Source organism: Hemicordylus capensis, chromosome 4, assembly GCF_027244095.1.
Source record: "Hemicordylus capensis ecotype Gifberg chromosome 4, rHemCap1.1.pri, whole genome shotgun sequence".
Classification (NCBI taxonomy): Eukaryota; Metazoa; Chordata; class Lepidosauria; order Squamata; family Cordylidae; genus Hemicordylus; species Hemicordylus capensis.
The window spans coordinates 308,455,926-308,528,014 of NC_069660.1; the positions used below are offsets into that span (position 1 = coordinate 308,455,926).

The window sequence follows — 72,089 nt, forward strand, 5'->3', positions numbered from 1 at the left end:
CACTCCCTTTGAGCAGTGTGCTTGTAGATAGTACTGTTCACTGATTTATTTAGCAATTCCTGCTGAAGAAAATCTGGGCTAAACTGTATATAGAATTCATGAGCTCTCTGCCGGACTTTTCCAGGCACCTCTGGGAGGACAACTAGCAGCTGCTTAGCAGCCGGCAAAAGAAATCACAGCCCCTGAAAAATATATTGAGATTAATAGAGGAAGTGCTGCATTATTCATGAGGTGTCATTTTTTATTTGCGTCAGATGACATATTTTCCTTCATTCGCCCTAATTACCAATACTGCTTTGTGAAATAGAATTTGGGGGATGTATTTACAGCCTGTCAAATGGCATATTTATGTCATTCCGCATAATTATCAATTTGTGGAACTACATCATTGCTACTTCTGGAGATGTCACTTTGAATTATTTGGAAGGTATAAATCTGCAAAATGTAATGGGTTTCCATAGTATTATTTCCCTAAAACATGTATCACATTGGCTTCGTGGATGGCACAGTTGTTGTTGTTTTTTAAAAAGAAAATACCAGACACTTTTACAATTATTTTCTCCCCAAAGTTGCCATGTTGCATTACAAATCAGTTGCCTGTTTAAAGAAGTTGATATTTTTTGCCAAACTTCCAGTAGTATATTAAGGATTTTGCTTGGGGCTTTTGAAAAAAGCCTCAAAGAATTAATCTGATCCATCTAGTGATTATTTTAGTAGATGAAATTTGAAACCACAATCTACACTTGCATCAAATTGAAAGATTCCCCTTCTGCACATGAGCCCTCCCAAGAAAATACCAAGATCTTTAGCTATTGAAAAGGCAGTGGCTTGGTTCACACAGTCGTTGGAATCTAGGTTTAATGTGGGTTACCAACATTGACATGATTGTGTGAACCCATATAGTCTGAGATTTATAGTCTGAGATTCTCACTTTGGCATGGGTTCACACTGTCACACAAGTGTTGGTAACTCACATTAAACCTAGATTCCAACGACTGCAAGAATGAGGCCAGTGACAAGGAGTAGGATCTTTTTGGTAGTGACCCTTGTATAATGGATTCCCTCAATAGGTTCATCAGGCAAGCTCTCTTGTGGCTTGTCCTCTCTTCAGTTTAGCACACATTCTGAAACAGAGCTCAAAGCCGTTAAGAATTTGGCAACCTGGATCAGAGTTGCCCATCAATGGCTCATCAGCTCTGGTCCCTCTACAGGACTTGAAGACAGTGAGGCTATTCTCATGATGGGGGAAAATGGGGCTAAAGAAGTCCGGCCCAGTTTTCCCCCATCGTGAGAACCAGCAGGCTTGCAGGTCAGCCCGGTGGTTTTCTGGTGGCTAGCCTGCAAAAGTAGCCCTCCCCTTAGCCCAGGTTTTGCAGAGCGAGTGCTCTGCTAACCTGGATTTTCGGATCGTGTGCTGCCAAGCCATGGCTCCCCGCCACGGCGACACATGAGGAGACCCCCGTCAGGAGGCTGCAAGCAGCCTCCCAGGCTTGGGGCTCTCTCAAAGATGCCCTGCGCACTCACACAGGGCATCCTGGAGCTTCCCGGGGCTGCACGGCCCCCGATCTCCACCACCCCTTTCGGCTCCATGATGGAGCTGACAGTCGTGTGGGCAGCCAATCCGGCCTCCCAGCTATGAGCAGCTGCTCATAAGCTTGCTCTCCCCGCAGAACCCTTTCAGGTGGTTCACACCGATCGTGTGAAGCACCTCAGTAGATATCTATGTAGATGTTACATAGGAAGATAGGCAGCTGCCTTGTATTGAATCAGACCACTGGTATATCTAGCTCAGTTGTGCCTATACTGCCTGGCAGAAGCTCTCCAAGGTTTCAGGCAGAGGTCTCTCCCAGCTCTACCGGGAGATGCCAGGGACTGAACCTGGGACCTTGTGCACTCAAAGCAGATGCTCTACTGCTGAGCTGCAGCCCCATCCCTGGCTATTGGCTATTAAGATGGGCATGATGGTAGTTCTAGTTCAACAATAGCTGGGGGTCCACAGTTTGAAATCCCTGATTTACAGGCATTACAAAAAGTTTGCCTAGTAAGTGGATCTAGCATGCAAGCTTGACCTGGAAGATTTACAGGCATCAGGCATCCCCACATGACCTACTCTGCCCTATTGATGTACAGAAGTTGCTCTGGCTGGCACATTTCCATTGGCCAGTATACCAAACCCTGCTTGATATCCTCCAGGCTCAGCTGGACACATTGAGCTCAAGCCCTACCAACTAGTTTCCAAAGTTGCCACACTTGTCAAATGCCACAGCAGGCAGCCACTTAGGCCTGTTGAATACCGATGTAGGTCTTGAACCAGAATCAAATCGAAGAACAAGAGCTGGATAGGCCATTGATCCCAGGTTGCCAAATTCTGAATGGTTTTGAGCCCTGTTTCAGAACAGGTGCTCAACTGAGCAGAGCACAAGCCGTCAGCGATGAGCCAGCTGAGAAGGGAACTTTAGCAGCAACACCGAACATTATTCAGAGCAGAGCCCTGTAACCCTCTCTACATTATTATATTGTGTGCCAATATAATGAGTCTCTTTCAAGAAACTTTCCGTATTGTATCCTAGCTCAGGGATACATAATGCCACATAAAGAGTCGGTAATTTGTACTATATCAAAGCTTCAGTGGTTTTGCAGGGTTCCCTCCCTCCCTGAGTCTAAAGAGGGCAGGGGGAAAAGCATGTTAGAAATGAAGAGGATCAGAATCGATGGCTGCGAGATAATAAGGCTATGATTTTGCCATCGGCCCAAGGATGGCTGGCAAATGTGTGCTACAGAAGATAATGATGCCTCTTTGTACTCGAAGCGTGTGAGAGCGAGGGCTGATCTTTCCATACGCTGGCTTCCAGTCCCACCTGATACAAGATGGTAGTTGGCAGGAGCAGTCTTAAAAATAGACATTAATATTTCAAGTTCAGCATTCCCTTCAAAGCTTTCTACAGGCTTGCCCTTATCTCCTGACATGCTCTTCCCTCTGACCTTTGCTTCTCCAGCTCCATTGTTCTCGACCACCTGAAGATGGGCTGGGCTGGGGTCATAGCTCAGTGGCAGAACATCTGCTTTGCATGCAGAAGGTCCCAGGTTCAACCCCAGGCATCTCCAGGTAGGACAGGTAAAGAGCCCAATCTGAAGCCACAGACAATCTCTGCCAGTCAGTGTAGACAATATTGAGCTAGACCGATGGCCTGTCTTGGTTTAAGGTAGCTTCCTATGTTCCCATATTCCATGGATAATGGGAGTTTTAGACCAACATCTATAGTAGGGCCAGAGTTTGAGGCTCCCAGTGCGGACAGGGGCGAAGCCACCATTGGGCAAATGGGTTAAAAGAACCCGGGCCGCCACCAATCGGGCTGCGAGCGCAGCCCCAGACATGCCCCCCACATCTGACATCAGAAGTGAGGGGAGTTATTTCAGTCACAAATGGGGCCACACAGCCCTGTTTAGAGCAGAAATTGGCACACGCTGCATTCGCAGCGTGGCTGGAGTGACTCTCCCTGCTTTAAATGCTTTAAAAAGACTGTTTCCTTTCTGGTGGTTTTTCATTAGGTGCAGACCAATTTTCTCCAGAAATCTCCTTCTTTTAAAACATAGTTCAGATAAACAAACAACCTCATTCTTTTTGTGTGTGTCGGGACAGGATATGCAAGAAAATCCTTCTCTGCCCTTTCCAAAACCCTTCCCACATCCTGTTTCTTGACTGCTCTGTGTAGGTTGACGGATTAAATACAATGAATTTTGTCTTCGTGTGTGGCAGTGGAGTGCCCTATCAGAGTGATCTCAATCTCTCTGGCTACGATGTTTCTGAAGGCAAACAAAACCCAAGCTATTTTGATTATGTTTGCTTCAACCGAAAAATTAATCCTACTACTCGGATTATTACTCCAATATTTGAGTCTCTTCCTGGCCATGCTGTGCGCAATACAGGGCAGTCTGTTGACAAGGAGCACATGAGTCCACAGACATTTAATACCACTTCCTGCTGCTCATGCACTTCCTTCCTCAGGCCTAATCCACACGTTTGGCAACACACACTGTCCTGGGGACTCCAGATACCACTTCTCTGCTACAAATCATTATGTGGAGGAATTTGCAGGGGTGGTGGGCATGTGGTGGGGTGTGGGACTTAATCCTTGTCCTGAACATTGATTTCACCCCTGAAGCCTCTCCCCACAATAGCAGTGTTTCCCTACTTGATGCAGGAAACCCACATTTGAGAATCTTGCTGGGGAGAAAGCTGTTCCAAGAGTTGCAGGGGGAAACGGCAGTTATGGAAGGGTTAAGCACCCATCCCTGCTTGCCAGTTCTCCCCTTCTTCCGATGTGTTGCAGAGACACACACTCCTGTTATGTAAGGAACTTTTACCCCACCTGCAGGACCTTTAAGCCTGGTTATAAAGCAGGCAGTTTCCTTAGAATGTCAAAACCCACAGGCTTAAATCCACATAAAAAGGTTGTGTGGCTACATGCAAATAAGGGTAACAAGGGAATTCCCACGTGACTCAGCCACTGCTGGAAGCATGCCCAGGCTCAGTGGTTTACCTCTGCTATAAGTATAAATACAAGTATGTAGCTAACAGAGACGGGAAGGGAAACAGTGGTGGGTGTTTGATCCAATCTGTTTCAGAAGACAGGGAGAGAGGCTAGAGAGAAAGAAAGCAAACAGCTTTGTGAACTTCACAGAAGAGTGGCTGCTCATTTCCGGATCATAGGGGGTTGAACACAAGGGTTGAACCCTGCTTCTGCAACCCGGCCTCTGGGAAAGAGGGAGGTCAGTGGTGACAACCTGTGCCAAAAATGGGTGGCTTCTGGGAGTCAGGAGAGTGGGGCTGGTCTGTGCCAATCATGGTAGACCTTTCATGAGGCCTCCCAACCTACCCTGGCAGTCTCTCTCTCTCTCTCACACACACACACACACACACACACACACACACACACACACACACACACTCAAGAAAGGGGGGGACTCAGGGAGAGAAGGGAGAGGTTCCAGGGGTGGAGGAAGAGAGGAAGCCTCCTTTACTACCTATTCCTGATGTGAAGGAAGAGAAGCCTGGATCCATGGTGGCAAAGGTGGAGTGAGATGTTGGGAAGCAAAGGGTCACAGCCCGAGGATGGATCTTGGGAGCTGTGTGAACTGGAGGGGATTCTATTGGCAATTTTTATAGGTTGAGTGATGCTTTGTGCAGCGAGGGCTATGTGCTGAAGAGTGGCTTCTCTAACTTACTGGTTATTTGGGATAGTTTCTAGCAGAGAACCATGGGTTGGGGGGTAGTTAGCTATTACCTGAGGGTTTGGTCTTCCTGAGAAAGATGTAGGATGTTGACTCTGGGGATTTAGGATCTATACAATGGTAAATCAGCCATAAAACAGAACACTGAAGGTACATGGGGAAATAACAGAGATCATATTAGACAAGAAAATGCCCGTCTTAACAGGCAAATCTTGGGTCAGAAGGCAAAACATATCAAATGTGTTGAGGGACACCCATGAGCAGCCCTTGCTTCAGCCTGATCCTATGCATGCTCACTGAGAAGCAAGTTTCAGTCTATGAAGTGGGCAAGGGTGGCTCAAAGTACAGCAGAGCCTGAGGCAAAGTGTCAAAAGCTGCCTTACCTTACCTGGTGAGGGTCAGCCCCCATTCAAAAATGACCCTTGCCAGCTTTGAGAGAGGCATGAATGGCAGAGAGGAGAGAAGGTGGCCAGCAAGCTCCTCTTCTCTCCTGGTGTGCTTCTTGCAATCTCTTCAAGGATTGTGAGGCGAGGCACTCCTTGCAAAGCTTGCCCAGGTCAGATGAATCCTAAAGATCTGCTCTGATGGCAGCAGTCAGGGCAGTGCCGGATTTAGGTCACTAAAAAGTCAGCTACAGCTTTGGGTTTCACATTATGAAGGGCCTCTGGATACAGAAAAAATGCAGGATTTTAATGCATTTATATTTAAAGATATTTCTAATGCAAATAGGCTTATTGCAATATATTATAACTGCTATTGTTAGTTTTTCATTGCATCTTTGCCAAGTAAAAATAAAGCTTTATTAATTCTGTTTGTATTGTCCTTTTTGTTAAATAAGACTCGTTTTTGTAATGCTATGGGGACTTTTAAGCTTGACATAGCTTAGGGCAACGGTTCCCAACCTGTGGTACTCCAGATATGGCTGAACTACAACTCCCATCATCACAATAAATTGTAGCTGGGGATGATGGGAGTTGTAGTTCAGCAACATCTGGAGTACCACAGGTTGCAACTCCTTGGCTTAGGGCCTCAGCCTGGCATAATTCAAACTTGGGAGTCTTAAAACAGCAGAACAAACAAAACAAAGCTGGAACCCATACCAAGAAATTAAAGTCACAGCAAATTTCCAACAGCAGTGTTGATCACCGCTGATAACAAAATTATCTGCTAATAGTAATTTATATTTATGTCAACCTATGCAGAAGTAATGTTAGGCATTATGTACTACTAAAAATTAGAATAGTTATATATAATTTTAGTTAAAACTATACTACAAATGATATATTTACATGGTGACAAAAGTCCAATAACAAATATTCATTTCTGGAAAAGCTGGGAGAAAATCAAACTTGTACAGAGTGGGACAAAACTGCTGTATATTTTTTAGGACCAACCAAAATCATCAAGGACCAAAATTAAAACAAAACAAAACAGTGAGATAGCTTTCAATTGTCACAGAACTGACTAGAGAAAAGAGGAGAAAACAAGAGGAGAAAAGATGTTTGTGGAAGAAGGCATGGTAGAAGCCACATCTGCAAGTTGTTGAAATATTTGAAGATTATCCTTGGAGACAAAGGGACTTTGCCTCCACACTCAATGTGATAGAGATCCCGGACTACAGTGTTGGATTAAAGACTGCCACTTTAATAAATATTTTTAAATTGAGTGGGAAACAAGGCCTACCTCACCACTATGCAGTGCAGGTCTAACTTAGTTTGGATGTCAGAGAACCATACCCTTCTCCCACGTGTTGTGGAACTGTGCTCCTCTCTGCCAACCCGTAGAGGGGTTGGGGCCCTTTGGGGGCTTCACCCACCCAAGCAGGTCCATCTCTGGCATTTGCAGAGCCCATGAATCAGAGAGATGTGCCAGTCATAGCCCCTGAGAAACAAAGCCTCTAAGGACCACCTGAACCCTCCCCGTTTTCTAAACCAGCCCAAAGGTGCTCACCAATCAACTGGAAAAGGTGCAGAAGAGGGCAACCAAGATGATCAGGGGCCTAAAGCACCTTTCTTATGAGGCAAGACTACAACACCTGGGGCTTTTTAGTTTAGAAAAAAGATGACTGCAGGGAGACATGATAGAGGTCTATAAAATCATGCATGGAGTGGAGAAAGTGGATAGAAAGAAATTCTTCTCTCTCTCCCATAACAGTAGAACCAGGGGTCATCCAATGAAATTGATTGCCGGGAGATCTAGGACCAACAAACGGAGGTACTTTTTCACACAACGCATAATCCACTTGTGGAATTCTCTGATGTGGTGACAGCCAACAACCTGGATGAATTTAAGAAGGGTTTGGATAACTTCATGGAGGAGAGGTCTATCAATGGCTACTAGTCGGAGGGCTGTAGGCCACCTCCAGCCTCAAGGCAGGCTGCCTCTGAGTACCAGTTGCAGGGGAGTAACAGCAGTAGAGAGGGCATGCCCTCAACTCCTGCCCTTAGGCTTCCAGCAGCATCTGGTGGGCCACTGTGTGAAACAGGATGCTGGACTAGATGGGCCTTAGGCCTGATCTAGCAGGGCTGTTCTTATGCAAGAGTGGATAATACAATATGTCTCTTTCTTTTTGTTATATTTTCTAAATAAAAATCTTTAATTAAAAAGGGGGTGGGGTCAGAAAGAATAGCCAAGGCAAATGAGAAGTACTGCCTACGAAGCAATAAATAGCATTTCCTGTCACACTGATAGGCTGGAGGGAGAAAACAGGAAATATATAATGAACAGAGGCGAGAGTAGCCCATGAGAGGAATCCAAAGGAGAAAGGCTTTGGCCTTATGATAAAGGATTTTGCTTGGAGGTCTGACATCAATGGATAGGTGTTACTAGAGCTTCGAGCTATAGTAATCTCTTTCTGCAGTGGAGACTTTGACAGCATTCACAATTAGGGGAACTGGAGTTGCAGAAGCCAGAGGTTTCCTTACCGTTACGTCTGAATGTGTGCAACTCTGGTTCCGTTCCTTCTGTGACCCGAGGTTGCACTCCAGAGACTCCAATTTGAACCCTCCCATGATTTGTAGTGAGTTTCACTGCTCAAAACCAAAACCATGGAACTTCCCTTGCATCCCAATGCAGTACTGTAGGCTGCATTCAGCTGGACTGGAGTTGAAGGAGGAAGCTCCTCCATTTCTCCCTACGTGATTGGCTGTGCGGGCTGTCCTTCAAGCAAGAAGGAAGCTTGTACAGCCAGTTGCCCCTTCTCTGCAGTCTTGTTTACTGCAGAAAGGATTCTCACCTTAACAGGAGAGTGGGGGGGAGGGGGAGCAGAGCTGCATGTCCATTGGACCCGCAGTTCTGCGTGATGTGAGAATATGGCCATTCATTTGCCCAAATGGTTGATCCAGTTGCTCTAATGTTAAAATGGCTTTCCAAGGACCTCATTCTTCTGGGCTTGACCCTAGCAAAAAGAGTTATGTAAACAGCATGGTGATGAATTAATGCAGGGGTTCTCAAACTTGGGTTCCCAGATGTTGTTTGACCTACTCCCATAATCCCCAGTCACAATGGCCAAAGATAATTGTGGCTAGAGATTATGGGAGTTGAAGTCCAGCAACACCTTGGGACCCAAGGTTGAGAACCCCTGCATTGCAAAGTTCCCTAAGATTCAGGAATTCCAGGTTCATTTACTATATAAAGCAGGGTTTCTCAATGTGTGGGTCCCCAGATGTTATTGGACTTCAACTCCCATAATCCCCAGCCCCAGTGGCCTTTGGCTGGGAATTATGGGAGTTGAAGTCCAATTACATCTGGGGACCCACACGTTGAGAATCCCTGATATAAAGTATTTCCTTTCTTGGGGAACTGGTAGATTATGAAGGTAATGCAAATTTCTGGCCTGTGCTCTGTAGCTGACACATTATTTCACCACTCAGCATTAACGTATATTAAGAATAGCAATGCTGTATTCTTCTTTTTTCTTTTGTAACACTACCAGTGACCTTGGCAAGGGCGTTTCCTGAAGACTAATGACCAGCTGGGATTAATGGTCTGACGCTGCATCTGAGGCCATCAGTGCTTCCCAGCCGGTCACTAATCCCATTATTGCTTAATGGATCGGTTGCATCAAGACTCTGAAGTTAGACTCTACCGCACGGGAGGAGACACAGAGGTTATTACTATAATAAGACAGGATCATTTAATTAACTGATAAACCCGCTTTCGGTACTTTTAGAAGGAGGATTTGGAAAATGATGCAGAAAGGCGTGAGTATTAATAGGGCTGGCTGTTTTCTGCCATTTCTCTCCCCCCTCCCTTGTCAAAAATCTGCTCAACCTGAGCATAAATGCACTTGGGCTGAACAATCTGTTATGATTACAATGTAGGTGGTCTTCCCCCCCTACCAGCGATTTTTGATAAGGAATAAAGAGACAGCAGGCATGGAGAGGAAGAGGAGTGCATGGAGAAAGCAGAACAGGAAATGCAAAGGACTCTGAGTCGGGTTGTCACATGTCCAGGATTAGCCTGTACTGTCCCGAAATTTTATGTCCTATTCAGGATGTAGGAAAAGTATCATCCTGGATATGAAATGTCCAGGAACTGGAGCTGGGAGATTGCTTTAATGAATTCTATCCATTTTTTCCCCTGATGCTTCTCTCCAGGTAGTGTACCTACGTGGTGCCAAAGTTGAAAAGCCCCAGATTCATACCCTTTCTCTGGCACCAGTTGACTCCTTCTCTCTGTGGCTTAATAAAACCCTCCCCATCCTTTCTGAATCATCTCTGTAGTTAGCAAGGGTGATAGCAAGCCTCTGGGTTTAGCTATGAAGTATACGGAGCCCCCTTTTCTCTAGTAGTGGTATTGTTGGGATTCTCCTTCTCTCTAGAACATTCCTTGAGGCTGTTCTCATGCGTAGCCAAGACCAGGCTAAGGCAGACAAGCCTGGTCTTGGCTTCATGTGAGAACTGTCAGCGTCTGCCGGAGGTGCCTCAGCAGCAAACCCCACTTAGGGAGCTTGCTGCTGACCAGGGTTTTGTGTGCAGGCACACTCTTAACTGGGGCTAAGTGCTTCTGTGTCAGCACCATGCGGCATTAACACAGGAGCAGGCCAGAGGCGTAACTAGGGAAAACGGCGCCCGGGGCAAGCACTGAAATGGCGCCCCCCCCCACCGTGCCCCCCCGCCAGCCCCCCAACATACTACATTATACTTAGGTTTTTCCTCACAAGCGCCCGCCGCCGCTGCCAAGCCAGACCACTGACTGGCCGCCAGGCGCCAGCAAAGCAATGGGGGGGGGGGGGCGCAGGCGGTGTGGAAGGGACCGCTCGTGGGGAAGGGGGCACTGACGTGATCCCTTGACTGCTGCAGCGCTGCTGCACTGAGCAGGAAACATTTGTATTAACAAAATTTTAAAAAAAAAATTAAAAAAATTTGGTCATGGCGGTACCCCCCATGTGACCAGAAAAGATGGTGCCCGGGGCACGTGCCCCCCCTGCCCCCCCATAGTTACGCCTCTGGAGCAGGCTTCTGGCTAGTACCAGGGGGATCCTCAAATAATGGGATTTCTGGGGCTGACACATCCCAGTCCCCAACCCTCTGCACTGCCTGGGCTGTGAAGGATAATCTGAGTGCGTAATCCGCACACCCAGCAATGGAGGAATGGTCATCTGTAGGGAGGTAAGTTTCTATTGCCTTCCTCCCAGTGTGCCCCCTGGCCCTTCTCACAGATTGCGAGAAAGGGCCCATTGCCTGATGCAGCACCTGCAGTCTTCTGAGAACCCCTCCTAGCCAAAAGGAACTATCTCCTGTGTGGAGTAGAAGGAAGGAACGCAAGGAGCAACAGGCCTTAAAACACAACTGCCCTTTACTGTTACAACATTAAAGATGAAGTTCTGCAGAAATTTGCTCACACTCCTTCAGACAGCGGGGTCCAGGAATTCTCTCCATCAAACGTGGCAACCCTAATCACGGGACTTGAGGTCATGGAGTAGTTCTTGGTACAGAAGTTGCCTCACCCCTTGGTTTTCTGCCAAAGACACCTTGATTTTCCTAACCATCAGCAGTTATTTTCGAAGGAAGGCAGGAAGGAATCTAGGGATCAGGGAACCTTAAAGTTTCCCTCTGGATTAAGGCTGGCAGACCTGGGATTTTCATCCAGATGCTGCCAGATTGAAAGACTATGTGCCTGAATCCATTTTAAATTCATTATACTTCATTACTAACCTTTCATGCTAGGTTTAGAGGCAAGAGACGCAGGCAAGAGATGCGGGCCGCTGAGCGTGGGAAGCGAGCCACAGGCATTTCAATTATTCATATTTTTGTAAGTCTGTAGGATTAGAAGGAACAATTCTGTTTTGCCTATATATGGTAAGAATAAATACAGGTGTACAGATGCATGCATGCAAACTTATCATCTTATATGACAGGGATAAAACTGAGCATTCAGATCATGTATCAAAGTCATGAAAGGGGCTCTGAATGCAATAAAAACATGGTTTTCAAAAGTTTAAACACATGGAAGTGGGGCAAGGCAATCTAACCTGAGCAAGGCCAGCAGCAGTGGGTAGCTTCAGAAGTGCCAGGGGTCTCAGAGCACAGGTTCAATCTCTGAGACCACCCCTATGCCCATAGCCTTTGTGTGCTGGCAGAAATGTTACTCTGGCAGCTGAGAGATCTCTCCATTATCCCCACCACAGAAAGTAAGCCCCACCATGAACCATGGGGTGGGGGGACTCCCATGTAGAAGGGACCCTGGAGAGCAGTTTGTTGAGGGCCCTCTTAAAGCTGAAGCCAACACTTTAACTCAGGAACCATTTGGTCTAGGACCTGCCAGCATCTGGTGGATTCTGGTTATGCTGAACTCTTCATGGTCTCAGTATGGCCTCCACATGTGCAGGGACTTCTTGGGAAGCCTCCAGAAAAATGAAGGAACTTGTAGGTTTCTCTGAAAGTTGATTCTGTAGCCTATCCACCACAGGCAGAAACACAAATTCTCTGTGTATGGTGGAATTTGGCAGCATCTCTAAAGAAAGCTGGCCACCTTTTTATTTATAGTCGCTGACATCCAGACGAATGCTGCACATGCGCAAAAGGGGAGGAGCAATATCCTCTGGTCTTCCATTCCCTCTGCAGCCTGCTTTGCTTCCCAGAAATGTCCCTGAGGTTTATGACGCCCTTGGGGATATATTTTTGGGAGGTAGAGTGTGCGGCAGACCAGGGGGGGGGATCAGTGAAAAACACTCCCCCCCCGTTGTGAGTGTACAATGTTTTTCAGTGTGTGCATCTGAATGATGGCCAATAAATTTGGGATGGGAGTTTGCTAGTTCCTGAGCATTGGGCTTAACAGGCTGGGGCAAGAGGCAGGCTACCCTCTCCATTTCGCCTTCCAGTCTCCATAGGCAATTGAATGAATGGCTCATCCCTCAAGTTGCAAACAAACAAATGGTAGTGTTTGTTCAATAATATCTGGCTTCTGGTCTGATTTGCTTGTCATTTCAACAGAAACCACCAACTAAAACATGGAAACAGGCTGCGGCTGGGCTTAGAATTGGCTAGCTATTTCCCTTTCCCAAGACTGCCCGTGAGTGGATTTTTTGCCAATGTTTCCTTTTGCACTTTTTATTGTCCAATGTCATCCCCCTGTGAGCAACTGTCTATAAATAATGGATGTCGCACATGCTGGACTTCGGATTGATTGTTTTTAATACCTGGTTTGTGGTAGGCTTTTGCAAATTAAAAAAGAAAGGAAATTGTTCGAAGAGCATACAGCCTACCACCGGCATAGTCTGATTTCCCCTGTATTCTCGGAATGAAATGTAACCTGTGGATTAAGGTGGATCACAGAATGTTTGGCTGGACTGGTTAATCAATTGAGATGTCTCAGCATCTACTCAATGGAATGTGCATATGTAAGCAAGAAAATCTCCTCAAAAATTCAAAACCTGAGGCGCAGTCGAAGTTCAGAACTTGCATACCAATGAAATATTAGGTGCAGAGAACCCATTGAGAGAGTGCAGATTTTAGACTTGCCTTCAGCCTTCACATGGTCAGCTGAATCTCTGAACAGAGCCTACTTATATACACTTTATATGTACATAGGCTCTCTGTGCATGTTCAGGGAATTTGTGCATGATCTGGGAACTTGATTTTCTCAGGGTTCCTGAATGCATGTATAGAACCTAAGCACATGCAAGTTGTACATGCGTAGACTCTGTTCAGTGTTGTGTCTGAGGCTGCATTTCCACATAATGCAAAATGGGAGGTAAATGGGGCAGAGGTTGGAACTCCGTTATGTCCGAATGCGTGCCACCATGGTTTCACAGCAAAAGCAATCTGCAGTTTGCCTTGCTGAACTTCATTTTGAACCTTTGGTTTGTCGTGAGTTTCACCACTGTAAGCTGAGCTTTTTTGGCAGCAACGTTACATCCAAACACAGATTGCACCATAACCTCAGTTTTGTTCAATTTCTGGAACTGCAGTCGCGGAGATAGTGGCACAGACCCAGGATTGCACCTGCTCCATGCCTACGGTGCTTCTCACTGACCGCTGCTCCAAACAGTCACCCTGCCCGCTATCTCCGATCCGACAAAGCAATTGCCTGGCAACAGAGATGCTGCCACTTCCCATTCCAAGCTTGTCAGCCTGTCAAATGGCAAAGTCATACAGGGGCATGCCCTCTTCCAACTTTATCCCTTGCTCACCCCTCCTGGCAATTAGGAGAGAAAGGGGACAGGATCGTAAGATGGGCACTAAAGACAGGCGTCTCTCTCCGAAAATGAAGCAACGAAGATGTCTGTTTACAAACTCATTCCCTCAAGAGGGAAACATAGGCAGGGCAACCCCATTAGAGCTGTGGGATGACAAAAAATGGCAGAGTGGCGATACCCTGGGTCGGGTTTGAAAGGCAGCCCCAACCAGGAATTTTTGAATGGCTAAGTTGGGGAAGGAGGGGGCCAGCCCCTTCCACTTGGGGGTACCTGCGTCAACCCTATGCTTACTCATGAGAAGGGCCAGAAAGCAGGATCAGCATTGCTGCAATGAAAGGAGTGGTTCTACATGTGTGACGAAGAATGATGCTGTTCCTGAGCGGACTACTCACTCATGAGTGTGTAAGGCCAGGAGATACCCTTTAACAACTCATGAGAAGAACCATCTGTGAACATAGGATCATAGGAAGCTGCCATATACTGAGTCAGACCATTGGTCTATCTAGCTCAGTATTATCTTCACAAACTGGCAATGGCTTCTCCAAGACTGCAGGCAGGAATCCCTCTCAACCCTATCTTGGAGATGTCTGGGAAGGAACTTGAAACCTTCTGCTCTTCCCAGAGCAGATCCATCCCCTGAGGGGAATATCTTACAGTGCTCACACTTCTAGTCTCCCATTCATATGCAACCAGGGCAGACCCTGCTTAGCTGAGGGGGAAAGTCATGCTTGCTACCACAAGACCACCTCTCCTCTCCTGTGGGGGCAGGGATATCAGGCAGAAACACTAATAAAGTGTGATGACAATCCTCTTCTCCCACAGACTGCCCTCTCATTAGAGTGTCAGGCCATGGGGGCCAGACAGCAGATGCAGCCCAGGCAGGTTGCTCTATACAAACAAGCCACGGGGACGGGTATCCTGGCAACAGCTCTCCCTGTAATAGCGACTGCATCACAGACTCTGTCAAAGTGTGCCCTTGGGCATCCTGTCCACCCATTTGAACATGTCCACCTTTGTTTTTGCCCAGAACAGCAACCCACTCTCCTGGGGTCACTGGAAATCAGGGCTTCCCTCACCCGCAATTCCCCGTGGTGGCCGATCTGCATGTGGCACGATGCCGGCCTGAACCTGGGGAAAAAACACTGAGGGGGGAGCATGGCAAAGCTCTTCAGAGAGGATTTTCCAAAGCCGAGGGGCCACATCTGAAAAGGCCCTGTATCTAGTCCCCACCAACTGGATCTCTGTTACTGGCGGGGTCATGAACAGGGCCTGAGATGATGAGCTGAGGGCCCTGGCAGATTCATATGGGCGAATGTGGTCCTACAGGTACCCCAGCCCCAAGCTTTGTAGGGCTTTAAAGGTCAATACCAGCACCTTGAATCTAGCCCAGAAGTGGACCTGTAGCCAATGAAGCTGACACAGGATGGTTGTAATAACCGTGAAGTGACTTGCACTCACGAGCATCCTTGCAGCAGCATTCTGAACCAGTTGAAGGTTCTGAACAGTCTTCAAGGGCAGCCCCACGTAGAGCGCATTGCAGTAGTTCAATCTGGATGTAACCAATGCATGAGTGACTGAGGTCAGGTCCAACTTCTCCAAGTAGGGTCGCAGCTGGCATACCAGCTGTAGTTGGTAAGAGGCGATTCTGCAAACCGCCGCCACCTGCGCCTCTAAGGACAGTGTTGGGTCCAGAAGCACCCCCAAGCTGTGGACTTTGTCTTTCAGAGGGAGTGTGACCCCTTCTAAGACCAGATTTACCTCATTACTTGGATGATCAGTTCTACCAACCCAGAGCACTTCTGTCTTATCTGGATTGAGTTTCAGCTTTTTTGCCACCATCCAGTCCAGAACAGCCTCCAAGCCCTGGCTCAGAGCATCCACTGCCTCCCTGGTATCTGCTGACTTAAAAGATAGGTAGAGTTTGGTATCATCAGCATATTGATGGCACCGCAGCGCACACCTAGGGATGTCCTCTCCCAAGGGCTTCATGTAAATGTTAAACAGCATGGGGGACAGAATAGATCCTTGTGGCACCCCATAGGCCAAAGGCCAAGGGGTGGAGCAGGCATCCCCCAGCTCCACCTTCTAAGTACGAGCAGAGCCACCATATAACTGTGCCCCCAAGTCCCAACCTAGAGAGACGTCCCAGAAGGATACCATGGTCGATGTTATCGAAAGTAGCTGAGAGGTCCAGGAGGATCAACAGAATCACACTCCCTCTTGTCTATCTCCCAGTGCAGGTCATCCACTAGGGTGACCAAGGCAATTTCAGTCCCATTTTCACATCGGAAACCAGATTGTAAAGTGATGTAAGTAATCAGATTCATTCAGGGCTGCCTGGAACTGAGACACCACCACACTCTCCAACACCTTGCCCAAGAAGGGGAGGTTAGAAACTGGTAGAAAGTTATTTAAATCATCTGGGTCCAATGAGGGTTTATTTTAGGAGGGGCCTAATTAAATTTTGTTTAATTTAGTTAATTTTATTACTTTTATTGTATCTTGTGTCTATCTTATTGTTGTGAGCCGCCCCGAGCAGTATTTATTTATTTATTTATTCATTCATTCGATTTCTATACTGCCCTTCCAAAATGGCTCAGAGCGGTTTACAATTAAAAACAAAAACCATTAAAACCAATAACAATTAAAACAGAGATATAAATATTAACACCAATTAAAAACATCTTAAAACAATTAAACTATCATAACAATTAAAACCCTGAAAACCAGGTTAGCATTAAAAAAATTAAAACTAATTAAAAACCAGAGGTTAGCATCCATCACTGCTAAAGAATAGTCCCTAAAATGGGCCTGTGTTTGGTCAAATTCATTCTGAGGTGATTCTCACGATTGTCAAAAAATGGGCTAAGGGACATACCCCACTTTTCCATGATTGTGTGTTGCAATGGGAACTGCATGGCTCCCAGCAGCAAACCTCGTTAATTTCACCTCCCCTTAGCCCCTTAGCGAGTACTCCACTAACCTCGGCATTCTGCTCGTGTGTTGCCATGGCGCGTGGTGACACAGAAGTAGACCCCTGACCGGGAGTCTAATTTGTTCTAATTTGTTCTAATTTGAACCAAACCATGAACCAAACTGTTCTAACAGTTTAGAACCCAAACTGGTAGAACTGGTTCAAGTTTGGTTCTAATTAGTACCAAAGCACAAAAACCATTTTTGTGCACATCCCTAACTTGGACTCAGTGGGTTGTGAGAGGATGCCGGGCACGTCTTTGTCAATCACCCAATCCATCTCCTCATGGAGACCAGGTCAGCAACAGGATTGTCCACACTCTCATCAGGACAATCCACCAGAGCCATCAGGAATCCATTAGGAACCATTAGGAACCTCCAAGGGCGGAACATCCTAACTGGTCCCTCACCCCTGCAGAGGGGTATTGGGTCTACCCTCACTCCATTCTTCATCAGATAGTGATCCATCCATGACAATAGTATTAAGCCCTCCTGTGCTATCCATGGAGCACCACTGCCCACCATTGGCCAAGTCAAGAGTATGTGACCAAAAATGCTACGTGTGTGACCAAAAATCAGTAGAGAAGGCCCATGGTCATCTTGGAAGACACACAGCTCTGAACTGCACTAGACAAGGCAGCATCAGTGCGGACATTAAAGTCACCCAAGACCAACCTCCTCAGGGTGCCCAACACCACATCCGAGACCACCTCAAGCAGCTTGGGCAGGGAAATTCTTAGACACTGGGGTGGGAGGTATACCAACACAATCCAACTTTGTCTCACGATCCCAGCACTGCATGCAGACACTCAAATTGATTATGATGGCGGACAGTGCATCTGGTGAGGGGGATGGTTTCCTGATGAACCAGGGCAACCACACCTCCCTGCTCACCCTGCCTTGGCTAGGGTGCCAAGGCAGCCTAGGTGCAATGCTGCACCTTCAAGGTGCAATGCTGCACCTGGAAACCCAGTGGGAACAGCTGGGAGAGATTTACATCTCCCCGCTCATCGTCTCCATAATTCATGCCAGGTCTGCGTGCCTATCCAGGATATCCTCCTGGATGGCTGTGGTCTTTGCATTTATGGACCTGACATTTAATAGCACCAGCTTCAGGAGAGGTGGGCTGCTGAGAGAATTACTATGATCTCCTTGGATGGGAGAAGGACTGGAGGGTGTGATTGCCTTTACGCCTTCCCCTAGGAAAGGCATAGGACACAGGACATGCTATGTATGTGAATAGAGCACTTTGGTGTCCAGTTCTCCCTGGCATCCTTAGTAGAAGAGAGCGTATAGAGGCACCCTGTTTATGACAAATTGCTGAGGCCAAAGGAGCAGAACTTCACTGCTCCCAGGATGATTAACCACACGTTGCCTTGTAAAGCACTTGGAAGAGACAAAGTGCTAGATAAGCACCACTAAGCATTATTAGGAGCAGTAGCTCAGCCAAAAGAACTGGTCATCTGTCTATGTCAGGGGACAAGGCCTCTGGAGCAGCCGTACTCCTTGCAGCCCCTCAGTGCTAAGGGAAAGAGCATCTGCTGCAGAAAGTCTGAGACCCAAGGGAGGTGGTGAGAACAGCTGAGGGATGCTTCTGTGGGGCTTCTGAGGGACAAGGATGCCGTTCACTGAGCAGCCACCAAGTGGTTTGCAGAGAAAGCGGACAGCTGTGTCTGCAGCATGCCTGCACTGTGATGTGCTACGGACAAGGAACAACTTTACCATCCCATCTGTTCTTTGTGTGAAGGCAGTCCAGAGTTTATACTTTTTCTCTTCCTGGAGCGTTTCCAGACAGGGCTTTTAGCTCGTTTCTCCTCCGGAATGGAGAGTGTGTCTTCACATATCGGCCAGATTTACCCCCAAGTCCCTGCAAGCTATTGGGGAGCACTCCAGACATGATTTGGGTTTTTCATTGTACATTAGAGCATAACCTGATTTATGTCCAGGGTAAAAATAAATAAATCCATTTTGCATTGGTTCCTTTTTGGGCAAATTCAATCTTGCAGTAAAGCCATGCAGTAAACCCATGATAAAGCCTGTTGTCTGGAAATGCTCCTGCTGCTGCTGGTACAGCTAAAAATTATTTAGCATCATTAATGCTCTCATCTCTCCCAAATATCCTAAACCTAACATTCCTGGGTGCGGGGGGGGGGGGTACCAGAACCCTGATAGTCCCTGCCAATTGAATGTAGGAACATTGGAAAGCTGCCTTATACTGAGACAGACCCTAGGTCCATCTACCTCAGTATTGTCTACACAGACTGGCAGCAGCCTTTCCAAGATTTCAGGGAGGCATGTCTCCCAGCCCTACTTGGAGATGATAAGAGAGAAGAGCTGGTCTTGTGGTAGCAAGCATGACTTGTCCCCTTAGCTAAGCAGGATATACCCTGGTTGCATATGAATGGGAGACTTAGAAGTGTGAGCACTGTAAGATATTCCCTTCAGGGGAAGGAGCTGCTCTGGGAAGAGCAGAAGGTTCCAAGTTCCCTCTCTGACATCTCCAAGATAGGGCTGAGAGAGATTCGTGCCTGCAACTTGGAGAAGCCACTGCCAGTCTGTGTACACAATACTGAGCTAGATAGACCAATGGTTTGACTCAGTATATGGCAGCTTCCTATGTTCCTAAGGAATGAAGCTGGAACCCTCTGCAGGAAAAGCAGCTGCTCTACAGGGGTGACTCTAGAATAACTAGATTCGGAGAGCCAAGGGATGGCAAAGAACATTATTTGGGGAGCAAGAAGTTTGTTATACATTAAACTCTAGGTAATTAATGTTAACTTGCCAGTGTGTGCTCTCTTTCTCTCTCATATTTATTTATATACATACTGATATGTATCCCTTGGTGGTGTACATAATGAATCTGAATATGGCTGTTGTGACAAGAAAAAAACTTGTCTACAAATCAAGAAATTTTTTTGGGGGGGGGGATCAGTACACATGACATACAATGGAGGGCAGGTATTGTTGAATGCTGGAGGTATTTGCTGTTATTTGTATGGAGTTGAATAAAAATCTCTACAATTGTCAGTGCCTGCTTACTTGACATTTTCAAGCTTATTTAGAAATGGGTCAGATTCCTCTTAGAAAATACTGAGCCAGCTCTCATGACCACAGATTCCTAGGTAGGAGAGGGTTAATCCAGGAACCTGTGGTCACCTGGGCAGTGGGAGTGCTCCTGACCCAGCAATTCCAAATCTGGATAGCCCCCAAAAGCTCCCTCTCTCACACGATGAGCCTACGCTGATTCTGACAGAAAGATGTGGGATGACCCTTTTCTCATTCCCCAAAGGGCAAACCCTCTGGCAGTGGCAAAGACTTTAATAGCTCTGCCCAGAGTATGCTTATAAGGTGTTGGTGACATTCTTGCAGTTTGGGGGAGTGAGCCCAAACAAGAGTTGCTGACCCTCTAGGATTGGTCTAGGGTCTCCAGTGTTGCAGAGTAATTACTTCTCCTCTATAAGTAATGGAACTGGAAAGCAACTTTAACTGAGAAACAAGAGTTAACTAAACATAGGCAAACAAAACAATAAAGAGGCTATCAGTCTCTTATGCACAGAGAGGGAGAACCTCTCAGTTGGAATTCAAGACAACAAGTAAGGAGCAGATAAACAAATTGTGACTCCACTTCCAAGCCAGTACATAGACACATTCACATAGAGAAGCATGCCCCAAACAAAGAACAGAGACTGACTACAGCAAAATCCCAACACTCCCCTTCTCATTGTTTCATTCTTGAATTATGTATCCCACGTTTTAATTTATGGTATGATGCAATCTTTCATTTTCTTGATTGAAGCAATTTATCTGTCTCTGAATTTGGCATGCATTCAGTTTTCTGCCAATCCGTAGGCTTTGGCACCCACCTCCCCAATCTCTGGCTGCCAGAGACAATCTTTTAGGTGGGACCTCTTTATTAATTCTGTTTGAGCATCTCACGGCTTGTTACATATCAATCTCCCCTTCCTGATCGGATCATTCGGGTCCATCTCAATCTCCCTTTCTCAATTGAGTCTCTCTATTATATCCTAATCTATATTTACTTGTTCATTTTGCTGCTGTGGTTGCTGTTCAGGTTCTTCACTTATTGGAAAATCCAGGTCACAGTCAAACATTACATTGGCATTTGACTTTTGCCTCTCATCAAAATATGCAGCACTGCACAGTTTAACATTCTCTGTGATAGGATCAGGTATTCTGTAGCTTTTGATATTCAGTGTATAACCTATGAATATTCCTTCTTCACTTCTGCAATCTAATTTTCTTCTGAGTTCTTTAGGAATATATGCATATGCTTTGCATCCAAATACTCTAATAAGCTTTAAGTTGGGTTTTGTCCCATTCTGGGTTTTGAACCATTCTGGTTCAAAGAGTGTTACTCCTTTAGTTTTGGTTGGAAGTATATTCTGCAAATAAGTTGCAGTCATTACAGCTTCTCCCCAGGATTTATTTTCCAGACCTGAATAAAAAAGCATGCTTCCATTTTTCTGGAATTTAGTCTTATTACCTTTTCTCCGTTGAAAATAATTCCATTGCTTTTTATTAGGATGTGCATTCCTTAAATGCAAGGTGCTTCCAAATATAAAACATTGCCTACCATCAACAACTTTGTACGCTTGATTTTTAACTGATTCTTTCCTTTCTGTTTGCCCTTTCAAATTAAACTGTTGCAAATGCTTCTGTACAAAACCCAAAGTCACATTTTCCTTTAATTTGATGAAAATGGACATTTAGGCAATGTATTAAACGAAAGTCCAATTTTTGCTAGTTCAGGCAATTTATATCCTGCAGTTCCAACTCTTTCAGTATTCCTCAAAATGAGCATATGTGCTCTTGCAAACTCTCTCCCTCTTTGATCTTTTATTATACAACTGCAGCATAACAGAAATGTGACTATTCATGGTTCTTTGTTGAAAGGCCTCCTTCAATCTTCCCAGGGTTGTAGCTATAACTGAGCGGATGATTTCAAAGAACCTGGTCCCCCAAGCTCCTGAGGGCCTCCCCAGCTCCACCCCTCCCTATCTTCTTCATTATCTCCCTCACTCTGAGGGGCCACTGGAGATAGGGGTGAACACAGCTCCCCTCTCCCCTAGCTACGCCCCATAATCTTCCCATCTCACTTGCTGTATTTTTGTCTTCAATATGATAGATTAACTGATCACGTACAGTCAGACATATGTGTCCTATGGCTCACTTGTTTGCAGAATCCTATTCTCACTGATTGCAGAATCCTATTCTCACTGATTGCAGAATCCTATTCTCACTGGGATTCGCTTGTTTGCAGAATCCCATTTCTCATTCCAGAACATAAAATGCTGGTCACCTCCAGGCTTGACTACTGCAATGCACTCTATGTGGGGCTGCCTTTGTACATAATCCGGATACTGCAATTAGTCCAGAATGCGGCAGCCAGTTTGGTCTCTGGGTCATCTTTGAGAGACTATATCACTCTTATCTTAAAAGATCTACGCTGGCTGCCGGTAAGTTTCCGGGCAAAGTACAAGGTTTTGGTTATAACCTATAAAGCCCTAAACAGCTTGAGCCCTGGGTATTTAAGAGAATGTCTTCTTTGCTATGAACCACACCACCCACTGAGATCATCTGGAGAGGTTCGTCTGTAGTTGCCACCAGCTCATCTGGTGGCTACTCAGGGATGGCCCTTCTCTATTGCTGTCCCAAGGCTTTGGAGCACACTTCCTGCTGAAATAAGAGCCTCCCCATCTCTTACAACTTTTAAAAGGGCAGTCAAGACACATTTTTTCACCCAGGCTTTTAATTAGATCCTGTTTTAATGGTGTTTTAATTGTGTTTTAATAGTCTTAACTTTTAAAATTTTAATTGTTGAAATGTTTTAATCTTTTTATTGGTTGTTTTTATTGTCTTGTAAACCACCCAGAGAACTTGCATTTTGGATGGTATAAAAATATGTTAAATAAATATGTTAAATAAATAAGTCCAAGAGGCTGTTCTCATGAGCAGCCTAGCCCAGACTAGAGCAGCCTAGCTTGGGGTAGGCTGCCTGTGTGGAGTGCTGAGATCCACATGGTTTTCCTCTTAGCTTGCTTCCACACAACCCAAAACTGGGAGCACATACAGCTCCCAAACCTGGATAGAATGCGGTTTTTGATTGTGTGAATGACCTCAGTTTGTGATTGTGTGAAAGGCCTCAACATCTATGGCAAAAGTCCAATATCCAGGAATCAGAATCAATCTCCAGGTGACTATTGAACATAATGTTGGCAATGTTAATGGCATTGTGAAAAGTATTGGAAAGACATAGTGGGCAGGCTGGGGGGGGGGTAGGAATAGCTTCTGTCTGATTTGGCAATCCTAGCACAAATAGCCTCAGCCATTCACTGGTACTCTTGTTCCAATATTTTCTTGAGTGCAAGAGGAAAAACATCAGAAGGGGAGTCTCTGTGTGTGTGTGTGTCTCAAAGGCCCTCACTCCACTCTGTTGCTTGCACTGTTGTTGCTAGAGCCTACAGTGGTGGCTAAGGATTTCATGGAGTCTTCTATTCTAAAAAACTCAGGTTTTTACATATTACTCAGGTGTTCAACATATTAGATCTGGTCAAGCAGCATGGAGCGGACATTATGTATACATTATCCAAGGCTGGTCAATGTGAGGTTCTCCAGCTGTTGTTGGCTACCACTCCCATCAACCCCAATTTATTGTGGGTTGGGGATGATGGGAGTTGTAGTTCAACAGCAGCTGGAGAGCCTCATGTTGGCCACCCTTGAAACAGACAGATCTGCTCCTGGACAAATGGATGGACACACATGCTACTGAGGTCCATCTCCTGTACATCCCTGGAGGCATTTTAGTTTCCACCACTTCTAGGCTCTGCCCCCAGGCCCTGCCCAGGTGCTAGAAGATTTGATTTTAAGAGCTAGCAGCAACCTTGTGGCTCCAGCTAAACCACAAGAAGAAGAAAGACATAAGCAATCATTCATAAATCATGGCAAGTCTATTTTGAAACCAGCAACCTTCCCCCCCCCCAACTTTTTATGTTCCTGCAACTGCATTAAGGAAACATGCAAAACCTGTTTTAGGAGGAGAGGGCACACCATCAGGTGAGCCTTAATTGTAATTGCCTTTAGTTATCATTTCCACAGGCTGCTAATCCCTTCTCTTGCAGCTTCAGAAGCACTCAAGGAGCTGCATGATCATGTTTTTGGGGAAAAATAAAAGGGGGAGAAAAATCAGATGGATTGTTTCTATCTGTTCCTTCATTTTTTATTTTTTATTTTAAAAACACTCTATACTAGTCATTTTAAAAGGAGAGACAGACACTTGACAGAAGAAATGAGGAGTTAGTCGTGGCAAATAAAGGTAGAGTATGATGGTGGGTCAGGTGGGCTTTTGTGTAAACAAGTGTGGTATATGTTGGAGATGTGTCTCCATAGACATCAACACCCATAATGCCTTTGGGATACTAGGTACATTAGGACTGAAGGTAGAGAGTATAGGACTGTCCCTGTGCCACCGCCACTGCATTTCTCTCTGTACTCTTCAATCTCTCCTCTGAGGCTCTGGTGATTGGTGTATAATCTTAGGAACTCCCTTCTACTTTGTTCCCTCTGTTCTTTAGGAACATCGGGACTTAGGAAGCTGCCATATACTGAGTCTATCTAGCTCAGTATTGTCTATCTATTGTCTGTCCACTACAATCTGGGTAGTGGCTTCTCCAAAGTTGCAGGCAGGAGTCTCTCTCAGCCCTATCTTGGTGATGCAAGGGAGGGAACTTGGAACTTTCTGCAGGCAAGCGAGCAGATGCTCTTCCAAGAGCACCCCATCCCCTAAGGGGAATATCTTACAGTATCCCAATCAAATGCAAACCAGGGAAGACCCTGCTTAGCAAAGGGGAAAATTCATGCTTGCTACCACAAGACCAGCTCTTCTTCTTTCTTCTTTCTTCCACCATAAGCTAGCTAGTGCAGGCTTCAGGCTTTCTATTCAAAGTTTGTAACTTCTTAATAAACCTCTACTTGTTTTAGCCCTTAAGCAATTGTCTTCAGATTTCCTCTGTGAGCTCTGGTCTCATCAAACTGGGTTTCTCTGCTGTATGTATGTATTGGTTTATTTCGGCCCAAGGCCAGCATAGGTTTCTCTGCTGAATAAGGGGTTGATTCAAATCATCCCCTGCAGTATAAAGAAAGTGGAGAGAGAGGAGTGTTCTCCCTCTCTCATAATATACTCGGATCTGGGATCATCTGGTGAAATCAATTTGCAACAGATTCTGGATAGACAAATAGAAGTACTTCTCCACAAAATACATATCTTGTTTATGGAACTCACTAGCTTATATACTGTGCAGTCCACCGACGTTCTATGCAAGATGTACACATGCTGCTGTGTTCTATTCAAAAGCATGTGGGCACTGGTTGAGGAGGCAGGTGCACCCATAGCCTTACTAAATAGCCATAGTAGAAGGGGCATTTCTAGGTACTTAAAAGATCTGGGCCCCATGCCTGCAGCCCCACTTTTGATAATTAAAGTCAGTCATGCCTCTGCAAGAATAACTGTGTCTGACTCTTCTCCAAAGGGAAACTGGAGCAGACAAGTGCTGTTTTGGGGTTAGCGGTGTGCATGGACCGTTTGCGGCCATTTGGTCTGAATTCAGACCCAACAACTGCTCCATGAACCAGTTTGGTCAGACCGAGCTGCTGGGCTGGTTGAACCGATGAACCAGCTTGAAATGGTTCAAAGCAGTTCACAAATGAACCGCTTGAACCGGACCAGTTCACAGTTGACCAGTTCGACCATAAACCACTCAATGCACACCCCTAATTAGGATGAAAGCACTTGTTTTGTCCTCAACACAACATCTTTTGGGGAGGAGACAGAGACAAGAAGTTATCATTGCTGATGGAGCAGCAGCAGAGATTACCACCTCCCCCCGCCCCACTACAGCTGAGAAGAAGGTGGCTGATTAGATTCTGTTCTCTGAACCATTCATTGGGGGCCTGAGCCCCATCGGCTGCCCTCTAATGATGCCCCTGCTAATTAGCCTCCATGCCTACTAAGCACAGCATGATCACTATTCTGACGCTGCTCCCATCATTCCCAATGGGAGCAGCACTGAAACAAAAATGATGCTGTGCTTAGTAGACAGGAAGGCACCCCCCTCTGCCAGCAGCACCCACACATTTTTGAGTAAAATGCAGCAGTGTTCATCTCACTTAGCACAATGGTAGACTGCAGGCTATGTAAGCAGGGTTTGAAATCAACAGATCTGTTTGTTTATGCCTTAGATATCAGTTCAGTTTACTGAGTTTATCTAAATTTGATTAACTATTAACTTCTATTGTAGACTAGTAGGTGAGGTCCATGGCTGACCAGGCAAAGCCATTTTGCATAGATTATGCTTATAGGAAAGTTCAAGAAGTTAAATATACATTGTAGATTTTTTAAAATTATTGTGTTTGCAAACGGGAAGTAAAAGAAGAGTTTGAAATTTGTAGGATTTCAACTTCAAACTATCCTTTTATTGAATAGTTCCCATATACGGTAAATTTTTATTATAATAAATTTGCATCTGAGAAAGATCTTCTGCTTCTCTTGGGCATGATCATTTTGGAATAATTGATCTGATTACTGAGTGTTGAACATCTGTGGAGAACAATAACATTTCTAATATGATGATTATATTTACAACAACAACAACAAATATTTATATACTGCTCTTCAACAAAATTCCCAAAGCGATTTACATTGAAAAATAAATAATACATAAATAAGATGGTCCCCTGTCCCCAAAGGCCTCACAATCTAAAAAGAAACATATGGTAGGCACCAGCAACAGCCACTGGAAGGATGCTGTGCTGGGGTTGAATAGCACCAGTTGCTCTCCCCCTGCTAAATATAAGAGAATCACCACTTTAAAAGATGTCTCTTTGCTCAGTTAGCAGGGGTTTAGAATTTATATATTTAGAATTTATATTTAGAATTTATTGGGGGGGAAATACAAAAAAAGAGAGAAAGAAGTAAACCTTTCCCCCAGCATATTCTCATGTAAAAAGTAGAGCTTTTAGCTAATTTAAGTGGCAGGATTGTTCATGCAAAATTTTATATCTGTTGGAAGAATAATCTTCAGAATTTCTTCTAAAAAAAAACTATTTAAATTTTCTCTGAGTATTCCAGTGTAAAAAGGAGTATCCAGCTAATTTCAGTGGCAGGATTGTGTCTGCAAAATTATGTATCTGTGGATCAATAGGAAGTATGACTTTGTTTCACATAAACAAACCAAACAAACATACTAAATACGTAACCAACAAATTCTTATCTATCTATCTATCTATCTATCTATCTATCTATCTACCTACCTACCTACCTACCTACCTACCTACCTACCTACACTTAATTATAATATCTTGAGACACATTCAGCAGATGGGCTTCTGCTACTAGCATAAATTCCACTCTCCTAATTACTTGACCTGTGCCAGTAGTGTCTAAAATGGAGCATATGAAGTTACCTTGTAGCAAGTCAGACCACTGGTCCATGCAGATCACTAATCCTACATGAGTAATGGTTCCCCAGAATTTCAGGCAAGGGTCTTTCTCAGCCCTACCTGGAGATGCTAGGGGCTGAATCTGGAACCTTATGCTTGTGAAATATGTGCTCATCCACTGAGCTACAGCCCCTCAGCTTGCATAGATATATCACTTTCAGTATGAATATATTGCTAATGGAGCATATAGATGGGCAGGGAGCTTCCACAGGCTCCTGTTAAGAACGGGGGTTGACACCTCCAACACATTTGCAGGTGATGGGAGGCACCACAAAACATGCCCAAAAATGTTTGTTTGGGGGAGAACTTCAAACTTTCCAGTCCAGAACCTAAAACCACCCTGAAGACGCAGAGAGCCCATATACAGCATATGCTTTGAAGCTACAGAATACTCAAACAAAGGTTCTGAAAGGAGGTTCTCCTCCTGTCTAACAACTGGACACCACAAATAACATCAGACGTTTGTGGGGAGGAGAGTGTGAGAGAGAAATGTGAGAAGTGGGTGAGGGAGGGAGGGATCAAGGAAAATAAAGAAAACTGTTCCGACAAGACCCTTCCAACCCTACTTTCACTTTCCTGCTGCTCATCAATACCCTGTCCTGTCCCTTCCTTGCCAATATAACACATTTCAGATCTGATATGACATTTTTTTGTCAGGGGTTGCACTTTCTCCTTATTTATTCAACTTATATGCTGAACATATACTGAGAGAAACTGGACTGGAAGAAGATGAACATAGTTTTAAAGTTGGAGGAAGAAACATAAATAACCTGTGCTACACTGATGATACTACTCTGATATCTGAGAATGCGGATGATCTGCAAGCTCTAGTAATGAAAGTCAAGGAGCACAGTGAAAAAATGGAACTACAACTAAATGTAAAGAAGACTAAACTAATGACAACGGGTACAGCAACCAGCCTCAGAATTGACAATGAAGACATTGAAGTGGTGGGTAGCTTTTGCCTTTTATGATTGACCATCAACAGTAAATGATCAAGCAGTCAAGAAATACACCGCAGACTACTTGGTAGGGTTGCAATGAAGGCCTTGGAAAGGATATTTAGATGCCATGACGTGTCTATACCTACAAAGATTAGAATTGTTTGGACAATGTTTTTTCCCCCCTGACACTATGGTTGCAAAAGCTGTATTTTGAAGAAGCAAGATAGGAAAAAGTAATGACACTTTTGAACTTTGGTGCTGGAGAAGACTTTTGAGGGTATCATGGACAGCCAGGAAAACAAACATATGGATCATAGAACATATCCATCCAGAATCTTCACCTGAGGCAGAAATGACCATGCTCTAAGTACTTGGGACACATTATGCAAAAACCCAGTTTCCTTGAGAAGTCCATAATGCTGGGTAAAGTTGAAGGAAAAAGAAGAGGATGACCAGCAGCAAGGTGGACAGACAATGAATGCACCACTTAAAGGGCAAGCTGAATACAGATCATCCTGGAGAGAATCTATCTGTGCAGTCACGAAGAGTTGACACCAACTTGACGGCACTTAATCAATCATTATCTATGTACACTGTGATGGAATATGAGGAAACTTCACATTTTAGCTGCATTTTTTGCCCATCCTATTTAATGGGAGCTGGGTGACTTGGGGCCTCAAGCACTAATTTGAGAATTTAGAAATGACTGCCCAATAGAAGGCACATCTTGTACAATGGTTTCTTTGTTATGACCTTTATTATGAATTAATTTATTAACATGATATTACGCATTCCCCTTGGTTTTGGCTTGTGTCCTGGTCTAATTATCCCAGTAGCAAGCTCTTAACAGTAAGCACCATTGTTTAGTTATGTAATCTGAATATTTGTCTAAAATGAGGCAGAATAACTCAGTCTAGAACTGCTTCAGGTCAAGTAGAAAAACAGTTACATTCCAGTGTGTCAACACCATCCAGAACCACAACTCAGACAGTGTAGAAACTAGGAGGTGTACTTGAGATAAATGACCAGCAGTGTGTTAACACAGCAGATCCCAACAGTCTCAAGGTGCTGCTAGACCACAACTCCCATCATCCTCAGTCACAATGGGTCAATGGGAGTTGTAGTCCAATAACATCTGGAGACCTCACATTGGGACCCCCCACATTAATGAATTACTATTACTATAGTGATTAGAGTTCTGCATGAGACATTTTTTTTAATTTGTTCTGAATTCAAATCAAATTCTGAAGACTCATTTTGAATCTGAATCAGATTCAAATTTGGTCTGAAAATTCTGTTCAAATTTGAATAAAATTAGAATTGATTTGACCTTGTTTTGGCACCTTTTAAAAAACCAACCAGGGGGGCTAAATGGTTTTTAAAAGGTGCCAAATGGCTCTCAAATCAAATTCTAATCGAATTTCAAAAATTAATTTTGAATTCTAATCAAGTTGCCCTTTAGAGGATTCAACCCAGATTCCAGTTGAAACAATTCAAATACAGGCACTTTGATCATGTCAACCTACACTGCAGACAGCTCAGGCTAGTTGGATCTTGATCAGCCTGATCTTGTGTGTGTTTACCATGTGGCCAGATCCTATGCATGGCTATGTAGCACCAATGATTTCAATGGGGCTTATTCTCAAGCATGCATATGTGTATGGCCGTGGTGGCTGGGGGTGATGGGAGTTGTAGTCCAACAACATCTGGGGAGCCGAGGTTGGAAATCCCTTCATAAATCCCTGAAGCTGTGTGTGTTTGTCTGAGGTCTAGAACTACATCAGCTAGTGGAGTCTAGTGGCAACATGTTATAGACAAATGCATGTTTCTGGCACCCTCATAGTTCCTCTTACAGGAAAATCTGCTCCAGGAGAGGCAACTGAGAATCATGAAGCAGTGGTGTCTTCAGATATGCATTTGAAATGATGGAGGAAAGCCAATTGGGGAGGAGGGTAATTGGAACTGAGAAATAGCAGGTGTGAAAAGGGTTACCCCTTTCCAAAATATAGGTTAGGTTGAAGAATATTCATGTGTGGATTGTGTCTTCCCCAGAGGATGGGGAACTGCATGAGATCTGTTCATTTGTATTCCTCTCTTTCATCAGAAGCTTGCTGTGCATAAATGTCTCATGTTATCAAACAATGGGGTGTTTTCAGACCTATGGCATAATGCAGCTATTTATTTATCATATTTCTATACCACCTGATATGTACATCTCTAGGCGGTGTACAAAATTTAAAATATTAAGAAGTCACAGAATAAAATACATGACAATAAAACCAACAGAATACAACAGTTATTAAAACAATTTTTTAAAATTATTACAAACTATTGTTAGACCGATGTATCTCTGTACATCTGAGAGGGCTTGGCTTTGCATATGCTGAGAATTAGAGCTCAGGGTCTAGTGTGACAGGAAGTGCCTTGAGAAGCAAACTATGCCTCCCTCAAGATTCTCTGTCTAATCTCTCAGGACTTCATGACATGGATGAAAAGTGGGCAGGGCCGCGGGTGGATAGTGGGAACCCACCCAGGAATGTGTGACTGGCAAATTAGAGCCCGAACCGGTTTGGGCAGACCACTGCCAGGAAGATGTCACATTCGTATGGGTCTTGGCAATCTGATTCATGGCACAGGCTTCCCTCATGATGGAAGGCTGTGCCCAGGTGCAGCAAGACAGCTTAAGTTAAGGAGCTGTTGACCCAGCAAGGGCTAGCCCTGCCCTTTTCTGGATCTCTGGCCAGCCATGATCCAAAGTCAGTGCCTGAGCTGGCCTGCCCTTCCTCACTAGTAGACCCCTATGGAAGCGAGTCTCTGAGCACGCCACCTCGGGAGCTTGACCCTGGCATGGCATTGCCTCTGCTCCTGAGGTCCCAGGGGTGATGGAGAGGGTTCTGGGGATAGGACACAAGTCCTATGGAGGGGGGATGCAGGGTCTCCATGGCTCCCCGCCCCCATGGCCCAACTGGAGGTGGTGGCAAACTGTGGCTATACAGGACTTTGGCCGGTGGTCTCGGTTGGAGATATGACAGGCAGACACACAGACTAGTATACAAAAAGTGCATTCAGAAGTAGAGTGCAGAGAACCCTGGTCAGTTTATTCAGAGGACTGCATCTTGGAGCATCCGCATAAGAGCAAAAAGCAGAATTAAAATGCCCCATGTTAGTATCCCCAAACCACACAATTCAGCTTTCAAGTTACATGTTAAAATTGCATATGTGTCCCATGTTCCTCAGAATTAGCAGCATCCTAATTCCAGCACAGATTCAGCCTGCTTCAAAAGCAGGTGACTTCAGACTCTTCAGAGCAGCACACAAACAATTAATTAATGTACAGAGCACATTCTGTCCTAAGGTTGGGTAGTCTTTAACCTCATTCAGAGATCCTCTACAGTCTATGAGGTGCTTCACACGACTCATGTGAAGCGCCAGGAGGGTTTGTGCGGAGAGAGCGGGCTTAGTCCATTATCCCCACCCACGAGCAGCCTCCAAGCTCTGGCCGGCTGGATCGGCCACCCACATGACTGCTGGCTCTCTCATGGAGCTGGTGGGGGCTGTGGGGATTGGGGGCTGCCCGGCCCCCAGAAGTTCCAGGGTGCCTTGTGTGAGTGCATGGGGCATTCTGGAGAGAACCCTGAGGCTGGGAGGCTGTCTGCAGCCTCCCGGTCACGGGTATACTCATGTGTCACCACACGGCGCCGCAGCACATGAGCAAAAAAATGAAGTTAACGGAGCACTTGCTCGGTTAACTTCTTTTAAGGGGAGGGGGGATTAGGCAGACTAGCGGCCTTGGAACAACCAGGCTCGCCCGTGAGCCCAGTGGCTCCAACCATCAGTAGAAATCGGACTAGGCTCCCTTAGCCCACTTTCTACTGATCGTGGAAATAGCTTCTATTTCTGGAAATACTCAGGGAGCAGTTTAGTTAAATAATAAGCTTTTCCTTCCGGAACTGGCTAAACAATTCTCACCTCTTAATATGAAGGAACCCTTCTGCAAACATACTATGACTAATAAATGTGGTTGTATTTATTTTGAACATGGTCCAAATGCTCTTAGGAATGCTTTCTGACTCAACTTTGGTTTTGGTAGTTGGAAGCCACAGAAACTTATCTTTTCACAGAAGTGACAAGTTTTTTTTGGCAGCATATAAATCCATATCAACATTCTTAGAGGAAGAAGACCAAGGTCCCAATATTTATGGGATCAATGGTTTCCATTGGTTTCCATATCCAATGGTTTCTTGCTATATGCCAGTGCCAATCACTGACGCCCATGTTGCACATACGTATTTCTTCCTGTGCTTGAAGAGGACTCTGAAGTGTACCACAAATCATCCTGAGTATCTTACGAGGAGCTTTCCCAGACAGCAGGTTTTACAGTGGGTTTTCTGTGATGCTTTACTGCGAATTCGAAGTCGCCCCTCAAAAACTGACACAAAAAAAGTGGATTTTTTAACTCTGGATATAAATTGGGCTACACGCTAATACACAATGAAAAACCCATATTGTGTGTGGGAAGTGGTCCCCAACAGCTCACAGAGACTTTGAGGTAAATTTGGGTGATATGTGAATGCACACCTCCATTCCAGATGAGATGTGAACAAAAAGCCTGGTGTGGGAAAACTTCCAGGTTTTCCTGGATATAATGACAGACCATGCAGTTCAAGCCTTGGATCTTCTGACATGCCCATTAGAAAGACATGTTCCTTAGAAAGAGTGGGTAGATACACTGAACTGTATTATTTCACCTTGAACACGAATGGCTTCAAATTTCTTCTTCCCCATCAGGCGAGTGTGGAAACACCAAAAAGACCTGGAGGTCATTCACACAGTCAAAAACTGTGTTGTACCCGGTTTGTGAACTGTGTGTGCTCCCAATTTTTGGTTGTGTAGAAGCAAGGTAGGAGGAAACTTGAGTCGCTTTTCCTCCTACCTTGCTCCCACACAATGCTATTCCCACGATCAAGCGAAATCGGGCTAGGGGAGCCTAGCCTGATTTTGCCTGACTGTGAGAACCACCGGGCTCACTGGAGAGCCTGGTGCCCTCCAAGCGGTTAACCCACTTAAGTAACCCTCCCCTAAGCCCAGGTTAGCGGAGTGAGTGATCCGCTAACCCAGGCTCTACAATTGTGAGTTGGCTCGGCTCCATGCCGCAGCAACTCATGAGTAGACCCCCAACCAGGAGGCTGAAAAGCAGCCTCCCAGCTCGGGAGTCTCTCCAGCATGCCCTGCGTGCTCACACAGGGTATGCTGGAGCTTCCGGGGGCCGCACGGCCCCTGATCCCCCCAGCCCCCCACCAGCTCTGTAACAGAGCCGGTAGTCGTGTGGGTGGCCAGTTTGGCCGCCCAGAGCAGACTGACTGCTCATCTGGGGGGAGAGCAGGCTTAGCCCGCTCTCCTCGCAAACCCCATCCAGGCTCTTCTCACTGATCATGAGAAGAGCCTCAATCACTTCCATTCAGGTTTTTCTCTTACCTTGCTTCCACACAGCACAGACAGCTCCCAAACCTGGGTAGAACACAGTTTCTGTTTGTGTTAATGACCTCCTGTTATGGAAACACTGCATACTGGCCTAGTTCACACAATAGTTCAAATCTAGGTTTAATGTGGATTACCAACATTGACGTGATTATGTGAACCCATGCCCGTGGTTTATAGCCTGAGATTCCTGCCTTGGCACGGGGTCACACAATCACACTAATGCTGGTAATCCAGATTAAACCTTGCGCCCATTCCCACGATTGAGTGAGAGGGCCAGGGCTGTCCTTAGAGAACCCTGGCGGGGTGAGGGGCCCAGGGCAAATCAACCAGTGCAGGGCCCCCTTCCAGGTAATTCTAATGGGGGTTAAAAGAGTGGGGCCCAGGGTGGTCGCCCTTCTTGCCATGCCCTAACGACAGCCCTGGAGAGGGCTACTGGGTGGGCATCAGAGAAGGGTGCTTAAACTTACCTTCCCTGAAGATGAATGCACCTCCATCCCCCTCACATGCCCAGACGATCCACTGGCTGAGGCAGCATGGAGGGTCTGGGGCCAGGATGCTTCATTCCAGCCCCCTGATATCCCATAATGCACTGCATGAGTGCTCAGTGAATTGAGGGGATCCCCACATGACGGGTGGGCACCTGTCATTGCTACATCACCGGTTAGCACTGCACACAATCAGGAAATCATGGCTAAGGGAGAGTTCACTCCCTTAACTCTGTTTAGAAGATGGCTCCACAGGCGGGTTTGCCACCGAAGTGCCACCGGGATTGGGTGCGATCCTGGTGGTTTTCACATGCAACCAAGCTTGAACTTGGCTTTCCCCCCTCAAGGGGTTGCCTTTACTTTTAAAGATAAGAAACATAGATTAATTGAAGATCTAAAAGTAAAACAATTCCTTCGTAGGTATAGGAATGATCTTCAGATCTCAGATGATGTCCAAAAGACATAAGGCGTTCAGCAAGGGAGGAATTAGCAATATACAAACAGTCTGGAATTTAAAAAAACAAAACTTTTTTTTCCCTTTGAATGGTTTAAACATAAAAACAAAACGCTAAAAAAAATTAGTTAATGATCTGAGAAAAAGAAAACTCGATTTGATTTGCCTATAGGAATGTATATATAAGAGTGGAAAGATAGAAAGTCTTTATAAAATAAATTATTAGGTTAACAATTTGAAACCCTATGATATTAAGGGGGGAAAGGGGCATAGTCTCTTATACAAAAGAACTTTTAGAGTCAAATTTGTTATTTCGAGATGATTATGGGAGAGTATTGGTGGTAGTAATAAAGGTTGGAGATTCAAAGTACATAGCAGTGGGCATACAGTATATGCCTCCAATGAGGCAAAAGTAGAATTTTGTTGAAAATTGGAAAAACAAACAACAGAAATAGATAGGCATCAGATTATATTAATGGGAGACTTTTTTTGGAACTGTTTTAATGTAGGCTGTAGAGATACAACAGATTTGAGGAAAAATTGATGGGAAATTATCAAGAGTTTTGCTTCAACATGATTGAGCACTTTGGTTCACCATATGATATATGGTGAATCAAATAGATGTGAGGGAGTAGACCTTTTATTTCTTATTTTTATTTTTTAGATAGACATAAAACGTATATGAGAATAGAAGATATGGGCCAATGTAGATGTGCTGATAATAATAAATAGATAACGTTTTATGAACTACTGATTATTGACAACACTTGTTCCAAGGATGAGATGGAAGTCCTTATAGTGTGTGTTTTTGAGTGTTTGTGTTATTTGTGTTTGTCTTTTGATGTTGTCAAAATTCAATAAAAAGTATGTGCAAAAAAAAAAAAAAGAACTTGGCTTTCTCAGCCAGGTTTTGGCTGTGCTTGGTGACAGCCTCCTAGATTCAAATGATTGTGTGAACCAGGCTGCTAACTTTTGGCCGAACACACAGGCTCGAGTTCAATGAATTAAACCCAGAGAGCTAGTCTTGTGGTAGCAAACATGATTTGTCCCCTTTGCTAAGCAGAGTCCACCCTGGTTGCCCACGAAAGGGGGACTAGAAGTGTGAGCACTGTAAGATATTTCCCTCAGGGGATGGAGCCACTCTGGGAAGAGCAGAAGGTTCCAATTCCCCTCTCTAGCTTCTCCAAGATAGGGCTGAGAGAGTTTCCTACCTGCAACCTTGGAGATGCCTCTGCCAGTCTGTGTAGACAATACTGAGCAAGATGGACCAATAGTCTGACTCAGTATATGGTGGCTTCCTATGTTCTTATGGAGGATTGGCAACCCTACCTGAGGACTTGAAATTACGACAGTGTTTTTAAAGGACCCTGGTTACTTTTCTATGTTTTAGGTTATCTCACGCTTAGGTGAATCATTACAGGAGAGGAAGATGTGCATGAGAGAACAAGCACCAACTTCTGCTTGATCTAGAGACCACGACGGGCCCGGAGAAAATAGTATCTCCAATACTGAGGGCCCAAATCTGTTCTTAATCATTTTTAGCATAACCTCTATTAACATTGTTCTAAAACTTGGACTTGCAATCAGATACCAGCCATTCTTTTCATCTTCTCAAGATAGGATAATGGTATATAATATAGTGAGATGAGATATTTTATAAGTGGTCCTGTTCAGAGCAATGATAGGTTCAAGGACCTTTTGTCCAACTGCTTCTTGATTAACTTGATATAAGCCGATTGCTTTTTGCGTCTTTGAATGCTGATGGCTTCTTCTTGCCAAGTGATTTTTATTTGCCCTTTAAATATCCTTGCCCTTTTGTTCTCATCAGTCACTATTGTACTGTTCAATACTTTTTGCCATTTCTTTTGCTCTGCATTACTTGTATTAAATCCTTATCCAATTGCATTTGGTTGTAGTATAGAAGGTTATTTAAATTTTCTTTGACTCTAAGATCAACCCACAGCTCACCCTTACCAGGACCATCTTACCAGGACTATCTGGCACCATTTCAAATTTCAAGTGAGTGAGACTGGGGACAAGATTCCACCAAATTTAAAGCTCTATTCTTGGAGATATTATTCAAGGCTACATTTCAAAAATCAGCATGCTTTGAAGAGCATCTTCTCAGAGTTATATTGAACAATACTTTATAGTTGACATATATAACTCAGTGGAGCAGAATGTTCGTGGACTCAGAGGGCAGTTAACAATCAGGTAGGTGGAACTAATTAGGGTTGCACATTTTGTATTTTTTCTGTTTCGATTTCTACCAAATCCAAATCAACCCCATTTTGTATTTTGTCTGAAATTAAGCCTTCCGAATCACCCCAGTTTTGTTTTGTATCTGAATTAATCTGAATCTGAATACGAATTAATTCAGATTTTAAAATGGGTCACATGGTCAAAAGAGTGGGTGGGGGTTATAGTGCCCAATGAGTGGACGCCACCACAAAAATTTCAAAGGAATTGGGCAAACTGCTGATTTTTGGTGAATTTTTGAAGTTTGTGCATCTGTCAGATTTTCCCCATAGGGTATGATGGAGGTTTCAGGAAAAGTATAGCTTCATGCGGGGGGGGAGGGGTGGCCCAGAGTGGAGTGTGGTTGGTGGTAGTGCCCAGCTGGTACAAAGAAGCTACCCCAATTTTTTTCAGAGGAATTTGTCAAAGGGTTGATTCTTAAAGAATTAATGAAGTTACGTGTCTTTCAGATTTTCCTCGTAGGGTATAATGGAGGTTTCTGCAGTCCCATAACTCAACTTGAGGGGCACTGGGGTGGCCCAGAGCAAGTGGTGGTGTAGTGCACATAGGGTGCCAACCACCCACATGGGTTGCCAACCCATGAAGTCCAGGTTTTGTTGTTCTAGAGCTGTTCCTGAAAGTAGATTCTCTAGTAGCATATGAGAGTGGATTCATGGTTTTTCATTAAAAAATCTCATTTGCTACCAGAGAATCTAAACTCAACACCTCAGAAACAACAAAGCCCAGTACCCCAATGGGTTAGCAATCCAGCGGGGTGGTTGGCACACTCTGTGCACTACACCACCACTCACTTCAGCCCAGGTGGAGTTATGGGGCTGCTGAAACCTCCATTATTCCCTATGGGGGGAAAATCTTAAAGACGCGTAAACCTCAAAAATTCCTAAGAAATCAGCCCTTTGCCCTATTTGGAATCTGGGTGCACTACCCTTGGGGCACTGCTACTCAACCCACTGTTTTGCCCCTGAAGCCCCACATAAACAAGTTGAAAGAGTGAAGAGAATGATGAACAACAACACTTAATTTTTTTGCACAGTTATTTGAGAATTTTGCAGCAGGTGTGAGCCTCTTCCTGTGACACTAGCACAGAAGCACAACCCATTTGTGGATTCAAGCAATCTTTCAATAAAAAACACTCCCTCCCCATGGAACAGTGACCACAGGTCATTTGAGATAGCAAGATAGACCAATGAGCCAGCGTGGTGTAGTGGTTAGAGTGCTGGACTAGGACCGGGGAGACCCAAGTTCAAATCCCCATTCAGCCTTGATACTAGCTGGGTGACTCTGGGCCAGTCACTTCTCTCAGCCTAACCTACTTCACAGGGATGTTGTGAGGAGAAACCTAAGTATGTAGTACACCGCTCTGGGATCCTTGGAGGAAGAGCAGGATATAAAATGTAAAAAAAATAAATAAAAATTAAATAAAACTGCCTTGGTACTATAGAACAGCTTCAAATGTTCATTTAACTGAACTGGAGTGAGCCATAGCCCAAACAAATCGGCCTACTGTTAAGAATTGTTGAGATTTATCAGCACTGCATTTAAGAAAGTGCAAAACCATAGATCATGGTTACAAGAAAGAGAGAAGCAACTAAGATTCCTGAGGATGTCAATAGATTGACAGGGATATTCCTCACCCCCCTCCTTTTGTCTCCTGTAGTCCCATGTGGATGACCTGTCCCTGCAATGGCAAAAGTTGTGAACCACTGGCTTAGACATCATGTCCCACCAAATTACATTGTGGCCTAAATTACATTAGACTGCTCAACTTGGGTAACAAAACTTAGACACCACTATAACTCATAAAAATCAGAAGAAAAACAAAATAGCTCTTCAAAAGACCCCTGAACAAGTCAAGAGACTCTTTCTAAACCTTTGGAAAGAAACACCTGTCTAATTTCAGAACTTTCCTAACCAGCTTCTCGAAAAGCTTCTCCACACAATTTATACCACGGCTTTTAGCAAGAGCTTTGGAATTGCATTGAGCTCCCAAAGATATTTGGGTATTTCCGTCTCAAAATGCTGTCTTCCAAATCCCTTTGCAAGGTCAGTTTACATTTCAATCACACTGAATACAACACATACTTAACTAAACCATTTTTGCATATTTTATCTTCTGCTAATCACTCAGTGCCTCAGCTGGAGTGGAGAGAGTCAGAGAAGTCAGTTTGAATTGCAATGCTTTTCCGAAGAACAAGCATTCTGTCCAAACACAGTCATTTCGATTTGGAAACAAAAATCTCTGTTTTTTAATTCTTGATTTTGTTTTGGTTACAAAACCTCTGAAATTGCCATTTTCAGGCACAAAACGTTTTGTACCCGAATCGAAATGCACAAGCCTAGAACTAATGGAACTCAGTGGCAACAAGGAGGGGGGAAGAAGGGCTTGAACAAAAAGAGTGGGAAATTTCTCACTTGAAGACTAGTCTCTCAAGATATTCACAACCCATTTTGCTTCTGAAGCAGAGGGTAAGAAGCAGGTAACACACGCACATACTTCAGAGTCCATACTTGTCTACTGCCTATTAAGGGACATTAATATTTGTGTGTACAACCCCCAGATCAGACGTAGCTTAAAGGCAGAACCATTTGATAGAGCTCTCCACAGCCAACCAGACAGCAAAACCATTACAGTATCTTGGCTATCCTGGCCATGGTTATTGTCTTTAGGGGTAGGAACATAGGAAGCTGCCTTATACTGAGTCAGACCATTGATCCATCTATCTCAGTATTGTCTGCACAGAGTGGCAGCAGCTACTCCAAGGCTGCAGGCAGGAGTCTCTCTCAGCCCCATCTTTGAGATACCAAGGAGGGAACTTGGAACCTTCTGCATGCAAGCAGCCTGAAGATACAAGCCACAGAAGACCTCCCTCCCTCCACTGCCTTCTTGCAGTCTCTGGCAGAGACATTTTCTCTCTTTTCATTAAGTTGCAGAAAACTCTGAAACTTTCTGAAACAAGAACTCCTTTTCCAGCACAGCCTGCTTGTTCCCAGTAATAGGGCATCCAGTCTGCTTCCTTTCACCGAGAACAAATACCTGCTATTTTCTAATCTGTCAGCTTGCATCCCATCGATGGGGAAGAGAAGCTGCTTGCAGCTTTGACTGTCATGTCAAGTTACATCGGCTGCCAAAGAGTTTCTTCCCCTCCTGATTTGTAACTTGTTCACTTTGCTAGTCTTTGCAATTGCAGCACAATGCAATCTGCAGCTCATTTGGTCCAACATCACAGCATTAATACAGTCCCCCTACCTTTGATTCCATTTTGTTCCGATATTTAGAAAGCTTGATTTGCCTGTCAAGATTTTTTTCACCGAAACACGGTTTACCAATGTCTTATTGATCCCAGCTTCTGAAATGCTTGGCATAGCCAATTTTGAGGCCGACAGTCATTTAGAGTTCCAGACAAGGTTACAGAAAAAATCAAATGGGATAGGAAGAGGCTTTTTAGCCTACTTTCCAGTAAGCTTATAAGATCACTCAGGATTCCGTGTCTGTGTCTGTCTGTGTGTCCGTCCCCCGCATTAACTTCATAGTGCCTGGACCAATATAAACTAAATTGGGTAGTTGTAGGGTCATCTCAATGGCATAGATAGTGATGATGTCATCCACTCCAATTCAAAGCGGCAGACATGTGAATGTTTGAAGCACAAGTAGGCTAACATGGATTGTCTAATCTATTTGAACCAAATTTGGTACAGTTGTTGTGAGTGACATACAGGGACCCCCAACAACATAGTTTGTGATGATGTCATCCACCCCAATTCAGCATGGTGAGAGTGTGAATATTTGAGGTGCAAGAGGGCTAACTTGTGAACTGCCTAACCGATTTGAACCAAATTTGCTGCAGCTGAAGGGACACATAGAGACAATTCACGGGCACAGTTTGTAATGATGTCATCCACCCTGATTCAAGATGGTGGGCATGTGAACATTTGAGGTGCAAGGGAACCGATTTGGTCCAAATTTGGTAAGGGTGTAGGGACACATAGGGACAACTCAAATGCATAGTTTGTGATGATGTCATCCACCCCAAATGAAGATAGCAGATGCATTAACATTTGAGGCACAAGTGGGCTAACTTGTGAACTGTCTAACAGACTTGTACCAAATTTAGTCCAGTTGTAAGGATAATGAAAGGAAAGGAGGCAGATTAGTTCTTACTAGAACTTATTATAAGCTATTTGACCTATGTACAATGGAGGGTAGGGAGGACTAGTTTGCAAAGAAGTAAACGTTGTTGTTGTTGTTGTTGTTGTTAATAATAATTTGATTTCTATACTGTCCTTCCAAAAATGGCTCAGGGTGGCTTACACAGAGAAATAATAAATAAATAAGATGGCTCCCTGTCCCCAAAGGGCTCACAATCTAAAAAGGAAACATAAGATAGACACCAGCAACCGTCACTGGAAGTACTGTTCTGCGGGTGGATAGGGCCACAGTTACTCTCTCCCTGCTAAATAAAGAGAATCACCACGTTAAAAGGTGCCTTTTTGCCAAGTTAGCAGGGGATTATGACCAATGTATAGAGATTGTCTCATCTTATGGATGCAGCATCAGCCTTGGATCTGGGAGACTGGTCTTCATCTCCTGCAAATCTACAAATTGATGTACAAATTGATCTACAAATTGAAATTGAAAGGCTGTGGCTGAAGAAGACCACAATAATCCCAGTGGTAATTGGCGCCCTAGGTGCAGTTCCAAAACAACTTGAACAGCACCTCAACACCTTAGGGGCCACAGAAATCACCACCAGCCAATTACAAAAAGCAACTTTACTGGGAACAGCCTATATTCTGCAAAGATATCTATAATAACAGCAACAACACTGACAATAAAATCCAGCCGTCCCAGGTCCTTGGGAAGGACTCGATGTCTGGATAAAACAAACCAGTCAATAACACCTGTCTGACTGTGTAAACAACAACAACAACAACAACAACAACAACTTGCAAGGAGTGTAAAGAGACGCAGTCTCCTGAAAGCTTTGTACTCTCTTGCAGATTATTTTTAAAACTCACCAAGCAGGGAGACTGATGAAGCAGTCATTGCCATGAAGGGAGTCACTAGTGAGGTCATTACAATGATGGGGTCACTACTCAGAAGGCCCTTTGCTTGGTCCCCGCCAACCAATTCTGCATCAGTGATGGGGCTGAAAGCAGGGTCTGAAATGAGAAACCTGGCAGATTCGTATGGCGAATAAACAGGTATCCTGGTCCCAAATCTCAATATTAGTACTAACCTGTGCAGTTATCTACTTTCAATGGTTAACTGATCTAATCACAGCTGGGACATCAACAGCTCCAAACCAGGATTCCAGATGCAAACACATGTATGGAACTCAGCTCTTCCATCCCTATTGAAGAAAAAGGATGGTGACATACATGTTCTATACATTAAAAAAAATTGCCCCCCCCCAATACACACATGCATGATGTTCGGATTGAATATGTGAGACTCAAAGCACATAGCAGATCTCTTTTAATAACTCAGCAGTTGAATGCTAACCGTTCCCTAGAAAAACTCAATGAATAAAAATTTAGATTGTTGTGGGGAAGCCAACACACACCATATACCTGCAGACTGTCTCTAGACTTAGGACCATTCAGACTGCTGAGGAGATCATAAAGGCTCAATCACTCATGCAGATGTCTGCTGCAAAACTAAATCCCCCCACCCCCTCCGTTCTCACAGGTTTATTTGCTCATCCTGGGTCTTTCTGGGCTTGACTGATAAAGAGGCAGGGCACAACAGTTTAAACTTGAGGAACTTGCTATTGCAGTTTTCTCATGGCTGGAGACAGATGATAGTTCAGAGAGTTGAAGATGGTTGGAAAGTTGACATTTTTTAAACTATGCTCATCCTATGCTCATCCTGAATAAGCTCAGTACAAACTTCTGTATAGGTGCTATATGGCCCATTTGCAATTAAATAATATTTTTAAACATTGAAAGCGTAGGTTCCAAAATACAGATTTAGATGGACCTAATTCGTACTGATTTGATATAAGAGCAAACAAACAGGATAAGCAGCAACAGTATGACACAACAGTAAGCTTACATAGCTCGTAAGCAACAGTATGACACCCAAACACAATAAGTCCACAAAATGTTTAGGGAATGCTTAATACAAAATGTAAAAGGTAATATGAACATGCAAAGGTAACACTAATTATCAATGCATTAAATGTACCACAATAAGTACAGGAACAATATACAAATGCTAAAATCGAAACCATGTAGCGCTATAGATTCCACATTTTATTACACTTCTTCAGTCCTGGACAGAACACATCCAAACGGTATTCTGTATGCCAATAAACACTAGGCCTGTACACTGGAAGAAATGCCAGATCAATGCTGATCAGATAACGATATAGAAAAAAATTATTGGGGAAGCCGATACAGCCTCCTCAACACTATCGTTATCAGTATCAGTAGCTGAGTACCAGTTGCAGGGGAGCAACAGCAGGAGAGAGGGCATGCCCTCAACTCCTGCCTGTAGGCTTCCAGTGGCATCTCTTGGACCACTGTGTGAAACAGGATGCTGGACTAGATGGGCCTTGACCCCGATCCAGCAGGGCTGTTCTTATGTTCTGACCCAATAATAATCCTAATTGGAACCTGGCTCCAGATTTTGAGTTAAAGGACTGCATCCCCAAAATGGGGATGGTGGCCAAGGTAACCCCACAGGAAGACTAACTGGCCCAGTGGGTCCTCCTTGAGGGATTACTGTTTTCCCCAAACCCTGACCATCACCACTTCGCCAATTCTGGAAGTGCAGTAATTAAAAACCAGGTCGGGAAGCAGTTTGGACAGAAAGCCTCTCCAAGCCGGCTTCAGGCCTGGTTTTTAAGCACTGCATCATCCCCTCCTGCCGCCACCCCCCTTTTCCTGGTGGCCCAGCCGCCTCCTCACCCCACCGCTGCCCCAGTCTCCCCTGCCCTTCCCCCCACCTTCCCCTCCTGTCACCGCCTCCTTTTCCTGGCAGGCCAGCCACCTCCTCACCCGTTGCCACCACCTCCCCACTGTGGCCGGGCCTTGGTTCTCCCCCCCCCCCAACCCGCCATCCCCAGTCTTCTCTCTCCCCACCGGCTTTGCCCTTCCTCCTTCTCGGGGTGGCAGGGCTTTGCCCGTCACCTGTCCCCATCCATTTCCCCTTATTTCCTCTTCCCTTTCTCCTTTCTCCGCTGTCTCCGGCACAATCAAAACACCCAAACCACTCTCCCTGTCTGCTGCCTCCCTCTCTGCCTCACGCATGTCTTCTTTCCCTCTTGTTGGCTGGAACGCTGGCCAGCACACATCCCCACACATCGCCTAAGTGAATTAAGTATATAGACATGTAATAATAATATATAAACCAAATCATATGTCAGACTGCAAGTGAGAGATTGTCTGGATGTTTAACTACACTTTTTGTTAATGCTGAAAACAGAATTTGGATCTTGATTATAAACCACTTGGTTACAAAACAAAAATAGTCTATGTTCATCACTGGATAGCTGCTTCTCCCCCTACTGTTAAAAAAAGGGTTGCAAAAGGCCATAGAAATTGCTTGTCTGGATGGATTCACAGACACAGTTATGAGAGGAATGGGCAAATGGGGCTTTTAAAGAAGTCTAAAAATGGCACCTCTTTGTTATTTTTTTGAATCATACCTATGCTCCAAAAAGGCTAGATGTTGCTATTTTTGTTATACAATTTATATAAGAAAAGGTTTAAAAATAGAGAGAGAGAGAGGAATTGTGATAGGATAGCAGAACAGGAATTGTGATAGAACAAACACCCGATTGTTCTCCATGGGTTGGTCTTAGGTCAGGGGCGTAGCAAGGTTGGAGTGGGCCCAGAGACAAGATTTTAAAATGGGCCCCCCCCCCCAAAGTCCAGGGCCTCCGCACACCCCAGGCCCCCAAGGATTTAAGTCTGATATTCCAAAATAAGTATGCTGCCTGCAAATACATTTCACTGAATACACACACACACGTCACAATATATAGTGATATACATCGAGTACTATACATTTGTTTTACTTTTAATGCCTAGAACACACTAGAAAGATGAATGATTAAAATGGGCCCCTCGCTGCAGATTAGCAAAGGAGACTTTCAACCATGCAGGGTGAGTCTATGTTTGTTTTCTCAGAATTCTGAACAAATTCAGTCAAGTTTGATTGCAGGAGGTTTTTCACAGGAGGCTTTTAAAGCCCTTTAAGACACATCTCCTCTGGAATAGAGGTGCTGCATTCACATGTTGGCCAGATTTATCCTGAAGTCCCTGCAAGTTATTGGGGAGCAGTTCACACACAATAAAAATAAAATAAAATAAAAGCACAAGACATGCTTCACAGTTCTCACTCAGACCTTCTGGGTTGCAAAACAACTTGAACATAAGTGCATTTATAAATGAATGAATGAATAAATAAAATTAATAAAATACTGTTCCAGAAGTTTCTGCAATTTTCTGCCATGAAACAAGCCACTTATAGGACTTTTTAGATAGTTTTTTTAAGTCAGCAAATGTTCCAAGCTGTTTCAAAATAAATATTCAGAGACTTCTGGGTCTCTCCCCCCCCCCCCCAATATCCAAGCCCTATGGCAAGCAGATCCCTATATGTGGGGGCGGGAAAGGTAACCACAAAAAGGAGTTCACACTCTACCTGGCAAATGCTGGTCTGGGTTAAGCAGATGCTGGTCTGGGATCTTCTGCTGCAGAGGACACTCTGGCTGCCTCCTCCTTCCTGGCTGGCTTGGGCCCTACTCGAGTTCAGGCTTCACTGCGGCCTACACGGAGGCCTCCGTGGAAGCCCCGCCCACCCGCCGATCAGCTGAGAGGCGGGAGAAAAGGAGCTCTTGGCAGCTTGTCTGCTGCTTCCATTGCCGGCCAGGAGAACAAGCAAGAGAGACGGCGAAGAGGGCAAGTGGCTGAGGGGCCTTGGGGCTGGGCAGGGGGCAATGGGGAGTCACATGAGGTGCCTCTGGGGTGCCCCTCCAGGCAGTGGGGCCCCCAGACAACTGTCTCCCCTTGCCCTATCATTGTTACGCGCCTGTCTTAGGTACATCAAAGTGGGTTGGTTTGTAAGGTGTGATGGGTGCTACCTATCACCCAACCCACTTTGGTGTCCCTAGGACCTACCCATGGAGAACAATTGGGTGTTTTGAGTTCCCTATTGTTCCCCATGGCGGAAACAAATTGCACTCACAGAGTGCATGACAAGTTTCGCATTGCAATTTGCAATACATTTTGCGTCCCTGCCTTGCAAAGCACTGCAGACTAGAAGCATACAGTTAAAGGAATCTGTCCCTCCCAACACACAACAGCACACATTTTTTCAAATACAGTCCAAAAAGGGAAAAGGAAAAAAAAGGATCACTGACCCAAAATGCACTGCCAGTCACAGTGCCTGCAATGCAGTAACGTCATTGGCACAAGTTGTTCTCTCACACACAATCAGAGGTGCTCTTACCCCTGGACTCTGGAGCCAAAGTCCAGGGCCTCCACACCCACTGCCCCCCCCAATCATGTCCTGGGTGGTGTGGTTTGTGCCCTCAAGAACCTACGTGTTAAAAAATGATGCTTAACTTTGCATTGGGGAGGCCTCCAAAGGTCTTTAGGTCAAAAATTACCTAGGTGGATCTCTGCACACAATTATGACTCCTTTCTTTAGCACTGCAACAGCTGCCATGAAAGCAGCACCCTTAGCAGCAAGCATAGCCATAAATTCAACTAGAACAATGACTTCAGCCACATTTTGAATGAGAACACCTTGCAATGCAGAATACAGATTGCAGAGCAGTGAGTGAAGCACAAGTTAGTCTCAAGGCCAGACATGGAGCTCATCACAGCAACCACCAAGAAATATCACACATACATACACGCACACAGCGAGAAAGAGAGAGCTGAGCTGCCACTGTCCATTTCTCACCACAGCAAAATCTCACAAACAGACCAAACCACAACTCAAGGCACACAGGCATCCAAGTTCTGCCTTTGTCAATCTGAGATCCAGCAAAACCAGATAGCAATAGCACAGCGTATTATACTCAGTAAGGAGAAAAGAAAACCACAAACACAAATTTTCATTGATGCCTTCCTTCTTCCTCTCTTCTTCTTCAAGGCCACACTAAGAGCTCTCTCTGCCTCCCCTCCCCAGGCCCTTTGAAAACATGTTGAAATTAGAGATGAGCAAACCAGTTTGGGGGTTAAGGGGTTTGGGGGTTCGGTTTGGGAATTCGATGGTTCAGGGTCGAACTGAACCCTCCCCCAGTTCCGTCCAGACCGGGACCAATGCACCCCCCCCGCCAGTTCGCAAATGTTATTAAAAAATATATTTTTAAAAATCTTTACCTCTAGCCCCTTTGGGGGGCTTCCTAAAGGATGTGGGGGGGATCTGCAAAGGTTCCCCCTCCCCCCACCAGCCTCGGTAATCACTGCCGCTACCCATTTTACCACTTTTTTCGGCCTGTTCGGGCCTGAGTATTTTGGCACGATGGCCATTTTGCCTGCTGCTGTGCATGTGCAAATGGCCTCTGCGAGGCCCTGGGCCATGCCAGGCCTCACAGAGGCCATTTGCATATGCGCAGTGGCAGGCAAAATGGTCACTGTGCTGAAATACTCAGGCCCGAACAGGCCGAAAAAAGTGGTAAACTGGGGAGCGGCAGTGATTACCAAGGCTGGTGGGGGGAGGGGGAGCCTTCATGGGCTCCCCACCCTGCCACTGCCTTTAGGAAGCCCCTTGAAGGGGCTAGAGATAAGAAACATTATTTATTTATTTTTATTTTTTTAAAAAAAAATTGCAAACCCTGCCCCCCGACCAAACTGAACTGGGAAGGTTCAAAGAGGGGCCAGAACAAACTTGTTCTGGTCAGGTTCGAGTGCAGTTCTCACTTGAAGCAAACTGGGCCAGTTGGTTCTGTGCACACCCCTAGTTGAAATTCCCTCTCTTTTTTTGCTCCCCCTCTTTCCTCTTTCCCCTAGCCAATGGGGTCACAGTTGCCCATGGCAATACTTGATATTTATGATAACAAGTCAGCCAAGAAGCAAGGAGCTCTCAAGCCAATTGGAAGCCAGTGCCAGAAAACCAATCAGCATGGGTGGAAAATAGGACTCAAAATGGCGCTCAGCTCACTCAAATAGATCTGAGCTTGATTTGAGCTCGAATCATGCCCTTTGTTTTAAGGGCATTTCATTTCAAGTTTGAATCACTCAAAACAGCCTGATCCAAGCTTGAATCAATTAGAACTCAAATCGATTTGCACATCTCTTCCAGGCAGAGAACTTGGAACATTCTGCATGCAGGTATGCAGGTGCTCTTCCCAGCGTGGCCTCATTCCCTAAGGGGAACAGCTTACAATGCTCACACATGTATTAACTGCTGGAAAATAGGTTTGGGACAACATTCTACCATGTTCAACTGGAAGGAAAGGAGAATAGACTCTGAAATTGAGCAAATCCACAGAACAATAACAGAAGGAGGAAACCTGCTCATTCCTAGCTACTGAAGCTTTCGGCTGGTGGACAAAACCAGGAAGATCTCATGCAGGGGCAGTCAAACATCCCAATGCTGGCTGTTTCATCTCTTATCTGGAGTCTTGCACATGGCAGCTCCATGTAAATATTTTTCTTTGGGGGAAAACATACACCATCAAACCACACAAGTGACAGATTAACCAATATAGCTGGAAGCCTTGAAATCTCTGCTGTTCCAGAGGGGAGTGTCCGGTTCTATTGAACATGGAGGACAGAAACCCTTTTAGGCACACTGCCCTAGACATGACCACAAGGAAATAAAAGAGTTTTATTCAGAAGCAGGCTATAAAATCTTAGCCGGCGCCTTACACTGCAGCACGCTAACAGCTGCAAGCAAACAGCTGCTTTCAATTCGCCATCACAGCATCTCTGAGCTTTGATCCAGCTATTAAAGAGAACAAAAGTATTTGGGCTAACCAGAGGGATTCTTCATTGCTCTTGCTGCACGGACAGAATTCCGGTGAAGCACCAGAGGAATACCAGATTTTGGTTGTAGCTGGAGAATCTGTATTTTTATATCTTCTGAACAACTCAGTGAAACAGTTTGCAGTGGAAGCAAGAGTGACTCTGGGACCAGATTGCTGAGTTTGGACTCAGACATACTTGGTTCAAATCTCCATATGGAGATAAAGTTCATTGCCTTGAGTAAGTAGTAAGTAAGACCGTGAGTAAGACCTTGAGTAAGTAGTGGGTAGGATCCAGACTGAATTGGTCATGACTAAGCATTGTTGAAATAAAATGAGGCAAGGTTATCATGACTAACTTAAGTCCCATTTGTTTCAATGGGACTTTGGGGCTTAGGTTAGAGAGACAATAGCAATAAATTACCTAATGGTGTAGTGGGAAAATGACTTGACTAGCAAGCCAGAGGTTGGCGGTTTGAATCCCTGCTGGTATGGATGATTTTGCCTGATCCAGCAGGGCTGTTCTTATGTTCTTATGATACATTTCTCAATGTCTCCCCTTCTTATTCTCCTATTGTTTACTGTTATATTGTTGTTGTACTTTAAAAGGAGTTTTGCATCCATCGTGAAAAAATGTTTTGGTGGTGTCCAACGTAAAACATTATCTTGGATGCTTTTTGTATTGACCGATGAAGGTTTTCTATACAGTGAATTAGCGTTACATGTGTCAATTTTTTCTTTTTCATCTTCACTTGGATTTTATCTGGCACAGTTCATGTGCTTATGGTTATCTTTGTATGTTCCTAGCTTATTTTGTGCATTTAAAAGATGCCCAAGTGTTCCGTTTGACATAGCATTTATTGTATTTATACCCATTTGTAAGTGTTGCCCCTGTTTGTACCATCTACTTAGCTTAGTCATGACAAACTTGAGTCTGTTATTTCAATGGTGATTAGTCTTAACTCACTTACTCTGGATCCTGTCCAGTGACTTATTCAAGGCCATGCAGTGAACTTCATCTCTGTATAGGGATCTGAAATGAAGATATTATGGAGGGCTTCATTCTGTCAGCAATGCTTTTTAATATCTACATAAAACCGCTGGGTGAGGTCATCAGATTTGGTGCAGGGTGTTATCAGTATGTTGATGACTCCCAAATCTATTTCTCCTTATCATCATCATCATAAGGAAATGACATTCACTCCCTAATTGCCTACCTATGGGCAGTAATGGGCTGGATGAGGGATAACAAATTGAAGCTGAATCTAAACAAGATGGAGGTGCTCATTGTGGGGGATAGGAATCTGAGGGATGAGTTAGATCTTCCTGTGCTGGACGGGGTTACACTCCCCCAGAAGGAACAGGTACAAGGTGATCCCAAGGTGAGGCCTTGGATCCAGGCCTCACCTTGGGATCTCAGGTGGAGGCTATGGCCAGGAGTGCTTTCCATCAGCTTCAGCTGATTGGACAGCTGTTTCCATTCCTTGAAGAGAACGGTCTCAAAACAGTGGTGCATCAGCTGGTAACCACCAGGCTTGACTGTTGCAATGTGTTCTATGTGGGGCTGCCTTTGTACATGATTCCAAAACTTCAGTTAGTTCAAAATGTGGCTGCGGGATTGGTCTCTGGGGTAAACCAGAGAGACAATATTATTTATTTATTTATATTTATTTATTTATTGTTGCATTTATATACCGCCTTTCGTTAAAAGACAACCCCAAGGCGGTTTACAAAAGTTAAAACATACAATAAAAGACAATAAAAATATTAAGATTATATATATATATATATATATATATATACAGACCAAATTTAAAATCTATAAAACACTAGCATAAAACAATACAACAGGTAAAAACACACAGAAGCAGCAGTAAAAACGATTATGTAAAGGCCTGGATAAAAAGCCAAGTTTTAACAAGATTTCTAAAAGCCGTGATGGAGTCCGAGGAGTGAATGGCCACTGGGAGAGCATTCCAAAGTCTGGGGGCAGCAACAGAGAAGGCCCTGTCCCGAGTGCACGACAGCCGGGCCTCTCTCATTGTCGGCACCTGGAGCAGGGCCCCCTCAGATGTCCTCGTCAAGTGGGCAGCAACCTTTGGGAGAAGGTCGCTCAAATAGCCCGGGCCCAAACCGTTAAGGGCTTTAAAGGTCAAAACCAGCACCTTGAATTGGACCCAGAAACGAACCGGCAGCCAGTACAACTCTTTCAGAATGGGCGTGATGTGCTCCCAACGGGCAGCTCTGGATAAAACCCTAGCTGCCGCGTTTTGCACTAGCTGCAGTTTCTGGATATTCTTCAAGGGCAGCTCCACGTAGAGCGTGTTACAGTAATCCAGCTGTGACGTGACTAAGGCATGAGTAACCGTGGCCAGATCTGCCTTCTCGAGAAAGGGACGCAGCTGGTGCACTAGCCGAAGCTGTGCAAAGGCACCCCTGGCCACCGCCTCCACCTGAGCCTCCAAAAGCAGAGCCGGGTCCAGTAGTACCCCCAAGCTCCGTACTTGCTCCTTCAAGGGGAGTGCAACCCCATCCAGAACCGGTAAAATCTCCTCATCCCAATTGGCTCTCCTACTGACCAACAGTACCTCTGTCTTATCCAGATTCAATTTCAGTTTATTAGCCCACATCCAACCCATCACGACCTCCAGCCCCTGATTCAGGACATCCACCGCCTCCCTAGGATCAGATAACAAGGAGAGATAGAGCTGAGTGTCATCCGCATATTGCTGACAACTCAGTCCAAATCCCTGGATGACCTCTCCCAGCAGCTTCATGTAGATGTTAAACAGCATGGGGGACAAGACCGAACCCTACGGGACCCCACAGGCCAATGGCCACGTGGCCGAGCAGTAGTCCTCCAGCACCACCTTCTGGACCCTCCCCCCAAGAAAGGACCAGAACCACTGCAACGCAGTGCCTCCGATTCCCATACTCGAGAGGCGGCCCAGAAGGATACCATTGTCGATGGTATTGAACGCCGCTGAGAGGTCCAGCAGAACCAACAGGGACGCACTTCCCCTGTCTTGTTCCCAGCGTAGGTTTACCACTAGTGCAACCAAGGCAGTCTCAGTCCCATACCCGGGTCAGAAGCCAGATTGAAAAGGGTCCAGATAATCCATATCATCCAAGACCCTCTGCAGCTGGGACGTCACCACACACTCCATCACCTTGCCCAAAAAGGGAAGGTTAGACACAGGTCTATAGTTATCCAGGTTGGAGGGATCAAGGGAGGGCTTTTTAAATAGTAGTCTTACCACCGCCTCCTTGAGGCACGATGGCATCCTGCCCTCCCTTAATGAAGCATTAATGATCACCTCCAACCATCTACCTGTCCCCTCCCTGGCAGCTTTTATTAGCCATGAAGGGCAAGGGTCAAGAGCACACGAAGTCGCCCGCACACTGCCCAGGATCTTGTCCACATCCTTAAGCTGCACCAACTGAAAAGAATCCAACACAACGGGACCAGATGGTACCAGCAATGCCATATGACAGGAAACAAACACGCCCAAACTAAACAGAGTTTGCTGGAGTCCTCTGTCCTCTTCCGTCAGCTCTGTGGATAGTCTCACATACTGCTCGATGGTACATCAGCATAATAAGGTTGTGTGCACACAAGTTGCGCAACTGTGCAAGTTTCACAAGTGCCCAAACAGCACAATTTGTTTCTGACATGAGTAAGCCCATTGGAAATAATGAGCTTACTATTATGTAATTTGCTTCTGACACAAGTAAGCCCATTGGAAATAATGAGCTTACTCTTATGTAATACTGGCAAAGCAATGTTGGTGTTTGTGCAATTTGTGCAGTTGTGCAACCTGTGTGCATGAAACATTACTAGCCATTTCAGAGCACTGCCCCACATCTGGCCAGCAGCCTAGGTCCAATTACTGATCCATTCATTCATTCATTCAAGCCAGCCATGTTGGCTTTCCAGAAACTTCTGAACTGGGGAATATTCTGGGAAATTATCTGACGCCATGACTGAGAACTACTTCAGCATGTTTGACTTTTATTTACTAAACACAACTCAAAATGGGATACGATGTTAATTTTACATGCCGCATAAATATTTGAAAAGTTCTTTTTTCCCCCCTTTCCAATAGCCCAAAGTATTTGAACTGAAATATGTGATGTGCGCGGGGTGGTGGATGAAGCACACTGAATGTGGCTTGAATATTACATTCAAATAAATTCAAGGCATTCCTTGAATATTACTTTTTTAGGAATCCTTGTAAATATTTTAAGACATGACAATTCAGTAGCATAAACTTCCTTTCATCATTTAAATTTTAAGACGGGGAAATGAAGAGACTGAAAATTGTTCACATGTTAACTAGCATGCCCAAAGAGCTCTGCACTTCTGTTTATTATCTAGCCATACATGCTTTCTAGAGAAACTCAGCCAGAAATTGTTAATTGTAAACTGTCCAGTTTGACTGATATTGGATCATGTTATTATGTTACTAATGGATTTTATGAAAGAATCCATTTTTTAGAAATGGGATATTTGACAGAAAACTGACAATCCCAATAATAGGGATGTGCCCGAACTGCAGTTTGAAGCACAGTTCTAGCACTTTTCCGGAAATTAAAAAGGAGACTTTCAGAAAAAGGAGAGCCTCTCCACTGCCTCTTCCAGCTTCCTGTGGGGGTAGAACTGGCCCCAAAACGTCCCATGGACCATCAGCATGCACATGGCATCTGTGTAGGATTTAGGATGAGAGCTGGTCTTGTCCCCTTAGCTAAACATGGTCCACCCTGGTTGCATATGGATGGGAGACTTGATGTGTGAGCACTGCAAGATATTCCCCTCAGGGAATGAAGCCACTCTGGGAAGAGCAGGTTTCAAGTTCCCTCTCTGGCTTCTCCAAGATAGGGCTGAGAGAGATTCCTGCCTGCAACCTTGGAGAAGCCACTGCCAGTCTGTGTAGACAATACTGAGCTAGATGGACCAATGGTCTGACTCAGTATATGGCAGCTTCCTATGTTCCTAAGTCTATGTGTGGGCACCATTTGCCTGGTCAGCATGGTGTTGCTGACCGGTCAAATGGTACCCATGCATGCGTGGATGCCATATGCATGCTGATGGTCCACGGGACAGGGTACAGCATCTCAAATGGGGCTGGAAATCTCACCCTAGGCCAGCCACTTACCCCCTCAGCCACTCACTATTATGATGGCATTCATCTGAAGAGGCAAATGTCGCTTCTGAGATGGTAGCACTTATGTGATCAGAAGGCTTGGGTGCCTCCAAGGCTTGAAGGAGGTGTCCCAGTAGACAAGCAGCCTCCAGTGAACCAGCAGCTCTCATCTTCTTGGTCCATCTAGCCGCAGCACTCTATGACAAACATGGCAGCCGGCTGCTGGGAGCTGCAGAGAAAGGGAAGTGCTGAAACATAAGCAAATACCAAGGTATGATGGCTCCTCTTTTCATCTTACCCTGGTAAAAAAACTCAGGTACAGGATCTGGCCTACACACATTTGATTGGGCTGATTTGGAGGGCCTCCAATGGGTTCTCACAGGCAGTACTAGCTGGGTTTGCTGCCTCCTATCCTCCAATTCTTGGTTGTGTGAATGTCTAGGTGTGTGTGTTGAACCTAACAATCGAACAGAGCTAATATCCCCTTCCTTTCCATCTTGACCAGGTAGACAGATGCTGCACCAACAGAGCTGTATGTGGCAACTCACTTCAGTCTCCAGGGAATGACAGAGAACCATCCATCTACAGCACCAGTGGGCCCTGATCATGTGACTGGCAGCTCCTGTCACCCCATCAATGTTCCTCAGCCATTGCTAAAGTAATTTAGGGAAACACTTTATCTTATGCCACTACACTCCAGTTTTCTTTCTCCCGCCCGCCCCATGGAATGAGCAAAGTCAAAGTTCAAATTACATTTTTCTTCCAGCCTTCTGTGGAATCTGCCCTCAATCCTTCCTTTCAAACATGCATATTCACTCACACTTTTGAAATGCTTCTGGTGCTGCCCTTGGGGCTGTCCCAATTCATATTTTAGAGTTCTTCTTTAGGAAGGATATTATCTTTTGTTCATGCTCTTCTTTTCATTTTGATGACCCTGGGATCAAACAGTCATGTAGGTCATCTTTCTCTTCATTTCTCTGGGATATTTGCATTCCTTTGAGAGGTCCCCTAGACCATTTCCCCCCTGAAGATGAAAAGTTTATTTTCTCAAACCTTTTACATTGCATTATGTTTCCTTCTCTCCCTGTCTGAGGTCTGGGAAGAAATGACCTAGTTGGGATCCTTCTCCATATAGAGACAAGATGGGGGAAATCAGATACCTTGTTTCTGGATAGCTGGAAATCAGCTACATTGTGTCAGGATGCCACCTTACCTGCTTACCTGCATGGTCCTATGGAGTCCAGCAGGGAGAATGGCATCCCTCCTTTGGAACTTCTGTCTTCCCTGAAGGAAGCAGGAGTGAAATGATTCCAGGCTGGTTGGGTCCCGGTGGAGTTGAGCAGGTGAGGCAGGGAGAGCTGAAGGGAGCAGCTCCAGTGGGGCAGCCATGTTGGGCGTGGCAGGAAACAGGAAGCGAGACCAGGGAGGGCGTGGGGCTTGGAGTAGGCTTTAAGCCCTGTCAGCTCTAGGGCGTTTAACGCCAAGGCAGCCAATGAAGGGGGTTGCTCTTGAGCCTGGGAGTTGGAAGTTTCCCTGGAGAGAACTGGCTGGATGTAGCAAGCCAGGAAGAGGACTGAGGCGATGAAGTAATCTCCTCCCCAGCCTGTAATTCTGGGTTCAAGAAAGGCTAGGAACACACCTCCTCCCCCTTGGAGCCTTACATCTTGTTTCAATAACTTGTTTCAAAGACACTCAGTACATATGCTTTAACGGGCCCTACTGGAGGCAGAACTTATTTTCTGTTACCTGTTGTTGGTAAATCATTGTCCCTATTTTGTCCCCATGTTTACCATTTTGGCAGACAGTATGAGTTGCTACAGTTGTCATTCTTCAGGATTCAGCACCTGCCCTAGGGTTTCTCAAAAGTAAATATCTGCGGAAGCGCATATGTACCTTCTCCACCACTGTGTGCACTTCTGGCTACCACAGTTTAAGAAGGACATTGATACACTGGAATGGGTTCAGAGGAGAGCAGCCAAAATGGTGATGGGTCTGGAAACCAATGAGGAACAGTTGAAGGAGCTGGGTAAGTTTGGTCTGGAGGATAGAAGACTAAAGGGAGCTGGGAGAGCTGTCTGCAACTATTTGAAGGGCTGTCACACAGAAAGCGGAGTGGACTTGCTCTCTGTTGCACCTGAGGGTAAGGCTAGAACCAATGGGATGAAATTACAAGGAAGCACATCTAGACTAGACATGAGGAGGAATTTGCTAGCTCTAAAAACTTTTTGATAGTGGAATGGTCTGCTTCATATAGTGATGAGCTACTGCTACTACTACTCATACTTATTTACTGCTTTTCAACAAATGTTTCCAAAGCAGCCTACATAGAAATCAATCAACCAACCAACCAACCAATAGAACTAGCTGACCTGGCACAGAGCATCTGTGCCCCTAGTTCTCCCTGTCTCCCTGCCATCACTTCAGTTGTTCTCCCCGGCTCCCTTCCGTTCACCCCCTCCCCTTCAACCTCAGTTTGTTCTCCCTGCCCAGCAGCCAGTTGGCCTGGCCACTGCTTCCTCTTGCCACCCGGCCACCGCTTTCTCTCAGTAGCTGCTTGCCTTCCTCTCTCCCTCCCCTCTCTCACGAAATCTTGCAAGAGCTGCCACACATGAGATTAGTGACTGGTATACCTTAGAGAAATATATATATATACTAGCTGACTCTGCAGAGAGCATATGTGTGCTCTTTGGGGCCGGCAGTTACCTCTCCCTCCCTTCTGCCCCAGTCTCCAGCTGCTTGCGTGGCTGGGTCTGCTGCCACCACCACTGCTTGCCTTCACGGCCAGGCCCACCACCACCTCTGGCCTCCTGGGTGCGCCTCAGCCAATCAGGCGCCTCCGCCACCCAGTCAATCAGCTGGGCGCCAGGATGCACATTCCAAGGCACACCCAGGAGAAATAAATAAATAAATAGAGATATGGCTCCCGGTCCCCAAAGGGCTCACAATCTAAAAAGAAAAAGAAACACAAGACACAAGGATCAATTCTGTACACCGCCTTGAGATTTCTATACTAGGCAGTATATAAATACATACATACATACATACGTACATACATACATACATACATACATAAATGAGTGAGTAAATAAATAAATAGGTCAGCCACCATAAGAGAATCATCACTTTGAAAGATGCCTCTTTGCTCAGTTAGCTGAGCTCTCCTTCATTAGAGTGTTTCAGACAGAGGCTGGATGGCCACCTGTCTGGGATGCTGTAGAAGATTCTTGCACCAAGCAGAGGGTCAAACAAGAAGACCTCCAAGACCCCTTCCAACTCTATATTCTACTAGTCTTTTTGCATACAGGTATATTGGCATGCAAAGAAAAATAGTGCCCAGCCTGCCATTTCATACACTGCCGATGTGTTTTGAAGTGCAATAGCGCATCATCAGACCATGTCTATTTTTCTAATGTATTGTCATTGATCAAAAGAACAAACACCTTCCTGGCTCTCCAATCAATGAAGGAAAGGCTATTGCAGTTTAAATGAACACAGCATAAACAAACACAGTAGAGCCTTTAGCACTGCATAATGTGGGGCGGGGGCTTGTTGTTTTCCAGGCGGAGATCCCAGTGAACAAATAAATAAATAAACACAGTAGAAACCCGTTAACACTTGGCATTGCTGAGGTAGCTGCCATGTGTCGTACTGGAAATCTGGATAAATCGAGAGCAGCAATCTCACCTGATTCTTCACATGCTATGTGGAAGAGTGCATCAGTTTCTTGGACAGAAAATAGATACCTATAGAAATATGAAAGCATTTGATACTGATCAGGAGGATTGGGTGCAGTACAGAGAGAGGTTCTCTCAGCCCTTCATTGCTTGTGATATTGATGATGATTGCAAGAAGCCTGAAATTTTGCTGAGTGCTTGAGAAGTAAAGACATATGGCTTAATTAGAAGCTTGGTAACATCTGAAAAACTCAGAGCCAAATCCTTTGAGGAACTAATTTGAATTGTCTCCAATCATCACAACTTCATGACATCGGAGGCAGTGCAATGCTTTCAGTTTCACAGCTTCTCCCACCCACCTGGAATGTTTCTGGCAATTTTTGTAGCAGAACTATGTTGTCTCTCAGAGGATTGCGCTTGTTTTTTTTTTCTTTTTAAAAAGACAACAGTTCAGGGTTGTCATCCCCTCCCTAGGAGTTGTTGTGAACAAGAGTCAAAACTGGCTGTCAGCAGAATGACGATCCTGCAGTCCAAATCTCAAGAAAGCTTCTCCCAGTGGCTTTGTGTAGATGTTGAAGAGCACGAGGGAGAAGTTGGAACCCTGTAGGATCCAGTGGCCAAGAGGGCAGAGCAGAAGTCCTTCAGTACAAACTTCTGTGGTGCCTGCACTTCTTGAACAACTTGAAGCACCCAAAAATAGTATCCGCAGTGCAAGCTCTAGGTTTCAGGGAACCTTTGGCAAGTTGCTCTCCATGACTCTCTTGTCTGTGTGGACCATGAGAGAGCTACTGTGCCAGCACAACATGAAGTCTACGGGCACAACGGTGGTCCCAGAAAACAGCAGTGGGCTCTCAGCAGCTCCCCAGTGATACCAACTTCTGATGCTGACCATGGCATCATTTCTCCATTTCTATCCCTGAAAGAAAAGAGATAGAGAAGTGAGCAGGGGGTATAGTGAGGTTCCTGGCAGCCGGAGGACAAAGTGTAGCCAGGGGGCCTCCCCACATGCACTTTGCACATGTGCCCCAGAGCCCCTAGCCACACCCCCTGCATCTGACATCAGACACAAGGGGCGGGGCAACCTTAAACCTGCCCCCCCCCAGCCTTTCCCTCCCTGTCTCTTGAACTCACAATTCAGTGAGTATTTCAGGAGGGTGGTTGCAGCAGCACCAGCACGATGGTGTGGATCGGGGCCAGTTGTGGTGCCACCAAGGACCAGTGTTCCCTCTAACAGGGATTCCGAGATGTTGTTGACTACAGCTCCCAGAAACCCCAGCTGCAATAGCTTTTGCTTGGGGATTATGGGAATTGTAGTCAACAACATAGGGGAATCCCTGTTAGAGGGAACACTGTCAGGGATGCTGTCCTCTCTCTGGGGATGGTGGCGGATTGGGGCCAGGCGGCCCCTCCTCTGGCATAATGTGTGTGTGGGAATTGTTGTTTTCTAGGCAGAGGCCCCAGTGAACAAATAAATAAATAAACACAGTAGAAATCTGTTAGCACTCAGCATTGCTGATGTAGCTGCCACATGTCATACTGGAAATCTGGATAAATCGAGAGTAGCAATCTCACCTGATTCTTCACATGGTATGTGGAAGAGTGCATCTGTTTCTCAGCTCCTAAATGGTGCCCAGGCCAGGGGGTGGAGCAGCAGTGAGGGGCTGGAAGGAGGAAGCACGGGGGAAAGCATGGAGGAGAGTGCAGCACAGCACAGCAGCATCCGGTGGCAGCCTTTTGGGCCTCTTGTTGGCCCCCGACCCTCTGGGCTGGGGGACATCCCCCCCCCCCGTCCAATGGATGCTATGCCCACGGAGGAGAAAATGGTGGAGGAGAGCTATTTTTGTGGTAGTGAGCATGAATTTTCCCCTTTGCTAGGCAGGATCTGCCTTGGTTTGCATTTGAATCAGTGACTACATGTGAGCACTGTAAAATGTCCCCATTAGAAGACAGCCATAGCTCAGTGGAAGAGAATCTGAAGGTCCCAGCAGCACTCCTTCGCATCTCCAGTTAGAGGATATTATGTTGGATGCTACTGAGCCACCCTGAGAAGTCCAGGACAATAAGCTGGTCCCTCCCATCCATCTCCTGACACAAGTTGCACACCAGCGTGATCCAGGTAGTTTCAGACCTAAAACCTAGTTTAAAAAAAAATCTGACTGGAAGGAATTTGGATAATCCATATCACTGAGGAACCACTGATGCTAAATAGAAGTTAACACTGAGTAATCTTTGTCCATAATAAGTGAAGCCAGTTACAGTGTAACTATTTTTGGCTAAGGGATGCTGGTCATAGTTCATCGTTCAGAGCAGTAGAGATGATGATCCGTACATATACAAGGCAACAAAAAAGAGGAACTATTTAGAAGTAAAATATGCAGACCAAACATTTGATTTGCTCTTTGTAGTAGTAAAAGGAAAATGCCCTATTTTTGTGGCCAGGACTAGTGAAGAATAATAGGTTTGGGTCCTGGATACGTGACAGACCACCTGCTGCCAAGGGTCTCTGCCCACCCAGCTAGGTTGTCAGAGGGGCCTTTGCTCTCTGTGCTGACATTAAGAGAGGCTAAATTGTTGTGCATCCAAGACAGGGCTGTCTCTGTTGTTGCCCCCAGGTTCTAGAATGCTCTCCCAGTCACAGTCTTTGACATCTATGGCTGCTTTTAAAAAAAAAACTAAAGACCTATTTATTTGTTCAGGCTCTTACCCCTTAAGGGCTGCCAGGTCTTTCAGCTCTCTGTAGAATCCAGAGGAGAGCATTGTGGTATGCAAGAACAGGACAGTGGAGTTGAATCAGGAATATTACCGGTTTAATGAAATAGATATTATTTACAGAGAGGCAAGTGCAGTCTGCCTTCATTGCTCTTGCAGCTGGCTGTTTTTTAGTCCCACCTCTACTCCAGGACTAGAAAAAAGGTAATTAAAGCACCATTCAGAAGCAGAACTAGATCAACGAATGGGTTAGCCAAAAACACCACACTCTCCTGCTTCTGTTTGTCTTTTTAATGGTTGTTGGGGTTTTGTTGTGTGTTTTATGGTTTGTACTGTTTTACTGATTTTAAGGTTTTAAATGTGATTTTTATGGAGTTTTATTGTATTTTAACTTTTGTAAATCACCTTGGGATGCCTTATGAAAGGCCATATAAAAACTGAACCATCCATCCATCTGGATGGAAAAGGTGCAGAAGAGGGCAACCAAGATGATCAGGGGCCTAGAGCACCTTTCTTATGAGGCAAGACTACAACACCTGGAGCTATTTAGTTTAGAAAAAAGATGACTGCAGGGAGACATGATAGAGGTCTATAAAATCATGCATGGTGTGGAGAAAGTGGATAGAGAGAAATTCATTTTTATTTTATTTATTTATCAAATTTGTATACCACCCCAAACTTTCATCTCTGGGCGGTTCTTCTCCCTCTCCCATAACACCAGAACCAGGGGTCATCCCATGAAATTGATTTCCAGGAAATTTAGGACCAACAAACAGAAGTACTTTTTCACACAATACATAATCCACTTGTGGAATTCTCTGCCACAAGATGTGGTGACAGCCAGCAACCTGGATGGCTTTAAAAAGGGTTTGGATAACTTCATGGAGGAGAGGTCTATCAAAGGCTACTAGTCGGAGGGCTGTGGGCCACTTCCAGCCTCAAAGGTAGGATGCCTCTGAGTACCAGTTGCTGGGGAGTGACATCAGGAGAGAGGGCATGCCCTCAACTCCTGCCTGTGGCTTCCAGCAGCATCTGGTGGTCCACTGTGTGAAACAGGATGCTGGACTCGATGGACCTTGGGCCTGATCCAGCAGGGCTGTTCTAATGTTCATCCATCCATCCATCCATCCAGGACCTGAACTGGACAAACATCAATTATTTTGGCTCATTTGAAGCTGAAGTGGTTCTTGAAAAACACCCTGAGCTATGCGGAGGGGCACTTGCTATCCTAAATGTAGTAACTGGCAGGATTGTTGTAGATCCAGATACCAATCTTTCTTTAAAAAAAAAAATCCTGTTCAATATCTTATGCAGTGCATTAGGTCCAGAATCAGTGTGGTTACAGGGTTGAGGCATTATTGAATTTGTCCTGTTCTCTGACTGGGTTGTTCTGATGGTCATGTGTGGAATTCCGATGCTCACATAAGGATATGTGAAAACTGAAACGTTAGCCTGAACTTTGTAGCTAAGGTGGATACATGTGTAACCCATTCCCAGGATTGAGGGCAAAAACCTTCAAGAGAAAACCTTCCCCAAAACTGACTGAAGAAATGCATACCTCCAAATTCCCACAAAGGATAGTTCTAAGCATTATGGGACATTTAATATTCCTAAGGGACTGCTTCATTACCACCAGCTCTCTTTTGACATTTTAGTGGCTCCTGGGATTTTTCAGAGGGCTGTCGAAAATTTTTTTCAAGGTATATCATATACCTGATGTCATATTCTGCTCACTGGAAAAACTGTGGCAGCAAAACTGTAAAATCTAGACTAAGCATTGACAAAACTTTCATTTTGTAGAAGGACTCAGTGAGCTCTGAAGAGATGTTCCCAGCAAAGCTAGAGGTAAATGTGTAGATGCCAGTCTATATGGAGCTGCTATGGTTCCCCCCACAAGAAAGAATGACAGAGCAACAACCTTTACAACTATTGTTACCTTGGACGGCATTCTGCTGAGGCACCCTCAGAACAAAGAACCCCAGCGATAATACCTGCTGATAATCTAGAAACAAGTGCATTTTGAAAATGCCATTCAAAGAGAGCTCCCCAGCTTTTAGCATGTGTTACCAACAACATGATAGAAGCCAATTCCAGGAGCTCGTGGCGACTTACAGGGTGGCAGGGGCAATATGCCGACAGTGGTCATGCCATCCAAACCATTGGTTATGCCATCCAAAAGAGGCACCTTTTAACGTGGTGATTCTTTTTATTTAGCAGGGGGGGAGTAACTGGCCCTATCCACCCCCAGCACAGTATCTCCAATGACTGTTGCTGGTGTCAATCTGATGTTTCTTTTTAGATTGTGAGCCCTTGGGGGACAGGGATCCATCTTATTTATTTATTATTTCTCTGTGTAAACCCCCCTAAGCCATTTTGGAAGGGCGGTATAGAAATCAAATCAAATCAAATCAAATCAATCAATCAATAAAATAATCCTGCAAATATAATGCTCTTGACTTGCAGTTCCAAACTCAACATCTGTAACCAGCTTCAAACCTTGGTTACAGATGTCAGGTTTTGACCTGCAAGTCAGGCGGAATATGTCAACCTTAGCGGGTTTGGATGACACAACCAAATTAAACATTGTGTGTGAGAGAGAGAGAGAGAATGGGGGGAATGCACTTGTCACCAAGATTCAGAGACTGGTGGTTCTACTTGTATCGTCTCATGTGAAGCCATCCTAAATTTATAGCCATGAAGTATGTTGGTAGGCAGAGACAGATATATTTGTAATAGTTCTTCCAATCTCATTTTTAAAGGTGATTCCTTCTGGTTTCCTCCTCCTCCTCCTTTTCCTGCTCTTCCTCTCCATCTTAAATAATCCGTTGAAACCAAAAGGGGAGGAGTGTAAGATAAACTGCATGTTGTTGCCACCTAGTGGTCAAAAATATCAATTCATTTGTTTAGAAACGTCAGACCAGATGTGCACCTGGGCTCAGACTGCTCTCCAAGATGGGGAGGGATGGGGGAGGGTTCCGATCCCCTCACCCATGCATCGTATTTGTTCTAAAAACAATTGGCTCTATACAGATTTGGGTAGATTTAGGTTTAAATTGGTGGGTTGCGCCTGTCATTAGTTTGACCCACACATATAGTCATATAGTCAGAGTGGGAAACACCCCAGCCTTCAGCATAAAATCCAGCCAGATCTCAGAAACTTGTGTTAAAAGAAGCCTCAGCAAGACGTCTGAAAGCATATAGCCACATTGACTTGCAGGCAACTTGGGAGAGTGAGTTGCGTAGCCTAGGCAGAACGGCAGAGGAGGCACTGCACCAGAGGCCTGCCCAGTGGACCTTGCAGTCATGAAGCACCTTGAGCAAGGTCTCCAGCAGAGATCTTAGCAGTCAGGAAGCGAGATACACATAGGGAGATAAATGCCTTGCAGTTGGTATGAGGCAAATGCGATTGATTGGCAGGATACATCCCTGTCTGTGATTGGCAGGATACGTCCCTATTCTTTAATCTTTAAAAAAAACAGAAAGACAATGAGCTTGTAGCTGGTCTTGTGGTAGCAAGCATGAACTGTCCCCTTTGCTAAGCAGGGCCCACCATGGCTTGCATTTGAAAAGGAGTCTACAAGTGTGAGCACTGTAGGATATTCCCCTTAGGGGATGGGGCTGCTCTAGGAAGAACACCTGCCTGCTTGCACGCAGAAGGTTCCAAGTTCCCTAGATGGAAACTGAGAGAGACTCCTGCCTGAAACCTTGGAGAAGCCACTGCCAGTCTGTGTAGACAATATTGAGCTAGATGGACCTATGGTCTGACTCAGTATATGGCAGCTTCCTATGTACCTATGTAGGAGGTGCATTCAGCCAGGCTCCAAGTCCCATGCACACTCTTGAGGAACAGTTGTGTGTTGGCAAACTTCAAGGAGGGGAAAGGGTTTGGGGGTTAGCTGCGATCTGAGTAAGACGGTACAGAGCAGGCTTTTCCTCTCTCCATGATACAGTGCACAATGTGGGTTGGGCACTGCTGTCCTACCCTGGTCCCTGATTAAGGCTAGCAGACTACCACTGCCCTCTGCTCCTAACTTGATTTTTGCGGATACATGACCATTTCTTGGGAGCACAGGTGGGGCTTGTCGTTTGGTTGGATGCTCCTCCTGCTCAACGGTTGGCCATGAGAACCAGCCTATTGCTTTATGCCATGAGATGTTTTACCTCGTTTGCCCTACCATTGATAGTGGGAGTCAGGACCTACCTAAGCCTAGACGGAGACTCTGCTGACTTTTGCCTCTCATAGCAGCTTGCTTTATTATGGCAAGCCTTTGGGCCTCCAGATCCTATACAGGCTCTGTCCGGGGGAGGGGGGTGTTTTGGCTGTCTGTAAAACAGAAGGGACACCACCTTAAGTGGCACAGAAGGAAAATGCTTGACCAATAAGCAGAAGGTTGCCGGTTCGAATCCCAACTGCTATGTATCCGAGATATGGGAAACACCATCTGGCAGCTGCGATATAGGAAGATGCTGAGAGGTATCATCTCATACTACACAGGAGGAGGCAATGGTAAACCCCTCCTGTGTTCTACCAAAGACAACCACAGGGCTCTGTGGACACCAGGAGTCAAAATAGACTTGAAGGCACACTTTACCTTTAAAACAGAAGGGTATATCTAGGATCATAGGAAGCTGCCATATACTGAGTCAGAGCATGGGTCCACCTAGCTCAGTATTGTCTACATGGACTGGCAGCAGCTTATCTAAGGTTTCAGGCAGGAGTCTCTCTGAGCCCTGTCTTGGAGATGCTGCCAGGGAGGGAATTTGGAAACATACAGGTGCTTGCAAGCATGCAGATGCTCTTTCCAGAGCAGCCCCATCCCCTAAGGCAAATATGTTTCAGTGCTCGCACATCTAGTCTCCCATTTTAATGCAAACCAGAGCAGACCTGGCATAGCATAGGGGACAATTGATGCCCACAAGGCCAGATCTCCTCCTCAAGGCCAGCTCTCCTTCTTGGTACTGGTGCATTGTCTCTGCTTCTGCTGGTCTGACTATTTGACTTCCTGACTCCAGGCTTTGTTCCTATCTTCTGGCTTGTTGCTTAACTTCCAGCTCCTGGCTTATCTGCTCTGTTTGGCCTTTAACTCTGTTCCTGGCTTCTGCCTCCCTGTTAATCCCTGGCTCTTGGTTCATCTGCTAGGCTTGGCCATTGGTTTGTTCGTGACTTTTGGCTTCCTGATTGATCTCTGGCTCCTGATTTGTCTGCTTGACCTGACTCTTGGCTTGCTCAGGACTACTGGCTCACTGCTTCTCCCAGCTCCAACTTTGAGCCCTGTGCCACCTACAGGTATCTGCCCATGGCTCAGCCTGGTAGTGGAGCCAGAAACACAACCCTAGAAATTTATTTTTATTATTTATTTATTTAACATATTTTTATACCGCCAAAAACTTATGTCTCTGGGCGGTTTACAACCAAATAATCATTGTTATGTTTTATAATTTTTATTTTAATTATTAACTGATTTTAAGATGTTTTAATGTAAACCGCCCTGAGCCTTTTGGAAGGGCGGTATAAAAGTTTTAATAATAATAATAATAATAATAATAATAATAATAATAAATAATAATAAATAAAACAAAGATAAAATGTTAGTTAAAAACAAAAAAACCAAAACAAAACAAAATTTAAAACACAGCAATTTAAAAACAATTTTAAAAAAACAATATTCTAAAAACAACATTAAAACAATTAAAACAATATCATTTAAAAGCCTGCTTGAACAAATGTGTCTTTAAAGACTTTTTTAAAATTGTCAGAGATGGGGAGGCTCTTATTTCACTAGGGAGCGCATTCCAAAGCCTCGGGGCAGCAACAGAGAAGGCCCATCCCTGAGTAGCCACCAGACGAGCGGGTGGCAAAAGCAGATGGACCTCTCCTAATGATCCCAATGGGCGGTGGGGTTCATGACGAAGAAGACGTTCTCTTAAATACCCAGGGCCCAAGCTGTTTAGGGCTTTATAGGTTATGACCAGCACCTTGTATTTTGCCCAGAAACATATCAGCAGCCAGTGTAACGCCTTCAATACGGGAGTAATATGGTCTCTCCTAGATGACCCAGAGACCAGCCTGGCTGCCGCATTCTGGACCAACTGTAGTTTCCGGACAACATACAAGGGCAGCCCCACATAGAGCGCATTGCAGTAATCCAGTCTGGAGGTTACCAGCAAATGTACCACTGTTTTGAGGTCGTCTATCTCAGGAAACGGGTTCAGCTGGCGTATCAGCCGAAGCTGATAGAACACACTTCTGGCCACGGCCTCAGCCTGGGATGCCAGAGAGAGACCTGGATCCAGAAGCACCCCTAGACTGCATACCTATTCTTTCTGGGGAAGTGTGACCCCATCCAGAACAGGCAGATCAAAATTGTCTCTTGAGTTTCGACCCCGCACAATGAGTACCTCCGTCTTATCTGGATTCAGTCTCAGTTTGTTATCCCTCATCCAGCCCATTACCACCTCCAGACAGGCATTTAGGAAGGTTATACCCTCTCCCGATGATGCCAACATGGAGAAATAGATTTGGGTGTCATCAGCATGCTGATAGCACCCAGCACCAAATCTCCTGATGAACTCTCCCAGCGGTTTCATGTAGATGTTAAACAACATCGGAGACAATATGGAGCCCTGAGGGACACCATACAAAAGTTCATATTTTGAATAACATCAGTCTCCAAGGGACACCATCTTGAACCTGCCTGAGAGGTAGGAGCAGAACCACTGCAGAGCAGTGCCTCCCACCCCCAACCCCTTCAGACGCTCCAGAAAGATACTATGTTTGATAGTATTGAAAGCCGCCAAAAAGTCCAAAAGGACCAACAGAGTCACAATTCCTCTGTCAATTCCCAGTTGGAGATCATCCATGAGGCTGACCAAGGCAGTCTCCACCCCATAGCCAGTCCGGAAGCCAGTTTGAAATGGGTCTAGATAATCCGTTTCTTCCAAGACTGTCTAGAGCTGAGATGCCGCCACCCTCTCAATTACCTTGCCCAGCCACAGAAGGTTGGAGACAGGCCTGTAGTTACTCAGCTCTGCTGGATCCAAAGTAGGCTTCTTCAGAAGTGGTCTAATAATTGCCTCCTTAAGACAAGGAGGCATCCTACCTTCCCTCAGAGAAGCATTTATAATCTCTTCCAGGCCTTCTACAACAACCCCCCTGCCAGATAATATAAGCCATGTCGGGCAAGGATCAAGAGAACAAGTGGTGAGCTGCACCATTCCAATCAGCTTGTCCACATCCTCAGGAGTCACAAACTGGAACTGATCCAACCTAACCACATAAGAGGAGTTGCTGGACACCTCCACATCAGACACTGAAGTAATTGTGGAGATGGAATCTAAGTCGGCCCAAATATGAGATATTTGTCCACAAAGAATTCATTAAAGACATCACAGCAGGAGGTAGGTGGTTCCAGATTCTGATTCAAGGGAGGAGGGGCACATATTAGCCCTCTCACAACCCTGGACAACTCCGCTGGACGTGAACTTGCATATGTAATACGGGCAGAAAAGAATTGCTTCTGTGCCACACATATGGCCTGAGCATAGGTCTTCAAATGAGCTCTGTTGCAATCTGTTGGATTCAAGCTGAGTCTTTCTCCACCTGTGCTCCAGTCATCTACCTTGCTGCTTCAGCCCCCGTAGTTCTTCCATATACCAAGGGGCCAGTTTTGAAGTGGGTCAGAGAGGACACTTAGGAGTGATCAGGTCTACCACCCTGGTGAGTTTGCTGTTCCAATTCTCCGCCAGGGCATCAACAGGATCGCCGACAGAGTCAACATTAAATCCCTCCAAGGCTTCTTGAAATCCTATAGGATCCAATAACCTTCTCGGGTGGACCATCCTAATAGGTCCCTCGCCCCTGTGAAGGTGGGGTGTGACTGTGAGTCCAACCTTAACCAGATGGTGGTCCGTCAGTGACAATGGGGAAATCACAGGATTCCCCACCCACGGAACACCACCCTGATCAGAGTGAAAGATCAAATCAAGAGTGTGACTTCAGTGCGCGTCGGTCCCGAGACCACTTGAGATAGGCCCATAGTCGTCATGGTTGCTATGAACTCCTGAGACGCCCCAGACAAATTGGTCCCGAAATGAACATTGAAGTCCCCCAGCACCACAAGCCTGGGAGACTCCAACACCAAACCCAAGACCATGTCTGTCAGCTCAGTTAGGGACTCCGTTGAGCAGCGGAGCGATTGGTACACCAACAGAAGTCCCAGTCTATCCATGGTCCCCAAACTTAAGTACACACATTCAATATGGTCAGACACTCTAATAGGGATCTTGGTAAGGGAGATATTATTCTTATAGACCACAGCCACTCCACCTCCCCGCCCGCGGACCCTCACCTGCTCCTCAACAGAGTACCCTGGAGGGAGAAGCTGGGACCACACTGGGGCCCCAGTCTCCCCCAACCAGGTCTCTGTAATACATACTAGGTCGGCACCTTTATCCAGAATCAAATCATGGATGGTTTCTGATTTGTTCCAGACCAACCTGGCATTACAGAGGAGCAAGGTGAGGTTCCAAGGGTGGTTGGCACTGCTCCCCAAGGTCAAAGAGCTGACAGGACAACCAGAAGGGGAAATAGCTGTTAGATTTCTATGTCCCCTTCCCCTGTAATTACCCATTGACCTGCCAACGTTACTTCTTCTGTTCCCCACCACCACCGGGATGGCTGCCCCACAGTCAGTGGACACGCCTCCTGTCTCCCCATCCCCAGGCAAGCCCAGAAACATTCTAAAAAAATCCTCAACCAGGACTAATTAAAACAGAAGCCCCATTATTAAATGCCCACCACTTAAAATATACCTGGGCCAAGAGGCCCGGCCCTCGCTGTCCCCCAAAGTGGCCCTCCCATAGGGGTGATCCCCTTTGGTGTCACCCCTTCAGTGGTGACCCCGCTGGTGGCGGGCCCGCTGCCACAGGCAGCGTTCCTATATAGGGCCAGAGATAGCCCCTCTGGTCAGCTGGCAGCAAGAACTGCTGGCTCAGTCCTGGCCCTGATCCTGCGAAGCAGCCACTGCCAAAGGCCACAGTTCTGCAGGTCGGCAGGGGGCTGGCAGGTGGACATGCCTTTGCCCCCCATTCCTGCAGGCAGATGTTCAACACAGCAGCAGCCACAACAACAGGCAGACAGCCCACACCAGTCTCTCACCCTGGATGCTTTCTAGGAAGGAGGTGGTCTCTCCCAATGCAGCAGGGCTTCTCAAAATGACTATGTTTTGCACCACATGGCAACTTATCATCTTGTAAGATGTTATACGTATGTGGGTCCTGCTCAAGTGAATGGTCAACACTCTTCCAAATCATCATAGGTTTTGAAGACTCAACATTCAGGTGTGCCTTTGGAGTTGTGGAGAGAGAGAGAGAGAGAGAGAGAGAGAGAGCATGTCTAATGGTTTTATGTTTCCTTATTTATACAAGCCAGTAATATCATGGGCAGTAATATCATTAGTTATACCCAGTCATCATAGATCATGTGGGGCAATGCTATTATCTGTTGTGATAAATAAAGCCAGCTGCATTTGTATTTGTCAGGAACTGTACAACACAGAACACACACGCTGGGTCAGACATTTGTTAATTGAAGCCAATCAGTCGCTTTGGAACTTTATCTTGACTTGCCAAATGGTCCTGAGGCAGTTTAAATTACTTCCTTTATTTAAGAGGTGCTGTGAAGTGAAGCATGTGTCATTTTTATGGAACCCTATTCGTAGAATAACAGTGGCTGTGCTGTGACATTATGTTCTTTCCGTTCCTTTAACAACAAAATGACTGGATGTAATTTGGAGGGCGGGCTAGAGACGGGCATTTCATCTGTGTGCACAAGGCCTCTCCTGGCACATCCCTTCTCTGTTTGGTTCTCATCCAGTTGCCTTTAACTTTTGGCTTATCATTGGGTAATTTGTGACATTGGTGTTGGGAGCAGAAGCAGACGCCATTGTAGTAAAAATCCAGATGCTATTTTATGTATGAATTTCCTACTTTTCTTTCATGTGGTTCCAAGGTGGCATATGTATGGTAAGGATGGCCTATCTTGCAGGGATGAATATATGAAGATGCCTTCTTCTGAATCAGACAATTGGTCCCTCTAGGTTTAGCTTTTTCTTCACTGACTGGCAACAGCTTTCCAGGGCTTCAGACTAGAATCTTTCTGAGTCCTTGCTGGGATTCCAGGAATTGAATTTGGGATCTTCTGCATGCAAAACATGTGCTCTTCCATGGAGTTACAGCACCTTCCTCATGTTTGTAGGTACTATGCAAACTTCTCTGAGCTCTCAATAGACAGACAGACAGACAGACAAACAGTCTGTAAGGCAGCCAGGCAAGTTTCAGGAGGCTGAGCCATGGACAGCAGTCAAGAGAGGGTGCAAGTTTAAATCCAGGACTGGGAGAGCCAAAGACACACCAAGGATCAAACAGGATAGATGTCTAGGCAGGAGCCAGAATTCAGGAGCATGCTGAGTGTCAAAGCCAAGTAATCAAAGCCAAGTCAGGAGCCAGAGAGTTATAAAGGAGCCAGGAGTCAGGAACAAGTCAAGCATCAAGCCAAGTAAGCGGATAATTCAGGTAATCAGGAGTCCAAATCAAGCCAAGGGTCAAACTGATCAGACAGGAGATATGCTGAGACAACTGCACCAGATCCCTGCTAACTGGGCAAAGGGGCACCTTTTTAACATGGCGATTATCTTTATTTAACAGGGGGAGAGTAACTGGCTCTATCCACCCCCAGCACAGTATCTCAAATTACTGTTGCTGGTGTCCATCTTGTGTTTCTTTTTAGATTGTGAGCCCTTTGGAGGACAGGGATCCATCTATCTATCTATCTATCTATCTATCTATCTATCTATCTATCTATCTAATCTATCTATCATTTCTCTATTCACTTTGGAAACTTTTGTTGAAAAGCAGTATATAAATATTTGTTGTTGTTGTTGACACTGAGACAAGGTTTGCCTCATCTAGGAATACTTCCTGCTGCAAGGTGTTGGGTGAAAGCCAGGGGCTTCCCTGGAACCTTGTTCGTTCTCTTGGAAAGGCAAATGAATGATCTCTTGGGGTGGGAGGAGATTGTCCAGGGTTTCAGTGGTCTAGCCACAGGGGACAGCAACACACTGAGCCTCAGAGCAGACAGAGCATGATAACAAGAAGAGGTGGATTGCAGCACCACGGACAGCTCTATGAGACAAGTTGCCCCAATAGCAGCTGGAGCGCTTCTGAGCTAAGGCTACTCCTCTGGGCTCTGCCTCCCTGCCTGCAGAGTGGGCATAAAGGGGCAACCATAAAGGGGCAACCTTCTGGCCCAGAGTCTGGCACTTCTCCTCCTCTCTAGCTGATTATTTATATTGTGCTGGAAGGTAAATGTGAGGGAGTGTGACACTGTGGGAGAGGCTGGCTTTTCAGGGGGTTTGGTAAGACTCACTGGGTGACTTTGGGCCAGTCACTTATCTCTTAGTCTAACCTACCTCACAGGGTTGTTGTGAGGATAAACATAACTATATACACCACTTTCAGCTTGGCGGAAGAACAGCATGTACATATATATGAATCAGTGTGGTGTAGTGGTTAGAGTGCTGATCTAGGACCGGGGAGACCCAACTTCAAATCCCCATTCAGCCATGATACTTGCTGGGTGACTCTGGGCCAGTCACT

General features: G+C 45.3%; 2 long non-coding RNA genes across 3 annotated transcripts; one reads left to right on the plus strand and one right to left on the minus strand.

Annotated features, from left to right (window-relative positions):
- Positions 1–2,414: 2,414 nt before the first annotated feature.
- On the minus strand, positions 2,415–45,739 carry LOC128325371 (uncharacterized). Of its 2 annotated transcripts, none has more exons than XR_008307405.1 (4): positions 45,634–45,739; positions 42,221–42,334; positions 11,391–11,493; positions 2,415–5,896 (listed from the first exon to the last, which is right to left on the minus strand). It is a non-coding gene; the product is annotated as an uncharacterized LOC128325371 (long non-coding RNA). The 2 variants fall into 2 exon arrangements; XR_008307406.1 differs by lacking the exon at positions 2,415–5,896 and adding an exon at positions 11,014–11,193.
- Positions 45,740–48,882: 3,143 nt separating this feature from the next.
- On the plus strand, positions 48,883–54,822 carry LOC128322249 (uncharacterized). The gene is made up of 2 exons (XR_008305625.1): positions 48,883–49,148; positions 54,557–54,822. It is a non-coding gene; the product is annotated as an uncharacterized LOC128322249 (long non-coding RNA).
- Positions 54,823–72,089: the final 17,267 nt, after the last annotated feature.